We start from the raw sequence: 71,043 nt of genomic DNA on the forward strand, positions 1-71,043 counted from the left end.
TGTTGAGCAATTTGTCTTTCAGAGAACGCTCTCATTTTGGGCTAGACACTGTAATGAAAACCAGAGAGAAATCTGAATTGCTGGCTGCCTTCCAGGATCACTTTGGCTGCTTGTGAAAGGTGCCGAGAATCAGCCATTGCTCTTGTGCACAATAAAATCAATGCATTCAAAAATGACTCATTTATTACTTATCATTTATCACACTAACCATTTACCAAAAGAACATTTAGTCATCTTTTTCTCCATTACTGTCATTTAAAAAAAAAACCCTTCTTAAAAGACGGTTCTGGATCATTAAAGCCATCTTAAAGTAAGTGTAAATTGAGCGTGCCTTGCAGTTTGCATTGACACATGACACCGATAGTATTGTGAAAACTTCCTTTGTCAAGTTTGAACTTGCTTGGCGCTGAATGGACGAGAACTTTAACTTTTTTTTTAGAAAAAGTGAAAGAAAATACCTTCATCCGCTCAGAATGGACCACAAAGTCTGACAAAATACGTTTGTACTTGGCTCCACATGCACACTAATTTTCAGAAAGCTAATAATTATTGCCATTTCTTGCTTGGAGGCATTGAAAGAAATGTACAACAAAGGCTTGTATGTTTAACAGAATCATTTACTCAACACTGCTGTTTTACTTGGTGTTGATTTGGCACGATTCAAAAGGCTTGCATTTTCATTCAGTGGTTTTCGGAGCGCCGAGTCTGTAAGGGTGTTGCGCAACTCTGGGTTTTCATGCACAGGAAGTCATGAGACTTGATCCTTCCTAAAAGTCTGAAACAGTACAGTTAGTCTGACGCAGCTTTTGCTGATCATTACACTTTTCTCTATAGAGAGCAAATTCTTCCAAGAAGAGATTATCACCATTTATCATTAGATGCGCTTTAGGAGATTTGGAATAGTGCCTGCTGGCTGGAGTAATGTTATTTTACTGCAGGAAATGAACATCATGTCTGCTTCATTTCATCATACTCAAGGTTCTGAAGGGGTAAATTAGACTGTAAAGGGAATTTTTACTAAGTAAGTCTGAGCAGGCCTGTTCTGGACAGTGAGAATGAGTGTGTGTCTGTCTCGTCACACACATTCATTCTTTAGGCACAAGTCAGAGTGAACTTCAACTTTCTTGCCATAAGTTTTCTCCTTTATTTCCTAGCACAAGGAAGTGAAACCGTGCATTGTATTCTCATATTTTCAATGTTAGCCACCTTAACAGGCCATCGATGTTCCAACAATAAAAAGTGACCTTTTACATTGTGTTTTACTCTGTAGATTTCAGCATTTTGCTTCTTTTTTTTTTGTCTTATGTTTCAGATGTTCAAAATTCTTTCATATCAAACAAAGATAACTTTAGCGAATTCAAAATGTTTTCAAATGATAATTTCATTTATGGAGGCAAAATAGCTTTCCAAGCCTACCACGGCCTCACGTGTAAAATTTTATTGAGCCCTCCGCCTAATAACAGGTTGTGCTACCTTTGGTAGCAACGGCTGGTGAGAGATGGTGTTTTAATGTTATTTATAACAACTAGTTCTTGACTCAAGAGGCAGCTGCCTGTCCATGTAGGACCATATTGGTTTGTACAGCTCTTTACTTAATTTAAAAAAAATTACTTGAAAAGTCAAGTGAAATTTTTCTTTAACCAGTTTATATTTGCCTCATATTTAACTTTGAACAATATTCTGAATCATTTAAGAGTAACCAATAAAAAAAGCAAATGGTAAATTAAAAATCAAATTCAGATGAAGCCAAATGGCACTCCTAGTTTATAAAATGCTTGTGTACGTTCCCAAACAAAGTATGAAGCATCTGGAAAGAAACGTGCAGAGACAAGAGGGCCAACACTTTCCATGTAGGTCTGCTTTAGGTCAGCCAGGCCTGTTGTAGCTTAGATGTTTTTGCTCAAATTTAACCTAAGCAGACTTTAGAAGTCAAGTTTTATTTTGTTAGCAGGAGTAAAATATAAAAAGGAAGATGAATACCTGACCCAAACTCTCACTTTTCAAAAATCTTTATGACAAGAAATATATTTCAAATAATACTCTACCATCCACAACAACTTGGATCTGTTCAGAATTAGGAGTATTTTTAAACCCTCCTAGTTTTTGTCAATTTTTTATTTTTTATGAAAAACTGTGAACGTCAGTCTTATAGGTTTTTATGAAGTGTTCAGACTGTGGAGACCCAGGATAAGAAGTCAGTCTTGTTTTTTTTTGCTCCGACACGGGATAGAGTAAAAAGCTGCGAAGGGGAAAGTCAAGAATGTGGGTCACCTAAATTTTCTTGCAGTGGCAGGGAAAATAATAGATGTCTTCTTTAATTTGGCAAATAACGACGAAGCATTGTACTGAATCATTAAACCACGTCGAGTGCTGAATGACTCACATATAAACGAAGTAGGACTTGAATGCGAATTTTAATTAGGTATTTAAGAAAAAAATTTAAAAAAAACTCCCGTGGAAAAACCCGTCAGGAAGTAGCTGTTATACGATAGGCTCCAGCAGCAGCAGCAGAGAGACAGAGAGAGAGAGAGAGAGAGAGAGAGAGGCAGCCCAGTTCTGTGCTGAGCCTTTCACACGGACTTTACAGCTGTTCTGTTCGGTTCCCCACACATCTGCCGAGGAGAAAGCGAAGACAGAAACATCTGCTGATCATTGGTATGTGGATCTCTTGTCACTTCGGCGAACAAACAAACCGTACTGCAAGCTCTGCTCGCTGGCTCGCAAGCAATCGTCAGGTCTTCCGTTTTATTTAAGGAGCCACGTTCTGCTTGTTCTGTTACCGTCGCGTTTGGCGTCGCCTCCTTGTAATTACGTTCACCTTTAAGAGCTACAAATAAATAAATAAATAAAAAATAAATAAATCTACAGCGACTACGCGCACATGATGCTACTAAAAGGTTTCTGTTTCGCTTCCGATGTGTTTTATGCATCGATCAGTCGCATCCTCACGGTTTGCGGTTTGTGACTGTGGATTGTATGCAGTAGAATATCGTAGCGAGAAACTGTGGCGTGGAAATAAATTGACAATTTATTTTAATTTTTATGGGATGATTTTCGGATTCTTAAAACATATATATATATATATATATATATACACACACACACACACACACATATATATATATATTATGTGTATGGGATTTGGATACAGCCACCATTGCAGGACCATCCTGACCCAAATGGCCTGAGTTAAATCAGACTGGATGGAGATTCGGAGAGCATCTGTAAACATTTATTGTCAAATCTTCCCACATATATTCTCAATTGGATTTTGGTTTGGACAGTAACTTTCTCACAGCTTTCCTACAGTACCGTGCTATGATAATGGTCTTGTTGTTGTTGTTGTTGATGTGTTATTCATTTACTTAGCATTTTGCATGCTGGCCAAAAAGTTCAGTTTTGTGCTCCTAATTTTGCAACTTTGTGAAATGCTTGACGTGTTTGTTCTGCTACAAAAGCCATATTCTTGGTAAGTCTGAGGTGTATGTCTTCACAGCCTCTCTGAAGCTGCCATGGCGCCTATTGACTGTTTCTCTGATTTACTCTTTTCTTATCGAGTCACTTTAGCTGCACAACATTGACTTCTGTCACACTGGATTGTATTTAGGGGTATTAGAGTATGTGGGGCTCAACATTCACATCTCAATTTTTAGATTTTGCTCGTGAAAACGTGTAACACGATGTTTTTTTTTGTGTGTGTTTTTGTTTTAGATAACCAAGCATGGCCATCATGCTGGCTGCTGCGGTACTCAAGCTCTACGCCATTGGAACCGCACTCTCCGTACTGGCATTTATTTATGGGATTGCCGACTCCTTCGGGGGACTCATGTACGCTCAGAACCACCACTACATCCACGGACTGGACCACCAGACACAGAGGCAGATCCCCTCCGGGGCCCACGTGCGGAGAGGATCTGTGACGAGAAACATTGGCTGACGAGGAACTTTGTGATGTTGGATCTTTGCTTCGCTTTAAGGGGACTTGGACTGTACATATTTTTCTTCCCGGGGGATGTTTTGTCTGTTTCTTTGTCTACTGTTTTTAAAAAAAAAAGAAAGATGTTGTGCAGCTATTTTTCAGAGCAACTACAAAGCTGTGACAGATGTAGCAGCACTACTGAACAATTTGCACTAACACTAGAATGTTTTTGTAGCTGTTTCTGAAATAAAATACCTTCTTTTAAATCGTTTAGCAAGCGTAAATTCATCGCAACCTCTCTTTACGACATGGTTTACAGGAGCAGTAAATCAGTAGGGTTGCGGCAAAGACCTTCAACGAGTCCAGACAAAGTCTGAAGTAAAAAAAAGAACTGTGCAACAGCAGCTTAATTTATGGGGAGAGAAATTTATTTCTTTGATCCCTTTTGTGAGAATAGTTGTTTAACTGGTACTAGGACTGTTGTTCTGTGTATTCATTGTGGTTCTGATGATTTTTTATAGGTTCAGGGAACAGAAAAATTGAAAACTTACAAGTTAGAGCACATAGAAATCCTGAATAGTGAATCATCAGATTCAAATGTAAGAGACTATTGACGCAATAGTGTTGACCCTACTGAATGTGTTCTTGTGTGTCAACGAATGCTTGACAACCTACACCAACTGGTTTTAACAAGTGGTGGGTTGGGGAATCTGTTTTTATTTTTAATTTTTTAAAGGTTAAAAAAATAACCTTTAAAAACGGTTATTTTCTCAGCGGTGCTGAGATTATCACATACACAAGACCAGTCATCGTTGTCGACTCAAAGCTTCTCCATTTCACATTTTGCTGTACATGCCTCATCAAATTCTCAAAAGCGACTTCTAGTTCTGTGAAGCAGTTTTAACATTTGCTTGTTGACATTTACTTGAACCCTTTTTAGATAGAGAGAAAAAGAGAAGGACAGATGCTGAAGACGACTCGAAAAGAGGAAGGAGGGGATTTAAGTGACTTAGAACATTGGGGACGATTATTGGAGCAAAACAGGCTCGTCTTTGCATTTCAGAAACTGCTGAAATACTGGGATTTTCATAACACCAGCCATCTCTGGGATTGCGGAGAATGGTTGGGGGAAAAAAAAAAAAAAAGCAAAGACTCAATGGTTAAAAATGCCTTTTTGTTTTCAGAGGTAAGAGCAGAACGGACAGCAATGTTTGAGCTGATAAAGCCACAACAGTAACTCAAACAACCAGTCAAGATATGCAAAATATGATCTCTGAATGCACAGAAGACCGTGCCCTGAAAAATATATGGGCTACAAGAAGCAGAAGACAAAACCTGACTCACTATAATTGGATAATAACAGATTGGAAAATATTTACTGATCCAATCAGTGTTGTTTTCAGCTGCAGTTTTCAGATGTTGGGGTCAGAACTGGGCATAGACATCGTTTTAGCATGTATCCGTCCTGTCTTGTATCAACAGTTCAGGTTCAGGTTTCAGTTTGCTGGTTTCGATATATTTGACAGGAAAGTTCATTTTAAAAAGTCAGCATCTCGGCCGACAAAGGTCATTGTATACGTGTGGATTCCTACCGAAAGGAAGTTTATCATCTTGCACTTTTCTTCATTTAAGTTGTGGTTTTGTGTCCATCATCCCCACCGTTTTACGAGCCATTAGTCACCTGCTGTGTGAGGTTGCATCTGTTGCCGCTCCCAAAACTTAATGGTGACATGCACATCCGAACAACACTCATCTACCCGAAATGTCGTTTACGTGCTTCTCTTGGCAAGAGATTTAACCTGGATACAGCCGGCAGCAAGACAGCTGCGAAATGTATCTTCATAGGAGAGTTTTTCTACAGAAAAAAAGCTGATTAAATATTTACTCCTTGTCCGTACATGTCCTCACTTTCAACGTTTGCGTAAACAAAGGCGAGGGTGAAAACTTGTGCGTCAGATGTCAGAATCTTTCTGTAACTTTATGATCACCCAGGGCGATGATAGAAAGATTGATCATACGTGAAGAAAATAGTCGACCCTGTCTGTTCATTTCTTTACTACAACAGAAACGGGGGCTAAAAATAAATTGTAATCATAATAATCTTTTATTTAAAAGTGAAACCCATCTAGGCTATAGATTCATTTCACACAGAGTGGTATTCAGTTGTTTATCTCAACTAATTTTGGTTGTGAAACCCCAAAATTCAGTTTCTCAGAAAATTCTCACATTATCGAAGACCAATAAAAAGATCCTTGTTGAAGTGCTTGGAGGTAAGCAAAAAAAAAAAAAAGCTTTTCTATGCAGTTGTGATCCAGCAAATATCAAGCAAATTTCAAGCTTTGCCATGGTTATTGAGCCCCACGTCAATACGTTTGGTAATGTGGGTGGGTACAGAGTCCAGGTGGGATGAAATCTGCATCTTCGTGAAACTGATCAGCCAAGGAAAGCATGAAGTGACCTTCTGGTAGATTTCTCTCCTGACACGTTGGCTTAATAACCCACCGTGGACCAAAACCAGCAGATGATGCCGTCCTCTTCTTCCAGATTCTGCTTAATATCCAAATCCAAAAGATTTAAGACTACCAAATAGCAATCCAGTCCTTTTAGTTTTTAGCACATGTGAGACACGTCTTCCCTTGTCTCTGGTTCAGGAGTGGCTTTAGGATTGCAACACGTCACTCATTTGAGCTTAGTTTCACTATCAACCGCAATGAAAACCATTTGTTTCTCTTCCATTAAACTTTCCATTAAAATGCTTGTATACGAAATTATATCAATACACAGCTTTTTACCAACCTTCCGGAGCTTCCCCTGCTAATGGAGGAAAACTGAACAATGTTGGGGATGCATTTAGTGTAACCCATAATAATCAAAATTAACTTAAATTCCCATACGGCATGTTGTTACATAAAAAAAAAAAAATCTCTTTATGGAAAACATTGACTTTTGAAAGTGTTTTAACAAGTGGGAATAAAAGTAATGTAATAATAAGAGGGCAAATGAAAAACATGGGGGAAAACTGTGAACAAAACAAAACAAAAAGTTATGAAACATGAAAAAAAAAAAGAAGCAAAAACATACGGTGGATGTGTTCACATCTTCTGTTGAAATTGAAATCCTCCCTGTAGGTCACATGGATACGGGTAGAAGCACCTGCTCTCTTAACACAGCACTTTTTTATGTTAATGACCCGTTCAAGCACACACACCCCCCCCCATGGGGCTTGCTTTCATACCGCAACACCTTCAACTGAACCAGTATCTGCAGGGACACAGGTCACCATAACTCCTTCATCCTCCGAGGATCCACTCTCTCTGCTGACATGATCTGGACCACTGTGCTCCTCGGTGGGCTGTGCGTCCTCCACATTGCCCTCCTTCTCTTAGCCGAGGGGAGCAGGAGCGGCAGCAGCGGCGGTCCCTGGGGAAGGACGGTCACTTTCCAGCGGGGCCGACGGGCCCCACGCCTCCAGAGGGACACCAGCGGCTCCACAGACAACTTGAACCCTTCTCGCGGTCCTGCCTTCGCCTCCTGCCAGCTTCCCCTCACCCCGACCGAACACAGGATTCTGGACGATAACACACAGGAGGTGAGGGCATGAAGAGAGTCACCTGTTAATAAGTACTTAAGATTTATTTAAGCTTAGACATGCAGCACAAAAGAGAGGCTGATTAATGATTTTAAAAATATATTGACTTTTTTTTTTAAAATGAAATGTATTCATCAGGAGAATGGAAGAAGTTTGAGTCATTACTGACGTAAATGATACTTGAACATTTTTGTCCTCTTTTTCCTCCTAGACAGGGTTTAATGGTGACGACGGCTCCCACGTGATTCTCACGTGGGTGGGCGACGGTACAGGAGTGAGTGTCCTATTTGATCTTCTTCATGCTCATACGCAGATTTCCATTTTAAAGCATAAATATCCGGTTTGTACGAAAGTAGAAGTTTGCTGTTATTAGTCAAACAGATATTGAAATAATCCAAATATGCAGATAATTACTTGTGTGGCTTGCAGACGTAAAAACACACAAAGAGACTGAAGAAATGTGGTCGTGCACCAAGAAAACAGCAAAAAATGAGAAACACATACTAAAACATAAACCATAACTAAGTATATACATGTATAAAGATTCATATTAGTAGTATTGTCTAATAAATTGTTATTGTAATGTTTTCAACATTACTTGTGACACATAAACTCAAATATCACACACTAAGTTTTGAACTTAATCTGATGGCTTCAGATTAGGTTCCACTGTTTTGAAGTTGATCTCTGTGGTGCTTTTAGTCTGAAACTAATTTTTCACGATTATTTGAATGAATAAATCAACACAACTCATTTTTTATGGCGAGAGTTTCAGGAAACACTCTCGTGAGTTCAGGGTTAATCTTAAGAGTCGCCCCAGTCACACGGTGTTTCTCCGTGCACCAGGTGATCCTGGTGCTGTCGACAATCAGCGCTCCGCTCGATTCTTACCTGGCGGGAGGCTCATCTCGACTTTACCGAAGGCGAGTCCAAATTTAACCTGCACGTCCCTTCCACTCAGCACAGAGTTACAATAAATGTCCTTCTTATTTCTCAACAGCACAGACTATGGCAAGTCCTTTCACGATATCTCCCACCGCATCAACCACACCTTCATCAAAGAGGAGCTTGGAATCAGTGTTGGACCCGGGAGCTCAGTGAGTTAACAGTACATAGCCATCAGTTTGTTCGCAAACTTTAAAAAGACAGTGCTGCTTAACGTGGGGATTTCTGTGTTGAACTAATAACCTCCTCCGTCCTTTCGGTTGACGCCATTCTAAGGATTAGGGACATTGGGAACTCTGGGGAAACGCTGTGAGGTTCTAGTCAAACTGCAAAAAGTGTGAAGACACCTCCATTGTTATCAAAGTCAACTCTACCAATGTCTTCTGTTCCCACACATCCAATCAGTGTGGCAGATTTTGTATTTTTATTTTTTTTTCTGAGAAGCTGGAAAGAATTTGATGAAAACCATAAAGTTTAATTTTGGTCTCAACTCCTTCGTCCAAATGATTACTTTGGCAATGCTTTGAACAGTGGTTTTCTTCTAACCACTCCTCTGTGGAAACCAGATTTCATAATTATGCACAACGTGTTGTTGTTGGTCCATTGAACAAAATCCCCCCCCCCCCAAAAAAATAGTGTAGCATAATGTGTGTAATGTGGAAAAACTGTGAAAAGTTCAAGCTCTGAGAATAGTGCTTCTAGGCCTTGTGCGCATGATAACTGATACAGCTCAGATCTGCTCTCGACCCATTTCCTCTCCAGGTGATACTGACTGCAGACATTCCCATAGTGGACAACCCGGGAGGGATCATCTTCACCTCTACGGACGCCGGAGCAACTTTCAAATCCACCCAGCTGCCCTTCCACCTGGATCAGTCCATTACTTACCACTTCTTCAACCCCGACTACCTGGTGGCCCTCAGCATAGACGTGAGTCTTTCAAAACCTTCACTTCCCTGCTCACGTTTTTCCGTCTTTGGTTTCCCACGCCTTGTTGAATGCTCTCAGCCGACAGGCTGCCAACATGTCGAGAACACACCTTAAAGAAAAAGCAAACACGGCTCTGTTTCCTGACTTTGCAGGACAGTCTTTGGCTCTCGCTGGACTTTGGCGCTAGATGGACAAAAGTTCACGAGGGAGTGCATTCTTTCTCATGGTGAGGATAAACAGGAAGCAGTGTTAGTCAGCGCAGATTAAAGGGCTGACATAAACTATAATTACAAAGAATCTGGCTATTAGAACACATTGCTTTGCAAGATGTCATGCGCTACAGAAAAGGAGAACCCTCCCAAAAAAAACAAACATCCCTTACAAGAATCTTGTGACATTCTGTGTAACGTTGGTAACTTCCTGTTTCCATCAGGGGAGCAGGCACAAATCTGTTCTTCAGCTGCAGCCGTGTTGATGCAGGTAAGAAGCAAGAAAGTCTTAAAAGGGAAGTCACACATCTTCATTTGAAATGCCTTTTGGTAGGTTTATGGAGCGGCGTCCACAGATGAGGGTATTTCCGGTTCTGAAAGAGGCTTGGAGGCTTTTTGGAAAAAAAAAAACAGATTCATCAATGCTCAGCAGAGTCAAAGAATCTTTTTTAATGGTTGTTTCATGTCAGCCAGTAATTGTCCACATGAAACCCTAACAATTAAACTATTTTAACCCAGATCTGTAGCTCGACAACTTGAACAAAGACATTCAACGTCATGTTTTGTTAGTTTATTTGTTCCTGGAGAAAGTTTCCAAGGGAAGGTGAGATGAGCTCCACTGGTCTCGGTGTTTCCATCTAAAACCCATTTATTATACCTGGGTTATGCATAAAAAGATGGGAAAGCGAGCTGGCAGTGTGTCACAAGTAACTACAACAGCAGGGTAAACCACACAACAAATGCAAAAATCACAACTTATTATACATAATCACCTCAGGTTTAATGCAACTCCTCATTAAACTACATCAATCGAGTTTTTACGTAACGTGACGGCTGACTAGCCCACTAGGAAACAAAATCTGATTTTATTCTTTTATTAGTTGAAGCAGAAGAAAGAGGAGATTTAGTGTTGAAGAGGACGAAGGATTTCGGGAAGACCTTCACCATAATTCATGAGGACGTCTTCAGTTTTGGCTACATCGGAGCATTTCTCTTCTTCTCTGTGATGGAGGACCCGGTAAGACGAAAGGACTCAAATTTATCCCGTAGTGCTGGGGTGATTCACCTGTCCTCCCATGGTGTGTGTTGGATAACGCCGTGTTCGTTTCCCCCAGAGGTCTCCTCGGGTCATGTATTTTTCATCGGACCAAGGAGAGACCTTCAGTCAGGCGCTTCTGCCTTCTGCATCAACAGAGCAGGTAAGAAAAACGTTTTGGATTTGTTGCGTGGGAATTTTAGTTGTTGATCCAAATCTGTTTTCATTCCAGGATATGTATTTGTCTGCATGTACTTGTATAAACTTGTGTTGTTTTCAAGTGTGGGAGGCTAAGGTTAGCATGCTTTCTGCATCTTGACAAGAGTCATCAGTGATTATCTTTATAACATTTCAGTGTGGTTGCAGTTTATTGTGTATAGATAAAACTTACACACTTATTCTTATATTTCCTTGAGATGATATTTGCTGCTGCTGTATAAGTGGATGTATTGGAATAATTTGAATCGGGGTAGTTCCTGTGGATTTGTATATATATATATTTTTTATAAGTAAAAAAAAAAAAAAAAATAAATAAAAAAAAAAAAAAAAATATATATATATATATATATATATATATATATATATATATATATATATATATAATTTTTGTGTCTGTTTTCACTTGAGTTGAACACTTCCTTGATCACATCATAGTTTCAAAAACAAGAATTTTCAACCAGAAATACCACAGAAATCAGTAAAGAACGTGATCCTAGTTTTTTTTTTTTTTTTTTTTGAAAGAGATATCGGCTCATCTGGTGAAAACAGTGATTAAAAATCTGTTTCTAAAACAGCTCCAGATATTTGTCTTGTACAAATGCATTCTAAGATTTCCACATGCTTGGGTTCACTAGACGATTATTTACAGAAGCTGGTTTGAGGTAAAACTGGAAAGGCAACATCTCCCTTATTCCAACACTCCCTGAACGCACACCTGCCCCAATGAAACTCTTACCCGCATGTCGTGTTGACACCGCAAACACAGGCGTTGTCTCACGATGATTAGACTCTGTTTTTAAAGGAGATTAAAGTAGTCATCAAAATGAAAAAAAAAATGAAAAAAAAAGTTGCAGTTCTACATTTTTTCACCCTCATACTGTCCCTCTCTCCCTCTCTCTCAATTTGTGCGTGTGTTTGCAGTTTTACTCCATCCTGGACGGAGACGAGGACATGCTCTTCATGCATGTGGACAACCCAGGAGGTACTGCACACAAAAAAAAGAAACCACGGGCTTGAGTTAAACTCTTCCTCCGAGACAGAAAGCGTGCCCCAGAAATCCTAAAACGTGCCCGACTCATTCGCACTTGAAAATATATCGAAGCCACGTGAGAGTTCGCATCTTTTTCTGCTACTTTTGGTTTTGTAATGTTGACGAGAAAGACTGAATTGGTTTCACCGGTTCTGTGACGCCGAACTTTTTTAATCATTTCCCTCCCTGCTGCCTTGTTTCCTTCCTTTACTCTATGTTTGTCTCACTAGCTAAAGCTTTTGTAATTGTTTTCCTATCAAGCCTACATCTGCTCCAGTCGATGCTCCAAAATCAGCTCAGTGGGACTTTTCAACTGCAGAGATAAATAAGGGAGACATGTGGGCAGCAGGGCGGCCTTATCTCTTGTTGGCTGCGAGGAAGCAGAATTAGGTTGCGCTGCAAAAACCGCTCATCTTGCCTGTGGATGAGGGCGTTACACAAGCAGGACAAGCACACACGCTTCATGACATCCATCACATCTCTCAACCGTCTTTGTCCTTCAAGCTTTCACGTGTATTTAAGATCCACACTCATAACAGGCTTAATGGCTTTTGGTCATCTGGGCTTATCCTTTGTGTGTCAGCGTGTCATGACCTGTACAGGTTTTCCGTATTAATTTCACGCCTCACGTGTTGACAAAAGATTTACAACGCAATCAAACCGTGGCCGCCACTTGACGTTCCTGTTACAGCGTTATGTTGTTGGGTTTCATCTCAGACACCTTCTTTGGAACTATGTACACGTCAGACGACCGTGGGATATTGTTCTCCAAGTCGCTGGAACGACACCTGTTTGACGGACACAGGAAGAGCGATTTCACCAACATCACCTCACTGAGGGGAGCGTATCTAACTAATAAACTAGATATCGGTAAGTTTCTCTACCAAGCTCTTCTCTTCTACCCCTGTTGATGCACACGAATACTCAAAGTTATTAAAAAATTTTAAAAAACATGCACACACCCTCTTGCACGCTGAAAGTTTAGGTTAAAAAGTTAAAAAGATATAACTTGGTGCTCATTTGATCCTAAATTTAGATATGGAAGGGTAATTTCGCTTGCGTTATTAGTGGTTTATAGGCATTTGTTAATACACAGGCCAGTGAATGTTCTCAGAGCACTTCAATCTTGTAGATTTGAAGACTTTGACTAGATCTGTGACTCAAACTTTTCATAACAAGTACCAGGGTTCATTTTAGGAAAACGTAGAGCTCTGGACTAGAGCAACTTTTGGAGCTCCACTCACACAGGTTTCGTTTACGCATGCAAATTAGAATCTATTTATACTCGGACACACATTACGGCCAAAAGGCCTTAGTTGCCTGGATTATACCCACTATGCTGTCTTTATGCTGCCTTTATTTTGAACACACAGAGGGGATCAAGGCTTGCTCCATGTCTGCAGGTTACCATGGTTCTGTGGCCACAAAACAAGACCAGATCCTAGCCCATCTGTCATCAACTGCTTTAAGGTCTTTGTGGCAATGTCTAGGCTTTATTGCTTTAACCAAAACCAAACTGACAGACATCTGAATTTTGTCTTTTATCCAAAGGCCCCGGTTCCAGATGCTACGTGGCTTGCTTAGAGACAGAATTTAAAACTGAAGCCGTCGTGTTCTCATCCATTTTCTCATTGCAGCCTTGCAGGCCATGCTGCTTCCTCTTCTAATTACGCCCTAGCGAGCGTTAGCAGTCCACAAGTTGTCTGGAGGTTTAAAGTTGTCGGGGGAGGGGGGTTTAGGAGCTTTCCTGCATAGTGCACCTGGTAGGCAGGCTGGGCATTCACTGCTGGAAAAACCTGGTAGCTGGCAAGACTGTTTTCTACTTACGATTAACCTTTTTGGAAATTCTTCACAGAAGACAACTCACAAAAACTCCTGAGCTTCCCACGCTCCCCAACAATAATCGAATCAATACAACTGAGCAGAAACATTTGGCTGATACTGACCCTCATATTCCTATGGAGTGCTTTTGTCATTGTCGTCTTATAAACAGTAACATAGTGAGGTACATTAAGATCTGAAAATGTCTTAAAATGGAAATCTCCTAAATTTTAGCTACTTCTTTTAAGTAAAATCAATGTTTTTGGTTATTCAAAGTCACCCCTACTGCAGATGAATATTATTTAAAGGGTATTTCTTAAGAAATAGAAGCAAATACACCAAAGACTCCACATAAGACATGCATCCTAAGCTTTTAGGCATACAAATACAACCTTAACCCCTAAACGAACAAAAGTCCAGCTGTGTTTTGCACAGTTTTGGACTGGGCAATATTTTTGCTCTTCTGCCACCATTTCTTCCGAAATACTAAATTGCATTTTTAAAGCGGCTTGTCACCTTTTCATTTCTGTGCTCCCATATTTAAACTGTGAGTATTTACCTTGAGCTGACATTAGACGGAATAAAAAAACCAAACCTGACCCGAGAACTTTGTTCTGTTGCAGATGGCCGAATAAGATCCGTCATTTCCTTCAACAGAGGAGGAACATGGAGGCCACTGAAGAAACCCCAGAACGTGAACTGCGCAGGCAATGTTAAGCGTGTATGTGAGGAAACGTGTGTGTGTGGGGGGGAGGAGGTTTTATTTCTCAGACTTCAATTTCTAACTCTGGCTTTGTTGTCTATTTTTAAACAGTGCAACCTTCACATTCACGGAGAGCACAGTCGTAGAAACCAAATAGTTCCGATGCTCGCTCTGTCTGAGCCGACTGCCATTGGTCTTGTCATTGCTCACGGTAATCTGACGCCCTTTATGTTAAATATGATTGGAATCCAACGTTATCTTAGATTATATTATCCTTTTCTCCATCAGGCTCTGTGGGTGATTCTCTCTCCTCGTCTCAGCACCCAGATGTGTTTGTTTCCTCGGATGGCGGGTATAACTGGAGAGGGACCCTCAGGGGCCCTCACCACTACAGCATACTAGACTCTGGGGGTCTCATAGTGGCTGTGGAGGTTCACCGTGAAGGACAAGTCAAGACCATCAAGTAAAGAAATTACCAGCAGCTTAGGTTTTGGTTAAGCTTGAAAAATAACACTTGGTCAACAGCCAAAAAAAAAAAAAAAATTGTCTGAGAAATATTAACAGAAATTAACTGATGAAATCACAAAAATGTCGTCAATTTCTTAGGAAGATCGGATTTCTCTAAATCAAATTAGAATAAAAACCTGACCTGATTGAGAAAAACGGATGTCATTTTTGAATTCAGCAGTGCAAAATAGTCCTAATTCAGTTGAAAACAAAACAACAGACAGCTTCCAAAAAATATCTTTTCATAACGTCGAGTGCCTAAACTGTGCCGACGGCATTTCCCACCAGATTCTCCACTGACGAAGGCCAGTGCTGGAAGTCGTATAACTTCACCGAGCAGCCCTTCTTCTTCGCAGGCCTGGCCTCTGAGCCAGGCACCAAGGCCATGAACGTCAGCGTGTGGGGCTTCAGGCCAGAGGAAGACGGTCAGCCGATGTGGGTGGCCGTCACTATCGACTTCCAGAGCCTCATTACCAGAGAATGTAAGTCAAGAATGACGAAAAATTGAAACAGCCCCAGGGTCAGCGTGCCCTTTCCCAAATCTCCTGCTTAGTATTTGTAGGACATGCTGCCACGTAGTGGTAAGTGTAGCAGTTGTTTTCTTTTTTTACTGTAAAGGGAGTTTTTGAACTCATGACTGTACAAAGATACTTTTAGAAAATGTAGCAAAAAGCCAATAGAACACAAGAACAATGTCCAGGTTAAGGATCGCAGTAGAGCTATGCTTCAACTGCTTTTAAAATTAGCTTTAAATAAATTTACTAGTGTACTCTTATGACGATCTAACAGAAAGGTCCAGAGCATCACAGATCCAATGTTTGTACTAAACATTGACCACAAGGCATCAAATTCATCTTGTTTTTTTTCTCATGCTAAGCCCTCTCGTAGCAAAGGATCATTGCAAGTGATAGTTCCACGGGTATTTATTTGCTCTACTAATAGGTAATAAGAAGGACTATGAGGAGTGGCTGGCTCATTCTACAGACAAAAGGAACTCGGAGAGAAACGGTTGTGTCCTTGGTATGAAGGAAACCTACAGGAGGCTGAAGAAGCAGTCTGTGTGCAGAAACGGGCGAAACTTTGTGGTCACTAAGAAGCAAATCCCATGTCCATGCACCAGAGAGGACTACTTATGGTATGTAGATTTATTTATCACTTAAATGATAGACATTTCATACTCAACAAGTGGTTAAGAGCGTAAATTAGCTTCGCCGAAAACGACATCTCAGTCCAGGTTTATATAAGGGAGTGGGGTTGTGTTGTGTTGCTGGCATTTTCGTGAACATCTTATCGTCTTTGGAAACAGTGACTACGGTTACTATCGTCACGTGAACACCTCGGAGTGTGTGAGACAGCCAAATACTCCAAACAAAACCTTCGAGATGTGTCTGAATGGAGAGGAGGACGAGCTTCTGACTGCTGGGTAATAATCAAAGCTATTCAAATGAAAGATTGTCTTTTTCATGCATGACTAGGACTAACTACAGAAATATTTATGCCCTAATCAAGAAATTATGACTGTTCTTGAAAACTGATGCTAATCAGTTTGATTTTAGGTAATTTTGGGGCACAAATATCAGTTTCTAGACATCTGCACCGGTCAAAACCGTGTATTATTTTCTTACAATTTCACAGTTAATAGCTTCTTTGTTTTGTGTCTGTCACGTAAAATCTTAATAAATGTGACAAAGCAAAGACGCGGTTTTCTCACAATGTTTGCAGGTACCGAAAAGTCCCAAGTGACAAGTGTCAGGGTGGGTTCACTCCTCAGGATGTGGTGCAGACAATCATCCGACCATGCGGGGTTAAGCCCAGCCCTGACCCTTCAGTCAAGTCCACCTCGGTTGGACACTTTGACACACCAGTAAGAGCAGTTTTAATGTTAAAATGTTTGTACTCTGTTATTACTGATTAGAGTTCTCTAATATATACAATTTCTTTTTTCCAGAAAGAAAGGCTTGTCCTGACCCTGGTGTCTGTAGGAGCAGCAGTTGTTGTTCTAGTGGCCATTGTCTCTTCAGTTCTTGTTGTCAAGGGACGTGTTAATACGACCAGGTGAGTTAGACATACACACTCCCTGCATGCAGCTTTTTACCCTTTGAGTGACTGTGGTTTCTGCAGGATGCCAGCGTATCGTTTCTCTAACCTTCGCATCCAGGATGACAACAACAGCATCGCAGCAGAGTTCGGGAGTGCTGCCAGCAGCAACGGTACAGCTTGCCAGCACGACTCAGATGTGGTAAGAGTACTTCAGGATAGCTTTGTAGGTTTGTGAATCAAACATGTCATTTTCACTTGTTTAGTAATACCCTTATGCTCTTGATTTGACAGGATCTTCTCGAATGACACATGGCTAAAACTGAAGAAAATGCCAACGATTGAAATTGGTCCCACAGAAGAAAAAAAAACCCTGCTCTAACTACGAATGAAAAAAATAGGAAAATAACAATTGTTAAGTTAAACTATTTTGTGCCTTGTGTATGTTTTCTTTATTTGTACAGTATTTTTCTATTCTATTTTATTGACTGTTTTGCAGATATTTCAGCTTTTAACTGTAAAAACTCTTTAAGAATCTTGACTTTTATTTATGTCTTTGCCTTTTTGGTATGTTTAATGCTTTGAAATATTGTTGCTCGCATTGGATGTCCTTCACACATGTGTCAAATATCAAGGAGACCGGCAGGGGGCAGTGCGACATGTTCTGTATTTCTCAAAACAAGCGAAGGAAAATACAGGAAGTTGGTTAAAACAAAGATTTTGTTTGACAGATGCATCACTCGTATAGGGACGTTTATTTGGATTTTTTTTTTTATCACGGATTTAGATTTAGGGCCAATAAATAAAACACTTTTATTATACCAAGCAAATTATTTAAACTCGTTTCTTTAAAAAAAAAGGTTATTCATTTCGATTACTGCTCTTGCTGAGAACATATACATAGTTTTTCAATGTTTGATGAAAAGCATCAACTTTGTTTTTGTGAATATTTTTAAGTCAATGTTTTCAGTAAGTTACATATTGTAAAGCTGCTGCGAAACGGACTCTATTGAACCTCTAATATTTATTCTTCATACATTTTTACAATGTTTTATGTCTTTATTGAATACGTTAAATAATGTGGAAAATAATCATTTTTTCTGTTCAATTGGGAATTTTTCACTAGTTTTTTTTGTTGTTTTTTTTTAATGGATATTTTTGCACCAGCTTCACGCATGAAAAAAGAGAGGAAATATGAACAAAAAGCATAGATCTTGTTTTTGGAACTGACTGAAAATACCATAATATACAAGACCAGCAAAAATAATAATAATAAAATACTTTTACAAACTTTTAAAGTGTCATTTCTTGTTCATATCCAGGCCCATTCAATAAATTTGTGTAATTGAAGATCCGTCTTTATGTATCCATGTTTTTCTGAAGAGAGTGACGCATCTTCACCTGTTTTCTACGGCTTGGGTTACAGGAAGCTTCGGCACTATCAGTCTATCGGTCAACTAGTCTCTTAAAGAAGTTTAAATCCTGCTGTTCTGGAGTCGGTATGTAAGAAAAGTTGTTAAAGCGTTTAATAATCCTGAACGGAAATAATTTTTGCAGATAGAGTCAGAGATACAGAGTCAGTTTAGCGAGTAAAGCTGCAGTTTGTGCTAGTTAGCGTTTATAAACAGATGTTGGTAGTCGGCGTCATATCCATTGAGTTGTGTTTTAGTTGCTTTTATTTGGATAATAACGCAGACCGAAGGTGATTATTAGTCATTAACAGGCCAGAACTTGTTAGCCACAGCTAACGTCTCAGAGTGAGCTTCCGTCTTTGTTGCGCAGACGTAAAACACAAAATCTGATAAAAAAATATATATATGCTTCACAATTTTAAGGTTGTTGGCTGTGAAGAAAACGTGGCGGGAGGCTCGCTAAGATGTTCAGGGCTAGCGGTAAGTACTAAACAAATGCATTAATTATTTTTAGTAAAGTGTTTCACGCTCTGCATGTGTTCACCTTGCAGGCATTTTGAAGTTAGCGGCGCTCATCTTAGCGTTCCTCCTTGCGGTATTTCTGGCTTTTCAGCTGCTGGAGATAAACGTGGAATTCAAACTAGGCAGCATGATGTGTGAGTGACGGCTTTTGTCATTTTTATGCGTTTCTCTACTGGATGTTAAGCAACGCTGTCCGTAAAATAGATGTGGAAGTCGTTCTTTAAGAACCAAGGGAGGTGCTTGTAATGATTGACATTTTTCTTGTTCACTTTTTTCACTTTTGTTTTTTTTCCCCCCTGCTTTTTAGCCAGATCTTTGCCAGCAAATGAAGCTCGTACGTATTTGCAAATTACTCATCTTTCATTTTACTTTTGCACAATCACTGCTGTGAAATGATGCAGAGTCAGATGTCTAAAAGCCTTAAAATAAGATAACTTGTTGTATTATTGTATACTGAAAGTCTTGAAAAATCCATCCTTTTAACTTTAGTAATTTAGCATGACAGTTATTAGTGTGCTTGTAATAAAAACAATTCTGTAGGAAACACTTTATCTACATTTTTATGAGGTTGCAGCATACAGAGCACATTTTTCTGAGCGTTTATGATGCCTGCTTTACTTCTAGATTTATTACTTAATGTACTTTAGACTAAAGGTTGAATTTTATTCTTCATTGTGCGTTTATGATTAAAACAGAAAACAAAAAAAAACAAAAAAAACATTATTTTTTCTGACTGCAGACACAAAGCCAGCTGTGTATAAATGTGGCCTTTCCAAGGCGTGTCCACCTGGACACATGGCCTTCAAGCTGACCAGCGGAGCTGCCAGCGTGGTCGGCCCCAGAATGTGCCTGGAGGACAAACTGTAAGTGGAATTCAGTCGATAAGATGATGAAATAATACTACGGAAAGCCTAACACACACTTTTTGTAGTATCGACCTGCTTTTTATTTTATTTTTTCTTTAACCTTTTGTAACTCATGTTGAGTCATGTGTGTTGGTAACAACAGGCCACGTCAGGGGAAAACAAGACCACAAACGGTCTAATCATGCGATCCTGACTTTTCTGTTGTAGATTAATGAGCGGTGTAAAGAACAATGTTGGGAGAGGGATCAATATCGCCTTGCTCAATGGTACGACAGCTTTTCAAACTAAAATTTGTAATTTCACATGTAAATTTCTAGTTTTATTCCTAACTAATTCTTTTTTCTCGCCAGGAAAAACAGGAGAACTGTTAAAGACAGCTTATTATGACATGTGGGCGGGAGGTCAGTGTGTATTTCCGTATTAGGCGTGTAAAGATATTTGCACTGAGCTAACTGTGTCTGTAACCCTTTATAGACGTGGCTCCGTTTATTAAATTTCTCAAAGAAATTGAAGAGGGGACAATCGTAATGATGGCCTCATTCGATGACCCAGCATCAAAGTAAGCGACGACTTCCACTTATGGATTCTACAGATTCAATTAGATGTGTTGGAGTTGGTTTGTTTTTTTTTCATGTCATTTCTTTGGTTCTACAGACTCAATGATGAAGCCAGGAAGCTGATTGCAGATCTGGGCAGCTCGGCTGTGGCGAAACTGGCCTTCCGGGATAACTGGATCTTTGTAGGAGGGAAAGGCATCAAGACCAAAACGCCATTCGAACAGGTGACGTCGCCTCCCACAACCTTCGTGCATCTCCTCCTCTCGTTGTTTTCATTTACAACAGTCTGGAGTTTCATTTGGGTTTGTTCCAGTAGAAGTTCACATCCCACTGAACTCACTACACCCTTAAGATGCTGCCGCCGTTCCATTTATGCCTCTTCAGCATCCATATTTGCCCACTGTGAAGCCTTGTTTGTCTTAGTGTTTAAATTAGCTCTGCCTAGCATAGCTACATACCTGTTCAGGTTTGTTATGAATTTCTTTTGTCCCTCCTTCTCTCTTCAGCACATAAAGAACAGCGCCGACACCAACAAATACGAGGGCTGGCCCGAAGTCTTGGAGATGGAAGGCTGCGTACCGCGGAGGCAGGACTGAGCCCGTTAGCGTAGTCTCACCCGCTCAGCCGGTCTTTGCTGCCGTCTCAGTTCAGATTGGTCAGATGTCTTTCCGTTTGATCCTAAAGCCGATTTGGACAGCTTGGAAAAAGAGTAATACTAAGCTCCAGGGCGGGAGAATAAAAGGTGCCACCGTCTTGCATCTTTGTTATAGATGGATGCTTTAAATGGGACGGAAAATAAAAAGTGCAGCGATTTAAGAAAATTGGTTCTGTTTTTCTCATCGCACTTCTTATATTTAGAGCCCAAACATCCGGCGTTGCTAGACTGTTGAGGTTTTGCACTGTTTACCAAGTAGTGTCACTGCCCGCAGTTGGGGACTAAAGTTTCTATTGTCTACACACTGCCTTAATCTATTTCACGCGTTTTGTAGCCAACAAGTGCGATTCAATTTTTTGTTGTTCTTCTTTCCGGAGTAGTTTATTTTTTAGAAAATTATCATTTTGATTGTAACCAAACATACCAAATTCACTGTGCAATGTGTAAATATTTCTATAGAGCAAGTGTTGGATTCAAAAGATTTAATTTAAAGAATATTGCTACAGTAATATAAGTTCTTAGAACAAATAAATGATAATGAGACTGTTGTTCTTTGTCTGAGCCTCTTCCTTGGTGAGTTGCTTTTACTGAGTCCCACTCAGGTTAATTAATGAAAACTCAGGTGGAAAATATGGCTCCTGTACAATTATTAAGAACTTGTTTTGATTACAAGTGTACAGTTGAGCTGTAGCTCCAGAAGATGAAATGCTACAAAGTTTTCTTCTAGGTCATGTCGACTGCCTCAGTGGGGGAACCTCCCTGATGATGTTGGAATTTTTCCTTTCATTTGAACAATGGAGCTTCAGGTTGCACAAGAAACGTCAAGCCTCAGCTGCAGGTGACTATTTGGCCTTTGAATAGGCCAGCGCTGCAGTTCGCAATTCCAGTCAGACAAAGAAAGAGAGTACGTCCGTCGTTCGGACCATTATTCGTATTCCCCTGATCTAAATCTCCCTTTTGAGATTTCTTTAGGAAAGTTATCTGGCCCACATGTTAATGCCTTTATGTAAGCGATCTCTACAACAAAGAAACACTGGTAAGATTTTGTTTAGAAGTGTATTTGAAAAGAGCCGAGTGTGTGAGTTTTCTCTCCCACACTCGAGAGAACCCATAAGCCAAACAGCTTAATCTAACCTAAAAGTTCTGCTTGCTTTGTTTTTCTCAGTTTAAGATGTCAACACATTTATTCCACAATGTTACATCTTCATTAATTGCAGAAAAGTTTATGTTAAGCAAAAAAAAAAAAAAAAGGAAATCCCTCTTAAGTATTGTAAGCAGTGGTGTCATCAAACGTTGTGTGGAAGATATTGATGTAATTTGTGCAAATATGCATTATATTTTTCTCAAGATTAATAGTGGAAAAGATAAGTTTTAACTTGCTGCCACATGTATTTTTATGTTCTTATGCCAACTTTTTACTGGTATTTGGTTTATATAAATATATACCCTTAAAAACATAAAATTCACTGAATCAAACAGCAAAAATACTTAATAAAATTCTGTTGCAGCTTTTGGTTTTAATATGTCACCCTGACAGTATTAGTGGCTCTCTATCTGGCCACTAGATGGCGCCTTGTGTTCACAAAACTTTAAACTCCGATTCAAATTATCTTTATTTTGGTAAACTTACAACAACAACAACAAAAAGAAAACCAAATTAAAACTATTTTACAATTATTAAAAAAAAAAAAAAAAAAAAGGAATAGACTGAAGCCCAGGGCTTATTGTTGCCTATAGACTCGGCATTCTACAATCAACTGTTTAAATACTTTTACTTGAGAAAAAGTATAATGATGTGTACAATCATTATACAGACTAATCTTATCTATAAAACAGGTCGCATATCTCTTGTTTCGTTACGTCATATTCATGTTTTTATGAGTATATTTTTCTTCCAGTTTCTTATCTCGTTCCTCTAAAAAATGACCGACAGGAGGCGCTATTGCACTATATTTCATTCAAACCCCGTCATCCGTTTTGTTGCGTCTTCACTGTTTAGTTGCGCTACATGTAAACAGCTGGGAAGAGTGGGTTTTTCCCCCCCTTTGCATAGTTAAATATATAAATATTTTAAATTTGACAAATATCTCTGTGGGACATTTTGTCGATGATGCATAGAGCTGTCCCTTATGTCGAAAACATCCGTTTTTAAACTGATTCAAAGTGTAAAAGCTGCTGATTTTGATTTAATTTTAGCATCAGACAAGACCAGAAGTGTTATAAAATGCATACAAATGTCAAGAATTTGTGGAGAAATCCCATTAATATGTTATTGTTTTTTTAACCACACTACATGCTGGTATGATCTGCAGCATCTTCCATCCTCCCCGTCATCTGAGCAGCATTCACCTGTCCTATCTGTGCAGCAGAAGCTGCGTCTCATACAGCCACAGAAGGGAAAAACTCCGCTGCGCTTCCTCTGATGTCACCCAAACTCCACACGCCATTCCCTACCATTTTCCATTTGCCGTCTTGTGTTTTTACAGGCCTGTAAAGGAAGGCAGCGGCTATGTTGTTAGCGGTTCCCGCTGTTACTGGGAACGTGGATTCAACACGCTTGTTTCCATTGTAAAGAAATATATGTGCTGGTGTGCGTGTCCTCATTGTTCTCTCTCATGTGGGCAGAATGCCTTCAGAGCTCCTGAAAACAAAGTGTAGGAGTGAATCTGTCTTATGTAAAACAAGCTAACTGGTGCATGATGCATGAATCCAGCCCGAATCCATCTAAGCATCATGTAAAAGCACAGAATTATAAATGCAAGCGGCCAACAGAATCCGTTTCTTTATTACTTTTGTCTTCATGCTCTCAGTATAAATCTTCCCAGTGAACAAAAGATGGCCGCCTCTCTCTGTAGAGCTCAAAGTTCTCTGTGACCCCTTGACTGTTGCCCTTTGACCGCCTGACCAAAAACACTCCTGCTTCTTTTGAGGATTCCTTTCGCTATGCCCATGAAACTTTTGATAAAAATGCCAATCTTCCAAACGGCAGACATAACCGAAACACTAGGCAGGTTATTTTATAACCGTTTGCATGTACGGCCTGCAGATTCAAAAGCAGAACATATTTTCAGTCAGAATTAGGACACCAACACTGCAGACTATATAGTTCGCCATTTCCAGATTGGTTTAGACAAGTGAAAGGAGTTCAGAAACACAATATATCATATACATTTAAAAAAATATTTAGCATTGCAGAAGTATTAGTTGCTGAAAACATTTCAGATGCAAGACATTAAATAATAAGGTTTTGCATTTTCATGCAGTACTTGTCTCAGGGTAAATTAGCATGCAGTTTTTTTTTTTTACTATTTTAAACCTTTTGTAGTAACTCAGGAACTCAGTTCTGTACAGATGCTCTGCTGTTATTTCTTTATGTGCCGAATGTTTTTGTATTCTGTCATTTATGCCATCTGAATCTTTAGCTCTGCAGCTGTTGTATTGCTTCACAACATACAGTTTTTTTGGTTTTTGTTGCATTTTTGCCTAAAAGCATTTTTCTAGGTTTGGTATGTATCAACATATACATATATATTTGTAACTTTTTCGGTCTAAATTCTTCAAAACTTGTTTTTTCCTTCACAAAGATTAGCACCCGTCTTGGGCTCCTCTTGACGTTCAGCAGACGATGACAAGCGACTCAACGAACTCGGATCGTTATCCGAATGCATACGCCGTACACACTCTGTCAGCTTTCCTGCTTTCTGACACTGAAGTCCAAACAAAGCCCGGCCTTCTTGTTTACTTTCAGCTCTGTGCATTAACCCCCGCCTATTTCCAAGACCCCCTCAGTGTCATCCACAATTGTTCCTTTCAGGATCTTCGACCCCTCCCCTCTCCGACAGCCTCGTCGCCCCAGCTTTCTACCCCACCTCCAGTCCTATGACTGCCCTCCCAACATACATGAATGCACACACTGATGCAGGCAGCTGTGTTTACACTCTGCGGGTCTGTGGGAACTTCCTGCTGACCTCAGCACAGACGCCACGGAGGGCAGGGATGCTCACATGGATCGATAACTGATTACATGGATCCTTGAAAGTTGCTCTACACATAGTGGGACTGAACTTCTTTGCCGTCAGTGTTGCCTATTATTCTGTAAACCCAAAGTTTATATCGGAGCAATGTGCTCAGAATGAAAACATCTTAAAGTTCTTCGCCGTTGGTAATGTCTAAACTTGGTCCCACACTCGTGTACATGCATGCTCTCTTTGGTGTCGGGTGGAAAACAAAGGTTTCATTCATTGCCATCATCTTGATTTTCTGCAGCACAGCTGCAACTCTGGGTCAGGAAGCAGAGGCGGATCGGATCACTGCTGGTGAAGAACTTTAGACCAGTGCAAGCGTGACCTTTAGAAACCACAAACCAGTCTGAGTTCGCTATGCTGCTGCTGTTGTGCAACAGCTCTGCCTAAAGAAGCGGGTATAGTTGCACTTTATGGAAGGTTTGAAAGACATTCATCAGTTCGGGACGCACGGAAAAAGAGATTCATAAACATGTGACATTTAGCGTTTGTACTTGAGCTTAAAAATGAAAGGATCCCGTTTTTCGCAGAAGGATTGGAGCCTTTTCCGGCGAGAGGGATGGCATATTCGCAAGGGAACATAAAGACAAATATACACACACAGAAACCGAAAATAGAGTTGCCAATTAAGCGAAGATGCTTGTTTTGGACTGTGGGAGGAAACCAGAACGCCCAGAGAAAACCCCCATGCACACAAACGCAACCCAGGGAGGCCCCAGCTGGGAGCTGACCTATAGCCCTCTTGCTGTGAGGAGGAGCAGTGCAAACTTGCAACTATTTAATATTACTGGCTGCCTTGCAGAAATATTCAAATTGCTTTCATTTTTTTTCCTCCAAATTCTCTCACGCTACAGCCCAAAAAAACTCAATGTATTTTATTCAGATTTTACGACACGGATGAAAAAAAAAATGTAGTCCAATAACTAAGGTTCAAGGTTTTCAAAGTTATTTCGCTAATAAACCTCTGAATATGTTTCAGAAATGCATTTCCTCCTTTACTCTGATGCCCCTGAATTAAATCAAGTGCCAAACACCGCATTCAAAAGTCACGTAGTTAGTAAGCAGAGTCTGCCTGTGAGTCATTTATTCTAGATTCAGATTTTAATCACTGGTATTTTGTAATAAGTAAAGCATTAGCAAAATAAAAAGATGCTTACAACTCGTAGAGTTGAGTATCAGTTAGCGTACCTGCATCATAAACATTCTCCTACATCAGATTTTTTATAAGAAAACAGATCATATTTCTAGCGCTGTGAACTAGTTTGCTTTATCTTTTACAGCTGTCTAGAACAATTTTGTTGCGTCCAATAAAAAGATAAAGCTTCGGACTTCATGGTTGTTTTCTTGTGTTTCATGCAACTCTCTGGAAGAATATTGTTTACGTGGCTTATGGACTCCTGACCGCAAAATCTGCCTCATGCATTATGCAACAGTCTAGACGAGAGTCCTTTTAACTTTTCCTGATCGCTCTCCTCCGTCCTTAAGCGATGATTTCATTCCAAAGAAACGGTTAGTATAACCTGTACTCTTCTTTTTGTGCTGCGTTTGCGTCACTAATATCAGTTTACTGCACCCCTCAAAGAAGCTGTGAAAACATAACGGAGAGATTAAATTTAAGAAAGTTTCAAAAAAAACAATAAAAAAAGAAAACTCATTCACAATTATCATACACAACAGGCAATTGTTAAATCAAAATGACATTTTTCCGCAACATTTTAGATTTTAAGCTCAACAATGACTATTTTTCAAACGGAAGGACACCACGGTAACCCAGATAATAATACAGTACGTGTACACGATTTCTGCCGTTCTCAGCATTTAAAGTAACCAGAAACAAAAGCCTCCCCAGGCCCAGTCTGAGTCAAAACCTGCACGCAGGGATGAGCGGTGTTTAACTACGCTGTAGTTTCAACATCAGCAGTCTTTATGCAGTCTCAGTCATAATTGTGGTGCGCTGCAGCAATGAAGAAAATGTTTAAAGAAAAAAAAAGGGAGGTTCCAGACATGGGTGGGCTTCTTTGTTAGGGACCGATCCTGGATTGTGGTTTCACCAAGTCATGCGTAACGGTGACTGTACAGTACACACCCTCTTCAATGTTTCCCCCCTAGTTTGGGGCCTTTTTCCTTATTTAATAAACATTTTTAGGAGATTTTTTTTCCTTACAATCTAAACTTGGATAGCGTTTCAGAAGTATTCATACCCTTTGAACACTTTCTTTTATCTTTCTTACATTTTGTGAGTTAGACCCAAACAAATTAGAGCGTAGCTTGAAAGAAACATCTTCCTCTTAAATATGAAGACAAAGAGTCGTTCCTAAGAAAAGTTTAAAATGCATGACAAGCATTGGTTTTCAAAACTTCTCCAGATCGAGCTACGATACCTCTGAAGAAAACTGTACGGTTCTTTTTGTTGTCTTGGGACAAACTTCCTCCTGACAGCATCATGCAGGTTCATGGCGGATGGATGCAAAGATAGCAGTTGTCAGAGAAATATTTAGATGAAGCTAGAAAAATCACGACTGCAGTTTGTTTTTCATTCTTGTTGGAGCGGTTCATGTTGGCACCTCCTTCCTGATAACATCACTCGCATGGAAAGCTCGATCTGGACGCCGTGGTTCTGCGCTCCGCCCGGTTAATGTGAGCGAGTTTGTTTCGTCGTCTGCGATGGGAAACATTCCAATCTTGATTATTTTTATCTTATGGTTTTTGTTTTATATTTTTTAAACGTAGTTCTAAAATAAGAATGAGGGTTCCCCCCGCCCCCTCGGCTGCAAGTGAGTTTAAAATTAAATGTTTTAAGACAAGTGAAATAAAGCTAACCATTTTAAATGCTTCATTTTGACAGAGCAGACAGACAATGCAGTAAAGTGAACATAGATAAGGAGGATCAGTTTGTCTTGAAGGATTTCCTCTTATTGTACAGCTGCTCGTCTTTCCAGAATGACAGATTTTGAGATTGTTTCCCCTTGAAAGAACAGAAAACATCACATTTGTATATAACAAGGATCTTTTTAAAACTGAGATAAACAGGTAAGCTTAAACTGATCTACAGGAATTTATTATTTTTTTTTTTTATATTTCTATTCTTATACCATTTTAGACAGGCGAAAGCAGCGGTCACCTTCTCGTCACACATTTAGGTTGGGCTTTTTTTATGGCCCTCTTACATTACATAAATGCGTTTTGTCATACTGTAAATGTCAATAAAAGTCACTTTTATGGGTTGTTATACGAGTCCGATGATTTAACTGCTTTTGTTTGAGGACACATTTAGTACGACAACTAAAATAAAATTATATCAGACACTGTTAAGCAATGAGGTCAGCTCGCTGTTTTCTTCAGACCGTTCAAGTGTTTTGATCATTTTTAAACGGGTTTACATCGCCTTTTCCAGAAAGTCATTTTCCAGGATCGCCCTGTGTTCAGAGAAATCAATCTTTGATCAGATTCTCGGAACATGCTAAGCACTCCCACAGCATGATGCTCCCTCCACCAAGTTTCCCCAAGTGTGTTTAGGGTGATACCAAACATTAATGGTTTTGCAAGTAGACCGTAATGTTAAAGTATATTCTTAAATTGGCCTCTTTCAACACATTTGAACACAGCAAATGATATTTATTCAGATATCCAGGGATTCAATTACACTCAGGCAGATTGTATTTGGCAGATAAAGACACAGAATATCCTTCCACGTCATTCATTTATTCTGTATCATCAAATTCTAGTAGAAAATGTCTGCAGTAGGAATGTGACAAATGCCAAAATGCGCAATTGATCAAATTACATCGTACTAGGGCTGAAACGATTCCTCGAATGATTCGAGTACCTCGATTACTAAAATTCCTCGAGGAAAATTTACCTGCCTCGAAGCTTCGTTAATTTATGTTTTATTAGTTAGCGCACCGTGTTCCGGCCGGGACTTCATTTGCGTTGCGCGGAGCTCTCACTTCCGCCTCTGAGTTGTTGACAAAAGCTAAGTCTCAGCGGCATAAAGTCCAATCTTCAAGATTGGCCCGTGGGGATTTTATTGATTGATGATAATGCCCGACTTTTTATCGTTTTTGGGGAACCAATAAGCATCCTTAAAATGACTGGGGGAATGCCTGGAGTACGGCAGCATTTCTCCTCCGGGGCTGCTGGTTGAAAGCGAACGGCGGGAAGAGCGCTGAGGTGAGCGGATAGCCTGAACAGGGCGGGCGGCTGAGTAGCTGATGCTTACCGTGTAAATGTAGCTTTACCGACGAACCGCACAATAGATTTCATATCCCGGTCTGAAGAAACGGGTGGCGGAGCGCATCGTACATGGCTGGTAGATGCGTTTCTGAGTGTGACCAGTGAAGGTGTCGTAAATATCCCGTATTGCTTCCCCCGTGTTCGTCCCCCGGTCTAACGGTTCGTCAGTCCGCTGGTCTATTTCCTCCCCTCCACCCCATGTTCGTTCATTCGCCCTCTCCTCCCAGTCCAGGCGGCATTTTCCGTATTTTCAAACCCAAAGCGTGACAGGTTAGGTGGCAAGGTGAGTTTAATTAATCTATTAAACTCACTGAAGATGAATACATAAACTAAAAGCTGGATTGTAGACATTTTTATAAGCATATTTGTGAGCCTGCCTCTTTGTTATTAAATTCAATATAATTTCAGATTTTTCTATAACTTTTCTTCTGGTTAACTTAGAAAGTGAGCTATTATTGTTACAGGTTAGTTTTCTAAACTACAAAAAAGCAACTGTTAGGGATGCTCCAGTATGAAAAATTGGACTGATATTGATATCTGATAGTAACACCGGTATTATGCCAGATTTACCAATATTTCATTTTATAATTTTTTTTATCCGATTACTCGATTAATCGTAAGAATAATCGATAGATTACTCGATTACTAAAATATTTGTTTACAACAGCCCTACATCGTACTAAAACCTCTATTGCTATAGATTGACTTTTGGTTCAGAAATGGGTTGTTAGTTGGTTAATCGTGAGCGGTAGCCGCTTTCCGCAGGTTGCGATCATTACGTTGTTTGTTCCACCAACAGATGTTCTAATTCTTAAAGCAAATGTTTGTTTCAAAACTTTGTGGACATAAATAAATACTTTTACATGTAAACAGAGTAAATATGTGTAAAAAATATTTACTCTGCTGAAAGTTTTTCACATTCTGTCCCATTACAGCCACAAAATTCAATAAATATCATCGTTTGCTTACATGATGGACCAAGATAAAAATAGTATATAATTCTCAAGTGTAAGAAAAAAATAAGAATTGTGGTATGCATTCCTATTAACATTCAGGCAATACTTTGTGGAACAGCCACAGCTGCCATTCGTCTGGAGTAGATCTCTACCAGCTTCGCACATTTTATCCCATGGTTATTATTTTTTGCAGAGAAAAAGTAGAGATCTGCTCAGCCTCTTGAACAGAAGAACCAGGTAAAAGTCCCACAGGATGAATTGGAGTGGGTGTGTCTGTTTTTGTGTTGGCTTAACACTGTAAAAATCATGCTTGTAGCAGCAAATAGCATAAACCAAAAACACCATCTGTAGACCTGGCAAGTGGAGGCAAGTTTATTAGTGCAGCATTATTCCTAAATGGGTCAATGAAAGCACGTTGCAGCGAAATGGCTTCAAAACTAAATACATTTAAAAATATCCATGAATTATGGGGCCTTATTAAAACTCGCATCTGTTTCTCTGCAAATGTCTCAGAATGTCGCTACGATCCGGCTGGCGCTGCTATGTTGCTTTACTAGTTTTGCATGTATGCTTTGAAAAGTCGCCAAGCTAACAGTGAACATCACCGCGATCCAGAATTCCTCCGTCCTGTATGAACTTTGCACTGTCTGCAGGTGTGCAGGTTTAACCTCCACCTCCGCCTCACGTAAGTACGCAGAGCTTATGGGAACGGCCCGGTTTCACATTTCCATGCGAATCCTGGTACAAAATAACTTCTGGCTGAACCGTGAGGAGCCCGAAGTGTGAACTGTACATCACACCTCACAGCTTCACCTTGTTGTTTGCATAAAAAAAAAAACCCACCAGTCTCCAAGTTACCATAAATGTGCTAAAACACTTGAGCAGAAGTCTGTTGGCTTTATTATTATTATTATTATTATTATTATTTCTTTGGGACAGAACGGAAAGAGGAGCAGCAAGTGCTGAATGCGCAGACTTTCACGAAGCCAGGACAAGCTGTGCAAAGCATTACCTCAGAATGCAGGTGGGTGTTTATCCACGTAGATTAGTCACCGCAGCTGACTTTATTCAGATTCTTTCAAGTCGACGTTGTTGTTGTTTCACAGAGACGGAGGGAGCGGAGGTCAATGAACCCTTGGGAGGTGTTGCAAGCTGGGCCTGCAGGTAGCCAATGAGGATCCAGAAATACCTGGTGATAGGAGAAGAGGGAGTGGCTGTGATGTTTACTTTGTACGTGTGGAAGAGGGAAAAAAGGTGGTGGTGTTAAAACAGGACTGATAAGATGACCGAGAAAAAGCACACTGTAAAAGGCGATTGGTTGGGCGGCAGGGGGGGCTTAGGGGGCGTCGGTGCGACAAACCGTTTCCAAATGTTTCCAAGTTTTGCACAAGCCATAAATGCGAATGTTTATGTCTCCGGCCTGTGTCCTCAGATCTGCCTGTGAGTTTCAGCGTCCGCATGATTGCTTGTGTATACATCCGCCACCGCAGAGCCATGCGCGTTTCATTTTAGAGCCGACGGCACCGAGGTTGGATTCTTTTTTTCCCCACAACGTTTCTGATCTATGCCCCCCCCCCCGTCAAAGCGATCGGCCTCCTATGTTACACGAGCCGCACTGAAACACGAAACCAGTCGGCCTGGAGCTCTCTAAATATGGCCCGCCAGGGCCGTGCAGAGACCACTAAAGGGGCAGGTGCTCAAAAAAAGCAAAAATCTAATTGTTAATGCAGGTCACGATGAGAAAAGTCTACCGAGTTTAGCTTAAAAATTTTTTTTTTATTAAAATCACACATTTTTGTCTCATGAAGTAAAAAATTATTTGCAAAACAAACTTATTTGTGCGTGTCAGAAATCTTTTCTTGCTATTCTAAGTTTTTGTTTGACTCAAAGTTTTTCTTGTGATTCTCACATGACGTCATGAGCAGGGCCCAAAATCGCAACTAAAGATTTCTATATAGAGCATACAACTATGCTTATGTTATTTTATAAGTAATTTCTGATGTATGCAAATAAAAGTTTGTTTGGCAAATAACCTTAAGTTCAGATAAAAATGAATTATTTAATTTTAAAAAAGTTTTTTAAACAAAACGTTTTGTTTTTAAAAAAAAAATCATTACAATTCCAAAAGTTTTGATTACAGTTTTATTTTACTTAACTGAGTTTTTTTTTTCATTGATAATTGGGGGGGAAAAAACTGCAAACTCTGCGAACCAGACCCTAAACTTACTTAAAGTCTGGATTGAGTTTTTTTCCCTTCATTAATGACACTTTTATTACACACATTATATCTATCATGGTAATTCAGGGTGAGTTATTTTTAATTCTAATTGAATATCCTTGTTGGACATTTATTTAAGTGCTATTCTCCTTCAAGGTATATTTACCTAACGCCAGAATAAATGCAATGTACATTATGCAGCAAAGGAAATTAGAAGACATATATCCATTATGGAGATGATCGGTTTTGGACAGGCGATGTGCCCCTATTGCATAAACGATACTGAAGAATGACTGATATTAATACAGAGAAGAAGCTTTTTAGTTATATAGCTTTGCTAGCAAAGTCGTTAGCTAGCAGCTAGCTAATAGCACAACAACAACAGCCTAATGTTTATATATTGCACAACAACAGCCTAATGTTTATATGATAAAAATACTGAACCGATAGATAAGAACAGTTCATCCTCACCTGGCTGTCTCCTCCAGCTCAGTAGTTCTTCAGAGTAAACCAGACGCAGAGGCCTGTCAGGGTCTGTTGTATTTCATTACCTCTCTGCTTAAACCGCGACTCTGTGCTGAAGCAGAAACGATACTTCAACGTTTTCCGTCATCTGACAAGTAGCAAGTCTGCTCCACTTTATTCACCAAAAACGTTTTTGTTTTTATTCACCAAAAACTGATCTGTAATCTGGAACATTCGCTATGCTGAGCTCCAGTTAGCCGCCTTATCTCACTGCGCGAGAGGCAACTGCGTCATGCGTCACGGGCAAAAGGTCAAAGGTAACAAGGTGACCGGCTTATTATGTTGTACAAAAAGAAAAAGCCCAACAAAAACCAATAATTTTAGTACATGTTATTATGCGTCAGAAGAGGGCTTAGAAAATAATAATACCAAAAAAAATAAATAAAAAAAATTGACCAAAAGGGCACTTGGGGGCAAGGAGATCTTGTGCCCAGTGACCCCGTTCCCGCCCCCTCTCCCCCACCGACTCGGTTTTCATCGGCTTGGATGAGAAATTCATTGTGAAATACAGAATCAACTCATTTAAGATCTATTTGCCATTATTATACCACCTCAATAACAGGCCTATCATTTTCTGCACCATTGTTCAGAATCCTCACAGCTCCCTCCTGCTGTAATCTGCATCTGTTCGGTGATAATTATAGTTTACTGGAAGAGATGTGGCCGCCTCTCGGAGTGGGGAAAATAAGACGACTTGCCATCCCCCCCCCCAACCACCCGAGCGCCTCCGGGAGCCCGTGAGGGTGACATTGAGGGTCTCATCTCTTCTTCTTGCTCCTGAAAATCAAAACTGCAGAGATAGATGATGCCCCCGCCTCCCCCCGCTAAAATTTCAATCCCCATTCTTCTGTCTCCCTCAGATAGTCACATTCATTTACTCCCTCTCACACATATCCACATTAGTGCTATGGAAAAAAAAACAAAAAAACTGGAGGAGCGATAATGGGTTCTGGTATGCCTGAGATTGAGGGTCTACCCCTCTTGATGCAAAGCGATTGCGAGTGTGTATTCGGCTCCTACAGCTCTCAGTCATTAGATCCTGTTACACTAATGGCAGAGGTCTTGCTTTTCTTTAATGGCATTTAAAGTTCACCGGGGACGAATGAATGACGCACGCGCCGGCACAGGAGTTCGCCTATAGAGGCCTGTAACACTGTCTGAAGCAACAATGAAACACCTCACGAACTACACAAGGCTTTTTCAGTCACACGTCCAACACGTCTCTCACCTGGCATTTTAAAATGTCCAGCCAAACTGTATTCCCCACCCTCCTCCCCCGTCATTATCAATTTCCCTGTTAATCTCCGTTCTATATTTCTTCCCAGATAAAATACGCAAGTGTGTAGCAAAAGCCAGTTTGCACTGGAAAACGAGCGCATTTGTTGATTATTTGTGGAAGACTTAAAGTTTGCCTCCGTCACATGGGAGCTGCCGGGCGGTTTAAGATTAAGGATTATGATTCAAAGATGTTGGCAAGCGTCCCAGTGTGTGCTCCAAAGACAGAAGGTGGACTTTCTTTTTTGTTGTTGTTCTTTTAGAACTATTTTCAGAATCTTATTGAACAAGACACTAAATCCCCCGCTGCTTAACTGATTCAATTGGTGTCGTTTTCTTTTGATCCACAAATTTGCCCCTTTTTCCAATGTGAAGAAAATTAATGGTTTATTCTGGTTCATCTCTGGCCTCGTCCCATTTTTGTGGGGATTTTTTTTTTACAGCTATCTTTCCCAACTTTGACCTATGCTGCTAGATAACTGTTGCCCCTCCCCCAGTGATGTTGAAATGTTAACTTATGCCTTATAAGGAAGAGAAAGGCTCCAATATGGGCGTAAAAAACAAAAAAAAAGCCTAAACTGAGTCATTAAATGTAGGTATTTGGTTCAATCTTTAAAGAGGTGTGTTTATTATGTGTTTTTTTTTTTTTTTTTTTACTTAAGTCAGCTGCGTATGCAGAAACGGACCAGCTTCGGCTTCATACCAAGCCAACACCTTCAGGTCTTTAGGAGTCGAGTTAATCAGGCGTCAGTGAGCCAGAACTAAGGAACAGGTCATATAAAATCCCAGGGTGCTCAGCATTCAGTCCTGGCTGATGATATTTCCAGGAACAGCTCAGAAAAACAGCAGTTCAAAAACTTTAAAATACCTGCTGGCTTCAGATTGCATTGCTTACCGTTTTGTGGCTTTTCTTAAACACCTACATTTATTAATGTTTTAACTTACATTGGCGGTTATTGCTGTTGCTTCAATTGTTAAATGACCTGGGGAATCTACCAAATTCTTCATCCTTCTGAATTAGATGTCATTTTGTCCCATAATTTTTATACTTTTAAATGATCGTAGAGCTGTGCGATAGTGAAGGTGGTGCGTACACACACACACACACACAAAAAAAAATGGGTTTAAAAACACAGAAGCAGTTAGTTTTATTCAGTCACCTTTCAGGATGAATCCACTTCAACAATAGGATAAAAAAAAACAACAACATCCAGCTAATATTAGATTTTCTATCCATGTAGCATCTGATCCGAATCTCCAGTTTTTTAAAGTACTTTCACATCCCCACATTTATTTATTTAATTTATTTTTTGCCTTTTGAATTAAATAGAGCTTGATATGTTAACTATTTCCAATTTCGCATTTTACTTTTTCCTCTTTAAAAAAAAAAAAAAAGTTTTATTCACATCATCTGTGTGGGTCATTTTTCTCTTTAACCATCAATTGTTTTGCTGTGAAGCACTTGAGGGAGCGTCTTTGTAAGAAGCTATAAAAATAAAGTTTACATGAACAAAAACCCCAACAAGCTTTGGCTTCTATTAAAAAAAAAAAATCCAGTGATCTCAAGCTCAGATCAAGTTCCACTGTTGCAAACTCTCTCCTTTAGTTTTCAGCTATGCTGCACAACCAGCCAGCCAGGGTGCAACAGTGTATATCTGTCCTCATCTTTGTGAAGTTTTTAAAGCTACAACCAAGTTCTTAAAATTCAAAATTGTTGTGACACAGCTGCAAAATATCTTTCAAACATCCTACAGCTTAAAGCAAATTTCTCATATAAAAAAAGATATTTATAGATTTGACAAAACAAGGATTATATTTATTTATTTTTATGAAAGTGGAACATGTTCTCAGTGATTAATGGAGTCAGAGGATCTGTTGAAGAGCTGGAAACTGAGTAGTGTCTGTTTAGAATAGGCTAAACACTTAAAATGTAATGAGGTATAAAAATGAACTTTTTTTTAAGTGTAACTGAAATAGTAAAACATGTTTTATTTAAGTGGCTTTTTGCGGAACAAATTCTGCTTTCTGCATTTTTAACATACCAACATGTTTCTTTTCCCTCACCAGTAAAAAAAAAAAAACACAAGCGATTCAAAAACGATCGACAGAAAAAGGACTGCAGTTTTCTCTTTCTCTCTCTGTCTCTCTCTCTAAATGGCTAAATTGATCCAGCTACAGGTTCCAAGTAGCAGCGTTGTGCCGTTGAACTAAAACTTGAAAACAAAACAGTACTAGACAGACAGGACTTGAGGTAATGTGGTGTCAGCACAGGCTTTTAAGGAGTGGAGCACGAAAAAAACTGCTGGCAGCAATCGGGTAAATGGAAACAGGTTTGCTCAATGGGACCGAGGAGCGTGGTTGGTTGCATGGCTGCAAACATGTAACAAATACCCAGGTCTCTGTTGTGCCAAGGAATCGCTAACATATAATTTATCCCTCTTTTTTTAATCTCTGAATTGTGGCCATGGAGGAAGGAGTATGTAGCAAAATATGCTGAATTTTTCAAATATATCAAAAATTACACTTAAGTACTTCCAGTGCGGATTAAACAGGATGTCAAAACAGCAAATTGAGATGGAAAACATGATTAGATCTTCATACTTGATGCGTGAAGCAAAAAAAGATTTCATATTGTTTTGTCTTACACTTTTATTTTAATAGAATTTCAAGAATAAATGAATAAAACTTCAGAAATATGGCTTCAAATCATGGATAAGGATTGGAAAGAGAGGCACAAACACAGGTAAGGAATAAAAAAAGAAAAACTACAAACTCAGAAAAACTCTGAAAATTTGTGCTTTCACTAAATGTTTGTACCTGTATTTGTGCTGTGTACTGTAAAGAAAAGACACATCCACCGACATATTGAGGTTTTCCTAGAAAGAAGGAAGCGCTGCAGCAGTAAATCGGGACACACCGAACACGCTCAAACATTTAATCAGGCAAAGCGAAGGTGACCACCTTTGCGGAGCAAAGCTTCGCAAACAGGTGATGCACGCACACACACACACACGGAAAAACTGTGGCGGTCGAGCAGCTGTGGCATTCACGTCAGCAGTCATTACCTTTAAGCCACAGTGAGTCTGGGTTCTAATTTTATCTGCCACGCTCTGAAGTGTGGCTGACCAGAAAAGAAAAAACCCTCCAGAAGTGTCAAGTCTTTCACAATCGAACACATGACGCTTTAACCAATAAGTTTATCCTTACCGATCCATTCACTGATCGATAAGGGCGAACCGGTCTCTCTCTCTTTTTCTACGTTACACGTCCCACAGCAGGTGTTGCTGGTTTCCTGCGATAATGTTGGTAAAGCAAACACTGTATGTAGTCGCTTGCGGCGGGGAAATTGGCTGACCTACTGGAAAGTGGGTGTTTGTTCTGTGTAAAATTAGGTGGGCGGGGGGAGAAAAAAAAACCCCAGATGGCTTTCTCTCACGTTGAGTCTACAGATAGATGTGAAAGACCGGATTTGCTGAAGCTGTCGAGTTTCAATGTTAACTCTTTATTTGACTGCACGTCTTGGGATCTCATCTTTAAAAGTTTTCCTCGGCTTCGTCCGGAGTTCATTTTTCATCCTGGAACGAGACGGCGCTTGAGCCGTTTCCGTCAGTGTTGTCCAAGAAATAAAGAGCGGTGTTAATAAGTTCTTATGCTGGCTTTCTGAACGCCACCCTGTCGTAGCATCTTCTGTTAGTTAAAGCAAGCAAAGTTTATGATGTGACAATAGAGTGATTAAAAAAAATAAACCACTACTTTCATAAATTGAACAAAGCATCACAAAAACAACAAAAACTCAAGTCAAATGCAGGAACGAGATCCGGTAAATGCCACAAAGTTTTCAATAAAAATCTGATATCTGCCTTTGCTAAATGACCACTGGATCCCTGTAAAATCTTTAAACAAAGTAACACACCTAGAGCTTGTAGGAAATAAGCCGTCAGAGTTTGTTTGGCCTGTGATAAGTATAAATCTGACCAAACAGCACAAGCAGCTGTTAAGCTGCAGCAAGCGTTGATGCTGACAGCAGATCTGCTTGTTTTATTAAAATATCCCACGTTTAGTTTAATGTTGAGAACATTAAAAGGAAAAGAAAAAGACATTGCTGTGAAATTTGATTTTGCATTTTTATTTAAAAATCGCTCATTTGTGTCCCGCTGGTGCTCTCAATGTTTTTTGCCCCAGTTGGCCAAAGGTTTGGACACCAATGACCTGGAGCGCTTGTGAAAATGCAAAGGTCAAAGGTCTCTCTCTCGCTCTCTGTTTGCTCTTGTGAAATGTTATAGGAGAAAATGACATGCTGCTAGCAAAAACGAGGTTGGCAGATTTGTCAGGAAGTGTCACATTGATTATTATGATGAAACAATTATTTCCTCTTAAAAGTTTTCTTCTACCAAGTCAGTGTACTTTTTTAATTAAATGAACATTAGGCAACCACAGTAAGAAGAAACCTTTAGAAACAAAGTCAGTAAGTGTAGAGATTCCTTTTTGAAGCCTCCTGCCACTTTTATGGGATCATAACAAAATCTAAACTTCTGAGGTTCTTTTGAGTTTTTCTCCTTGTTTAGTTTCACAAAATTGCCACAGACTGAAAACTCAACACAGTGGATAATTTTGTCACCACATAACCTAAAACATATAACCAACACAACAACATGAAAGGCGAAAAACGCAAAGTAAAACAGCTGCAGCAATCACAAGTTCCCCTGCAGCAGACAGAAATAAAGGGATGGTCTTGTACTCGTGTTGCAACATTGCGCCGCTCAACAAAAACTTGAAATGAAGAAAGGCGGCACTGTTAGGCCTCTGGGTGCTTCGTCAGCTTTTACCAAGTTTGGCGTGGAGACTAAACTTGGCAAGAACGAGAAAGATGGCAACTGCTATTGGCTGCAAGTGGTACATGAGGAGCATCACGCTCCAATAACAAGGCACAACACACAGACAACAGCCAGGCTGCAGCCGAAACACGGATTCCAGAAATTAATGTCTGGATTACAGGATTTTAGTGCAATGGTGTTCATATTTTCCAAAAAGTAACTAGTAAAGCACAAATCCTTATTGTGGGATTTCCATTGTCACATATTGTAACTGCACTTAGTATTCAGCTGGGAGTCCATGTTTTTTTTTTTTTTTTTTTTTCTCAATAATCAAATCTCCTAAATCCAATTATTGTTGCTTTATGTTTTCTCATGTAATTCCCTTATGACACAAACCTCATTTTTCAATCAAAAGACTAAACATATTACTTTTAAACTGGCCACTGGCTTTAGAAAACAATACAATAAGTTGTAAATGAAAATTCTTTTTAAACAGCCAGGTTGTCATTTGTTTTTTCAATGTTTTGTTCTGTAAAGTTTGGACTCAATGGTCTTCATTTTTTTGAATAAACCTTGAGATATTGTCTCTGGCATTTAACAGAATAACAAAAAAAGTAGAAGAAGAGTACTTGGAATCCTTTCGTTCACCAATTCCAAAACACTAATAACTGCAACGGGAAATTAAATGATCCAGTCCCACATCCGGGATCGTCTTGTGTCCACAACACTGACGTTTACACCCGTCCACGTCCCATACAGGCGGCTACGTGACTGATTTGAATCCAGGGACAGTCAACAATGAGTCCAGTTCATGTCATTCTCTTCGCTGTGTAAATATGACTCCAGGTCAGTTCATCTGGACTTCAGGTCAGCTGAACTGACCTGGAGTGTCCACTCCACACTCCACACTCCAGGTCAGTTCACCCCTTCATCCACCTGTAGCTGCTTTATTAACATATATCCGGTAAACAACTAATAGTATTATGTATTAGTACACATTTCTGGGTCTCTCATTTGGCCTCATTTTGGAACAGATACTTGTTTACGGCAACATTGCAGATCAGAGTTAGTAGATTTATTAATGCATGTCAAGAAGCAGCAACATGAGCAGAGAGAGGAGGAGGACAAATAAACCTCTTGTTTCACAACCAAAACTTGAGGAATGCTGTTTATCACAAGTAAAAGTTCATGACGAGGCTCAACCTCAGACATGTCTGAGCTTTTGCTTTGCATGTGTAAATACAAGGAGTTTGCAATTCAAAGGCTTACAGCTTAATTAAATGCGTTTGCTCTCGTTTAGTTGGTCTGTTGAAGCCATGTCATCATATAAAAAGCAACTAGCTGAAAATCATAAATACATACTGCCAAAGCAAGAATTAGAGCACCACATTACACACCGAGATGCTCTGATTTGGACATAAAGTGGTATATTCAAACAGAAAGCAGCTGGGTAGCAGAGGAAACAGGTACTGGTATCTAGATTTGAGCAGTGAGCTAAAGGCAGTTGCAGGAGCCACCGACAGTAAATGAAAACAATGAAACAAGGCAGAGGAAGAGACAAATGTGGAAGTGGACCAAATGGTGTTTACTTAGTTATCTTTTTTTTTTTACTCAAAAATCCCTTTCTGATGTTCAGTAAAGAATTCGTGTTGAAACATTTGTACTCTTGCTTCATCAAGCAAGCTATTTACAAATATCAAGCCAAAGTTTCACATCTGCTAATCCTGTCAAGCATGCATGAGCTTTCATCGCAAGATTACAAATCTTTGACTTTCACCCGAAACACGTCCTTGTGTGCACTCTATCACCTGCTATCTGTGTTTTTTCCTGCTGCCAAGCATACCTAATATTACAGCCAGTTGTTGTGCAACAGTCCCCCATATTGTTTACACCTGTTTCCTCATGAGATCATGGAAAAAGTGTCAAAGGATGTGTGGAGAGATGTGTGATGCTGCGATGCCTGCTGATTGGTTCTGTGTTTAAAGTGTGTTATAACAGTATTTTCTATATATAATTGGGTCTCTGAAAGAAATCAGAATAAAGTATTCTGTAGACCAAGTCTAGCCTCTTAGCTGTGAGGGATTTACTCAAGATATCCTCATAATATGGAAGTGGAAGCATAATCTGATGGGGTGTCCAAAAACGATGGAGTCACAGTGGTTCTGTAAAACTTGGCAAGAACCACAACCAAGAATAAAAACCTTTTAAAATACCATATTTTCACAATATTTACTATATTCATAGCAAAAAATACATCACGTGATTTGATTGTTTTTAATCAGAAACGAAAAAAGTAATTATTATTACAGCTGCTGTAACAATGTACCATTAACATTAACATTAATAAAGATGGTATATATGCCATTTATTAACATCAGAGTGGGTGTGTGACATAAAAACAGGAATTTAGAAGCTTCATAATGATTTCACCTGCTAAATTCTATTGTTTTTATTGCTAATTATGCAGAGCATACCCTTTTTGGTATTCTCTTCTTTGTAGAATGTTGAGAAAAAACATTAAAGATTGTTTCCAGTTATTCGTGGATATTTTACATTAGAATGTTTTAGATCTTTAAACAAATAAGGTAAAAAAAAAATTTATGGAGTAATTGCAAATAGTGACCAACTGCCATTTTTATTCAAGAGACGAAACGTTGTTCAAGCAAAACCGAACAGATTCTTTGTGAAAAAGTAATATCCACCTCAATGTCAGAAGTGATTGGGCCACCATTGGTGGTAACAACTGCCATCAAGAATTTACAATTCCTGGCAATAAGTCTTCTGCTTTCCTGAAGGGGAATTTCAAAGCCTTCTTCTTCGCAGAATTGTTTTATTTCAGCTACACGGAATGATTTTAAGCAGAAACACCCTGTGGTCACAGTACCACAACTTCAACAAATCTGGACTTTGGACAAACCGTCCCATTGTGTTTTGGCTGGTTTTGAATTGATTTTTTTCCCCTACATAAATGAAATAATCATTTGAAAGCTGCATTTTGCTATTATTATCCACATTATCTCTGTCGGGTATTTGTTTGATGATTTGAAACAGTGTGTCAGAAAGAACCCCCCGCTCCCCCCCCCCAAAAAAAAAAAAAAAAAAAATCTGAAAAAGTTAAATGCTTTTTCACACCGATGTAACAAACCTCAAGCGATTATATCACCAAACTGTGTGTGACACTAATAAAAATCAGGAGCTTCATTTTTATGCTTCTTTGGAAAATATACATAGAAACTTCAGCAGTATTGCTTACAAACCTGTGGAGCAGAGTGTGTCCAAAAGGTTAAAAAAAACCCAGTGACCTCCACTAGAAAAAGGAAAAGTCCCTGTGCTACATGCTCGAGGGGAATTCACCTCTTATCAGGTAATTCCTCTCAGTGAGAAGCATAAGGATCAACTAAAAGTAGACATTTCTCCTTTTTTAAGGTCATGAGATAAACAGGATCAGCGCTCTACTAGAAGGCTTCCCTGAAGTCGCACACATCCATATTCTGTCCTCATAATCCTCTTTGCCTTTGCCGCTCCCTCAGTCTGTACATTAGAACCCCGTCTCTCCTGGGCTTTGCCTAATTAGTGGTCAGACTGATAGAGTGTGTAACAGACAGAGGACCTATTTGCCAAATGACTGCCCTGGTGCATGTGACTGACTGGGAGGCAGCCATGTGGTTGTTGAGCCGCAGCTATCTGGAGTTCAAAAAGACGCCCGTAGACTTATCGAAGTTTGCACTTTTTTTTTTCTCTCTCCCCCCTTTTTCAGTAGGACCAAGGTCTAGTTGTGATCGACATGTGAACGAAAGAGGATTTCTCTGTCAATGCTGCAGCTTCCTCTTTCAGGGAAGACTGGGTTTTTTATTTTTTAATATTCCCAGTTTGTGGTGTAAAAACATACACAAATAGAAAGAGGGGAGTTTGAGAGAGCGATCATGAGGGGAAAAAAACAAAAAAACAGAAAAAGGGAAACAGACAAAACCGAAAGGGAACTTTGTGTGTAGGTTTAGCAAAAACAATAAGAAAGCTTAATATGTAAACGAAAAAAAGCTCCAGTTCTTCATTTAGTGTAATAAATCCATATTACCCAGTGATGGTTGTGAACTGCAAATAGAAGCAGTAAAGGTTCTTGCAGAGCAGCAGCTGCAGTGAAAAGGTCATTTAGTGTTTAACAGATGAGAAAGCTAAATCACTACAGAAAGTCTCAAAGTAAACTTTTGTGTTGACTTAGAGGAATGAAACAAAAACTTGATTTCAACGTCCAATGTAAAAACTGACATAAAAAAAAAAAAAAAAAAAAAAATCAAATTCAAGCAAAAGCCTAGCTGTAAAGTGAAAGCCTGTTTTGGACAATATGGCCTCCAGCTAAACCATAAGAGAGTCGCATGACTTCATTGCAAAAACATAGAAAAATGCAGTAATCAACAACGTTTCACACGCTGTGAATGTTATCTGGTTTTTTAATTTGCTGTGCAAACTACGAAATTATTTGGCAACGCTAAGCCACTTATCTTCAACAATTGCTTTTGCATTTTAACATTTACCAACTCACATTAGGCAAATGCAAAGCATACATATAACTAATTACAGGTGAGTGCAGTGTATCTATTCCTTTATGTCAGAAAACAAAAGCCCTTCACGCTCCAGAATGTGTCTTTTGTCGTTTTTTCTTTTTTTTCTCAAACTCATCGACTTTGTTTTGCTTTTGAACCCGTGTGCATGGCCTACATCCGAGCAGCCTGAAAAAAAAAAACAACTTCATGCATATCAACAGTCTTGACAACTCCCAGGCTTGCACTCTCGCGTATCTCTTTGCACGTTTTGCACGACGAGGCGTTTACATCTAGAGTGCCTGGTCAAAGTATGCGAAGCCGTTCAACTTTTCCACATTCCACCGCCTGACAACCAGAAACGTCAATGTGTTTTACTGCGAAAAGGAGGGAATACACACACATTTTGCTGTTAAGAGATTCAAAGCAGGATTTGGTTAGAAAAACTATTTTCCAAGCTTTACAATACATTAAAAATCGATTATAAGTGACTCTCCAATCTGACAAAGACTGAACTATTTTGTAAAGTTAAATGGTAAAAGCTAGAGAGAGATATATGTCAAAAGACTTCAAGTCATAAAAAAAGTAAAGCATTGATTTAGTGAAGTTGAATAGAAACGAAAGGCACATATTCTCATTTGTACAAGGTTGTGAAACTGCTCTCCTTTGTGTAGGCCTAATATTATAATTCATTGAAATCCCCAGCAGCGAGATTGGAAAACAAATCTCAAGAAGTCTGTTTACTTTAGTGAACTGTAAAGTAATTGCAGTAATTGCTTCACATACAATGTTGAATGAGGACCTAATGGACAACATTTCGTATTCCAGTGGAGAGGACCCACCAGGCTGCAAGGTTTATTGCGTATTCTCTGGCCTCCTCCACAGCCCTGTAATTATAAGCCTCTGAGAACCAATCTACGTCGAAGCCTTTCATTACAACACAGGAGCTCGGGAAGGTATGAGTTCATCATGTCCAAGATTTACATTTAATCCCCGGCTCCTCGCATTTGCATGTACAAAATGGCCTGTTTGTTGACATGCCATCCGAAAAGGGGAAGTTTGGAGAGAACTCGGGTGTGCTGCAGATAAAATGTTTACACATCACACACACACACACGCTTGTGCCGGGGACTTTGTGAATGTTTAATTTGTGTGTTTGCGAGCGTGCGTGCCATATGTGCAGCTGCGTTTCAGCGAGGCGGGGAGCGGCTCATTTTTTATTTTTTTGTTTGTTTTTGCTGAAGAAGGCAGAGATGTAATCAGCGTAGGCAAGCGCTACAGTTGGCCAAGTCTGTTTATGCCCATCAGCCGAACACACAAATACACAATCCACTTTGTGTACACTCATATACACTCTTATCCTTTTTTTTCTTTTTATTTTTTTGTGCGTACACAAACACAAGGTTGAGGAGCGCAGGGTTAATCAGACAGAGCTGTTACGGTACACAGAGAGCAGTTTGACAGATAAGAAACCCGGACACATCATCTCCTGTCTTTAGATGGCCTCTGTTGATTCGGAGGAAACTCTTGACAGTCACCTGTGTTTTCCTGAACCGGCCTCTTGTCCCGTGGCTGTTTTGTTCCACAGCAGACCCTCAGGACATGCAAACGCAGCAGATAGCATCCCACCCACGAACTCGTTTGGAGCCTCATGAAACCTCAGTGATTAGCATTGTCTAACAGTCAGCCATTATGTCGCACTACTGCATTAGATTACAGCCTTTGCCAAACCGATGCGATGTTTTTTTTTTTTTTTTCTTTTTTTGCATTTTTGCAGAACATCCAGCGACATGTTCTGTGCTTTCTGGAGCCCTGGAGAGTTTGTGTTGTAGTAGGTTATAATTATCTCTTTACATTTATACCGCAACATTTCTAACGTTCTTACATATTTATCATCCTGGGAAAATAAATGTGTGCTACTAGAAAAGGAAACCCTTTAAACGTACACACAACAGAATGTCTTTTTTTTTTCTCTAACCCATACAGGCTCAAAATTATTCATGCAGGCTCAAATATGCACAAACTCGGATTAATATTTGGGCAATTGCCCCTTGAAACTGGTTGGTTTTCTTGTACATCTCTGCCTTTAAGCACCCTGCACTGAATTTCTGTTTGCTAAATGCTAACCTGATTCATCAATGGTTTATCCAGGTGTTTCCAAGTTGTAGCCCTCAGACTGTGCGTTTAAAGTGATATTGTAGAATTATTAAAAGAACTTGAAGGAAGTCGTTCTTCTTTATTATTCCATCGACAAACAGGTTTGCTTCTTGTTTACTTCTTTGTCAATGGCAACATAAAACAGGCTTAACTAAAGGACAGCGAGTCTGGTGTTTGAGCACCTTCCATTTTATGACAGGGTTGATGAGCCTTGGTGGTCCCCGGGTTGTTCTTGAACGTCGTAAGCCATTTCCTTTCATCCGAAAGTATTCAACCATCAAACAATTTACAGGAAAATGATCACAAGAAGACATTAATTAGGTTTCATGTATATCTTTTGAATATATATGTACAGTTATGACCCCTTATGGATTAGGGAAGTCCACAGTAATAATATTAAACTTGCGCCCTAAACTCATTGAATTCTTTGAAATTGTTCTAATGACTCATTAAACCCACAAACTATCCACAATGTTTCTTAAACATTTGAATCTGTACATAAAATTCTGATTTTGCCCTCTGTTTTCAAGAAGCATTGGTCTGTGGTGTAAAGCAAGCGTCATGTTCTATAATTCCTTATTCATCCATCAGTTTGGTTTTCCGCCTGCCAGCCTCGCCATTTAAAAACGTTTTGTGTCGGATCACGAGACGAGCCGCGAACGGCCCATGCTTTTCCCACGTGCCCACGCCGTTCTCTCGTTCTGTGCCAGTCTTGTTTGGTGCTGGCTGCCTCTCCCTGGACATATAAAAGAAAACCCTATTCAAGAGACGCGGCCCTGGCAGACAGCTCTGCGGGGGTTGGCACAGATGCCTAATAACAAGCTGGCTATTATGCATTTGTGACAGATGCAGGTTGTGGTGTTGCATGTTTTGCTGGAAAGTGATAGTAGGCCTGTGTCTGAGAGCAAAAGTTGTTGTGAAGACTTATGAAATGGCCTTTGTTGGAGACGTCTGTGATGTAGGTCAATGGGGTTCTCTACCCGCCCTCCCCCCCAACCCATTGGACTTTTTGACCTTTTTCCTTGTGAAAGACTTCTCGGAGAGCCACTGGCTTGCAGAGAACGGCAGCCTGGGTTAGTTTTGTGTGTATGTGTGTGTGTTTGGTGTGTGTGGATTGTCTTGCCAAGAGACTGAATGATGTCACCACTCCCCACAGCACAATCAGCCCTGCTGATGTTTCCCGGCAGTGTCCATTGTCTCGCCTAGCTGCAACACTACACTGTTATTGACCTCCGTAGTCAGCACCAAGGCTTAAGATACACAGCAAACTGTATTTATCCCTTTATAACTACAGACAATTGGGAGTGAATATTAAAAGAGAGACCATCCCTTAAACTGCAATGGCATTGAGAGAGTTACTGTCCGGCTGGAATGCTCAAGTGTTACAGAGTTTTAACCGTACATTTGGAGTTAGTTTTCCTTCGTTATTCCATATTTTTGGTAAAATGCCCCGAACCACTGGAACTGAAATCAACCCAGAGCATGACAGTGAAATCCTTATCTTGCACTTGCACGTTATAGACATTGTAGCCAAACAACTTTATTTCATTTCAGACTTTTGTCCAGAAGGCATTTAATGTGGTTTGTCCATGTGGACATATGCAAATTTCAGCCTAGCTAGTGGGTGTTGATTTTAGAGCAGGAGCTTGCTTTTTGGTTGTAAGTCTAATGTAAATCTGGTTTAGCTTTGGACATTGACTGGTTTACGTTAGTCTGTTGCAGTGGTTAAGCAGCTAGCATGCTGAATACAGGCACATAGCAAATAAAGTGTTCATACAAGTGACGGTTTATGGTTATTACACTTACTTAGTTGCATGTGTGTCACTGACGTTTTTAAATAAATGTCCCTTTTGCTTCTACTTGAGTAGAAATCCATTTTGAAGAAGTTACTAACCTTACTAAATGATTGTTAGAGATGTTTTTTATAAAGTGTTTATTCATTAAACATTTTCTATGCCTCGTCCTTAATTTTTCCTCAGATATGGTGTTAGTAAATCTCTGTAAAATATAGCAGCTGTTTATTATCCCCAGGAGATGAAAGTGGCACAAAAAAAAAACCCTAATCTGACATGATTTAAAAAGTGGCTTTTCTCATCTCTCTCATTAGATCCCTGAAGCGTTCATCGAGATGAGAGCAGCCAAGAGAACGCCTGAGGAGGTTTTCTGTCCCAGAATACGCCTGAAGTTTACCATCGAACCACATTTACCATCAACATGCTTTGCATAATCTGATTTATGAACCCCAACACAGTGGCTGCTGTTGTGTTCTCAACGGCATGCCTGAATCCGGTTTGCGTATACGTGTGCAGTTTCCGCTAAGCCACTCTTCTGCGCATAATTAGTCTTGATGAAGCGTGACGCATTTTGTATGATACTGTGAAAGCCTTCGTCTCCTAAAGTTACATAACAAACCACGTGTCCTCTGTGCAGGAAGCACAACATCACAGAGTCTCAGAATGCAGTAGCATTAATCTCGAGTTGGTCCTTCACTGGAGGTCATGGTCTGTTTTTCTCTGCTCTAGCGGTTCTGATCCCAGAACCAGAACCTTTGTTATCCCTCTTGATAAAACACTCTGGGTTACGCTGAATTGTCTTTGGACATTCGATCCCTGTAATCTCTGGCTATTTCAAAACTCCCTGCAGTCTTTTACCGTATGCTCTCCCACAAAGTTTCCCCCTCTGGTATACACAGTGGAACTTCTCGAAATGGATGTTTTATGGATGGATGTGGTAGGTCTGTGATGAGAAACTTACCAGAGACACCTTGAACTACAACCGTCTCCTTCCCCCCGGACCCAAAAAATATGCACTCCATCTCGACAAATTATTTTACATTGAGCCACAAAGCAAATCCTTGGACCGATTTGTTTGCAAATGTACAGTTGGGATAAATGTACAGGCTAGCCGTCTAAAAATCACAGCGTTGGGTTTAGTCAATTCTACCTTCTAAGAATAATAGCTGTACTAGACCTCAGGCCTCCACAGAAACAGTAATTTACCCACTTTAGGATTCATGATATGGGACGCACAGTGATCATTAAATCAGTGCTTCCAGATAAAGAGTATCTGAGGACTACAGACCTCTGCAACTCTGCAGAGTTGATGTCCCTCTATGAAACAACAGCTGGTTCTTTATATGATGATTTTAGGCTTCAGTCCTGGCTTATGCGCTTCATAAAGAAACTGAATCAACCCACAGCAATAATAAAAACCCGGTGAAATTTATGCCAAGATTCACTCTGACTGAAGCCTTACGTGCACAACGCTCAGCTGCTGTTGTATTTACACAAAATAGTTTTATTTTCCGTAACATGCAGGTGGGGTGGGGTGGGGGGGGGGAAGAAAAAGACAAGCACCAAAAGCGATGAGCTCACGTTGATTTTATCCTCCCACAGCTCCCAGGCTGCTGGTCGTCACTCCACCTCCTGCCTGCTTAGAAGCATCTGATGGGTTTATCTCTTATTTATAAGATTCTGAGGTCAACAGTAAAGAGCCACAAACACCCTTAACCCTTGCATGGCCATCAGAAGATAATTGGAGTTACGTCTTTGACCTTTTCATTCTAATTTGCTCACTTCTTAGAGTGACGTCTTAGTATGCTCACACGCAAAAATTCACACACAAACCCCCCCACCAAAAAAACCCACTTAGGCATGTTTTCTTTCTAGAAAATGAGTGTGTGTGAGTGAAGATGGGTGTGCTGGGAGGAGCCTCCATCATGTTATTTCCCCCATGCTGCTGCTTGGCTTCACCCCAGGGGCTCCTGTGGTCTATGACGCCAATAAATTTAGCAGAAATCACATCAAGGCCTCATCAATTGCGTGAATGACATCATTCTCCTCCTCTTCTTCTTCTTCTCTCAGAGTGCTTCGACCCTCACAATGGAAGCCAAATCACCGGGAGGATTCTTTGCAGAGCAGAGAGATCTTCTTTCATGAGGCGCTTGTTCGCGGGCCGTGCATTTTCTCCCTCGTACAAAACCGCGTTCCTGAGCATCCGCGCCAGAAAATTTCCACATTAGCCGACCTGATGGAGGATGTATAGTCTTTGGGACAATTAGATTAGACAGCAGCATCCACATAGAAAAGCTTTTCTTTGAAACACCTTTTGCTCTTATGCAGTTATGGCTGCAAGTCTTTCAGTGCGTATCGCCAGCTTCAACATTCTGCCTGCATGTTGAACCTCTGGGTCTGTCCCAAATCTGCATGAAATAATCATTTCTGGCTTCGTTTTCACAATCTTGGAAAGATTATCCAACTGGATTTGTGAATCTCTGCAACATCTCCAGAGATGTCGTTGGCCTCTCTTAACGCACCTCCAATGTTTTGGTAGGTTTGCAGTTGCTCCTGTTTTAAGCACTGTGTGGGATGTTCAAAGTTTGAGATGTTTTACAGCCCAGCTCATTTAGTTACGGAAAGGGGCAATTTTGTTGCTAGCAAATGACATGTCTATTTTCAGCCTTGTAAACGCTATTTGTACATATGGATACATGCGTTATGTTCCACGGCGTTTGAGAGACGGCTTATAAAAATTTTTTTTAGGGATTTTCCTGCTGCCTGGAAAAATTCTGTTTTTGTTTCTTATTCTTGAAAACTCTCAAGCGAAACACGCACAACATACTCAAAACAAAACCAAAAAAAAAAAAAATAACCCCACACATTTGTTTGGCCTTGGAAAGACATGCACATTTGTAAAAAAGCTAAATAAAGTGTTATTGTGTGTGTAATGAAGGCTTTCTGCTTGCGGTTTTACACAAGATTGTCTCAGCATTGCCACATTTCGTCTATCCCTGGTGGTTTGAGTGTGGCTGTTCCTGTGTATGTGCTAATGTGAGCAAGATCACAGCATTCGGTGACTCATCTGGACCAAGCACACCCTGTTCCCTTACATGAATCTCTGCTCCATCCTGTCTCCTAGCTCAGGAGAGAACATGAGAGTTGTTGTTTTTTTTTGTGTGTGTGTGTGCAAAAAGTGGACATGAGTACCCGTGTTCTGCAGACACTAATGGGTTTGACCAGAACACTCTTAAATATGACCTCACATTATTGTCATTTAAGCTTAAAAATCTATGACTTAACTAGGCAGAGAAGTAATTAAGACTCATAATTAGCGAAAACCTTAGACTCCAACCCTCCACTGATAATTAACATAAAATATAGTCATCTCTGGGACACGTAATCCATTTCAATCTTGCACAGGATGAAGGCTGAACATTCCTTGTATTTCCAAATAATTGCTTGGACAGATGATTGTTGTACCTACTCATGTACCAGAAAATTCCCCTTATCTTGGATGATTTAGTTTGATTTTCCTATGATGTCACACAAGGAGACGAAGGAAATACATCCACAGTAGTCAATGCAAATGTTGTGAATTGGCAGATGGTGGTACAAAAAGATACTGTGAATAAACTACAACAGCTGTGAAACAGTAAGCAATTGTAGCAAAAAAAAATGCAGTTTGAATATCACGCAGGAATTGATGTAAGTACATATTAGGGGATATAGCAAATATTTAGCTGTTTTTTTCAGTTTGTTCTTTTTTTTTCAGTTTGTTCGTTTTTACCCTCAGAAACTGACAGCGGCAGCTAGAACTGGTCATAGTTGAAACTGTGGAAACACCGAGTTCCTTAGGGGACTGTGTTATGTTTTGTTATGTAAGGAACTTTGAATTGCCTTATTGCTAAAAGAAAAAAAAAAGAGAGAGAGAAAAACCTTGACCTGATCCAAAATGCAGGAATAGTCAGAGGGTGTGGGAAAGAGACCTGAATGAGGAAGCATAAAACTTACAGGAAGCCATAAAAGAACTCAAGAGACTCGTACCGTAACGTAGCAATAGAAAAATCCACTCAGGTGAGCAGCTGAAAGTGAGGAGCTTAAATACTTGTAATGGACAGAAGTCTGACTGGGAAACAGGGAGCAGCTGTGAGAGAAGGGAAGGAGAATAATGAACACAAGAGGAGCTCGTGAAAGAAATAAACAATAATCAAGCAAAATTAGACTCACACACACGAAGAATGAAATGCAAGAATAGACTAAGAAACTAAATACTAAGGAATGAACAGATATATAGTTGGTTGAACGTAAATAAACAAGGAAATAATCCAAACACAAACATAGAAGGACCCCAGGATAAGCTACAACACAAATGGGATTGCTATAATGGACGCGATGTGGTCACTGAAATCCATGCTCTTTTTGCTGCGTTATCATAACACAAAGATGAAAAAAAAAGAGGCGTCACTCGACACTGGCGCCACATGAGTCATGGAAATACTTGATGACAAAAGCGCCGTCACTGTTGCAAGTGTCACGAAATGTGAGGAATCCTTTTGTAGTCCTTTTACTTTGATTGAATTTGGCACTAGAACCACATAGTTAACGTTGCGAAAATATTGATTACGGTCATCCAGCTGAAGTCAAACCTTCTGGATAAGGGTGGAAACCTTTTTTTTTTTTTTCTCACATCTGTCAAATACAACAGAGCCACGTGACCCTTCCTCTCAGGCCCAGCTCGCTGTACGCCCCCATCATTGCTGCAGTCAATATTTGTTTCTCTGACCTACATTTCTTCTCATTTATTCACCTCCTGTCTTTTGAAATATAATTAGATGGAAATCAAAGCCAGGAGACTTTGCAGATACTTTAACAAAAGATGAATGAACATCAGTTTATATTCATGGGATATTCTATGGAGTTAGATTTCTTCAAAAGACTCCTCTGTGGCTGAATTACTTGCTGGTCTGAATTTGGCTGAGCCCCCCCAACATCTCGCTCATTTTTTTTTTTTTTGTTTTCTGTTTCCCCCTGTCCTTTGCTAATTCAGATGCTGTATTTAAATTCCCATCCAAAGTAGGTCAGCACCCCCTCGGTTTCCTTGTGTTGCCCCGTCCTCACCATTTCCTTCCCATCCCACCATTTCCCTGGCGCCGCTCCATATGTAATCCCCATCTGCTTCACTTCGTTCAGGAAAGAAATGGCTTCAGATGAAACTCGGCCGCTTTGATTCCATACAATCCACTTCAAGCTAATTTCTTCTTTCCCTTTTGTGACTTCTGTTTCATTTATTTGGATCCCTGCTTTGCTTTCATGATGTGCCGAGAACCGGTCCCGCTGTTGCTCCTGCTGGCTCTCCATCTTTTCTCCATTTTCTACCCGTCTTCTTGGGTTATCCATCACTGTCAGTTCACTTTTTACTGAAATTATACATCAAGGCCGAGACTACATCTTTAAGGTAGTCCATACACAGCAGTCCAGGTAATCTGGTTAATGGCCTTTTTAATAAGTTCTTCTGTATTACTGAAGGAAACCAGCAGGTAAAGGGATTGAAAGTTGGATAATGTCGTATTAAAATGAAATGGGAGCGTGCACGTGCCTAGGACCACCTTAGTGTTAATGCAGTAGTATCATATTTACTGTTGCACTTAAATTTACAACAATATATAGAGACTGTTCAGAAAAAAAGTGAGTGCAAGAACAAGAAGTCCCATTTGTAGTTTGTAAGGGTGTAAAGAAAATGGATGGATGGATGAAAATGACAAAACATAAAGAAACTAAATGAACTACCTTTCTAGTCACTGCATATTGAACAGCTCATGACATAAAAGCCTCTAGGTGTAGCAATGGGAACTAAACTTGCTGACGTACAAGCAAATAGCAGAGAAGGATAACATGGAAGGTATTTCCTGGTGGAAAAGATTTATGTTGATCTTCTCCTGTCTTGTTCCTTTAACTGTTTGCCAATTGCACTTCAGTGGCTGTTATAAACTGCATTTCGATATCATAAAAGATTCAATCCACCGAAAATACTTGGCACATCAACTCAGATTCTTGTGAAGCAGCACAATTTCTAAACATCTTTTTTTTTCACTTTAAAGGCTAGTTTGTAAGCAGCAGAAGCTTTTCGAGATACATCAGCAGGTGTCATGTATAGCATTTCAGTAATGACAATATTGGCCAACACAAACGCCATAAAGGCATTAACAGACTTACTTCTCCATTACTGAGAACTCATAATAATTTGCTATGGTGAAAAAAAAAAATCTATACTTGCATGATGTCATCATCTTCCCACAGACGGCAATAAAATGTGATTTAGTTGCAGAGGACCTGGCTAAACAACGAGCAAACTGTGACATTTGCCGAGGGCCATTTGAATGCTTAAAATATTCAAACGCATGAGCGTAGACGTACTCCGCCAGTAAATTAGCATGTATTTGCACATCTCGTTCACTCGTCTCGCTCCAGTTAAAGTCCCACTGGAAGTTATCAGAACATATAAAAACATAATCATAAAAAAACAACAACCTGATTATCCATTTTAATTACCGAGCACAATCAGAAAATGTAGTCACGTGAAGGCGATGTGCAGACCTGCCTCAGAGTAACCATGGCAGTAGCTTTATGCTGACAGACAGACACCCAGTGGGAAACATCAGCTCTTCTATTATGTGTCTCTTTGTTGTTCTGTATAGTGTTTTATAGCTCTATGGATGCCATCACAGTCTGTGGTGTAAAGGCGTACACACCGTGTTCCAAAGTAAAGAAAGAAAAGAAAAAAAAAACACCCATAAAATCTTTTGCGCACCTCAGAGTCAACAGCAGGTATCAATAAAGCAATAAAAAATGTATTTACTCCAAAGTGAACGCCGCGCTTATCCTCATGGGCGTCTTCTGGATGGTTGGTGCGAATTGCCGAGTTTCTTTAAGGCGGCACGGCCAACAAAGCTAAGCCTTATCTGCAACAAACACATGCTGTCGTTAAGTTCCTCTGCCTACTGTACCATATGGCAGCAGGACTTCTTCAGCTGTCCTTAATTTAAAGCTTTCAGCTAATGAAGGGTTCCAAGTTGTGTGTGTGTGTGTGTGTGTGTGTGTGTGGTGATGTGTGTATGAGTGTCATCTTGCTCCTCTTGTTATATGATCCAAAAACAGCCCCGTATCATTTTGGACTTTAGCACACTGGACCGTCCCATCAGCGTTACATACAGTAATAAGAGAGACTGTCCTTGTTTATTTCACTAAAACTAAATGGGTTTAAAATAACTGCTGTGATCTTATCTAAATTATAATTACAGCCAGACCAGCAGGTTAATGATTGTTTTTTTTTCAGCATATTTCAAAGTTGAACTCTGACCTCTTACTGCTGTAAATGTTTAATGAATAACTGATACAAAGCTTGTGCTTGGGGATGAGTTAAATTTGGTACGCACACTTGTTTTTTTCTTATGTAAAAACAACCAAAAGATTTATATATATATAGTTTGCAGAATATGCTACTGCTACTGTGTTCTTGTCATTTTCATCACTAACCATTTGAAGCCATTTTCTTTCCTTCCCCCCCCCCCCCCTTCTGTTTTAGTAGGGGGATTACAGGTCAAATCAAAAAAGGAATGCCTAACAAAAACGTTCAGTCACATTTAATCCGTTTTCTGCCATCAAAGAGCTCCTTGATTTGAGGCGCCTCTGCCTCGGCCGATTACAATCACCTGACTCAGGATGTCAACTTTATTTCCCAGAGAGACGTGCTGAGCAGCGCGCCCAAGAACCGTTCTCTGCAAAATGTGTGCAGTTTGGCCTCGGTGTCACACAGGATCCGATCCGAGCCCAACCGGGAACAGTACGCTAATCTTCAAAGGACAGCTTTGTCTTGAACAAAGTCGGGTATTTTACACTTCGGTGACTCGTTCCTGCTTTTGCTTGGCGCTGGATGGAAGGAAATACCCTCGTAAAGACGGAGAAGTGAGATTCTGGCTGGACGCGGGAGCAAGTGACCCTGTTCCTGTAAGGCGATGACAGATTTAGTCTAGACTTCGGCTTAAGTCTGGAAGGTGCATTTACCAGTTACCGTGGAAAAAAAGGTGTCCGGTTTTTAAACCTTTTCACATTGATGTAGTTTATTACACTGCTTTGCTTTTTAACACCACATAAAATTACTTTATTTTAACAAAACTGGTGCATTCCTTTATTTATTTCTGTTTGTTTTAAAGCTGAAAAAGCCCACTGGGTCACTGGAACCACCTTCCTCTATGAGTAAAGATCGGCTAGATTTATTGGAGATTATCTGTGAACATCAGTTTTCATGTTTTGCCAAAGATTCCCTTTTTTTTATTCTTCTTCTTGCTGTTGCCTTTGAGTTGTAGGTCCGGTTCAAGCAGCTGGAAGGTGAACCTCTGCCCTCAAGTGCTTTGCAGCCTTGCAGGTTTTCTTCCAGGATCGCCACGTGTTAGGCTCCATCCGTCTTCCTGTAAACTCTGACCAGATTGCTTGCACCTTCTTCCAGATGTTTGCTACGTTCCTGTGTTGCCTGCCAAAATTAGACTTGTCCTGTCAAAAGATTCTCTCAGATAATACAAGAGACTTTTTTTTTCTTTTTTTCCAAACTCCAATTTGTAACGAGCACAAACACAAAAGCCAGGGAACCAAACGTACGCAATGCTGGAGCTTGATCGCATGTACAGAATGACTGTTATGGAGAATCTTGGACCTTTAATTTGCAACAGAGTTTGATGCGTTGCGTCACGCGGGTTAAGAAAGATAAATGTGAGCAAAAGAGATTGGTTAAACATTTAGATTCAAGGCAGCAAAACGGTTTAGGATTTTAAACCTGAACATAGTTGTACAAACGCTTGTTTCCAAATAAACTACTAGAATAAACAACCTTTCTCTTCAACTCCCGTTGGACAAAAACCCTTTGTAAACATCCAGAGGAGTTCAGAGGAGTTCTGGTAATGCAATACTCAATCACTGAAAGACATTAAAAAAAAAAAGCAGAGTCTTGTCTTTTTTTTTTTTTTGCTTTTACCTTTAGATGCCCTCAGTTCTTATTCATGAGCTGACAGGTAAACATTTACCTTATTTAGCCTAATTCACTTTTGCTGCTCTGCTAGTCGGTTGTTCTCCTGTACATGTCACCTTTCATCCTGTCCTCCTGACTTTACTTTGCGCTGTTTGGAGCGCAAAGTAAGACATATCTGATTATAACAGAATCCATTAAATAAGCATGCTACGCCGACGGTTCTGGACGGTTCATCCGAGCGGAGAACACGAGAGCATTAGCAGGGGACGACTTAATGAGATAGCAATCGGCAGAACCTCACAAGGCTCGAATTAGTCCTGCCTCCCAGGCCTTGTAGCTTGCCAACACTTGATCAACCATTTTGCTGCTGCAAGTAGAGAAGTCAATTAGTGTCCTCTGTCTCCTTCCAGCTAATGGGGACAATCACTGAAGGTTGAACGCACCGCAGCCAAGAATCTAATCTCGCATGGACACGACGCACCCGGGGCCTTCAAGAGCAGCAAAAAAAAAAAACAAAAAAAAAAAAAACAACAAAAAAACAATCTGAAGGAGAAATATGATGACTTGCAGTCGCTTCTTAATATTTGGCGTGCGCATCAAAGTCACGGGATGCAAAGTTGGGTGGGTGCAGTGAAATTAAAGGTGCTGAAGAAATATGTTATAAGCCCTAAGAGTAGACAAATACGAATAACTGAACAAAATTCCCTCATTTTGCTTGAAAAGTGTTTTATATCTAAGATTGTCGTCGTCTTACAACAAAAAAACTGTTTGATAATCTGAAACATTTAAAAGTGACAGTTAAACAAGAAGAAATCTTTCAGGGGGGATACATTTTCGCAGCTGTGTTTTAAATAACATTTCCGTCCTCGTCGTGACTCGACGACGACGCCTCGGCTCTTTCCCTTTGACTAAACCAGCAGAAACACAACGGCCAACCTTCTCGTCCTCCCTGTAATATTCAAGTGAGAAGTCGCGACGTGACATTCACACCCTGCTAAGAAGAATCCTCGCTCGTTTCCTCCCTGATCCTGATGGACATTTCACTCGGATTGTCTCGGCAACTTGTTTGTCACCCAGATTTATTTTTATCCCACATTTGCAACATTTTCTATTCCACAATCGTCTTTCTCTCTCTCTCTCTCTCTGCTCTGACCACCTGTACCTGCTCTCCCACAAAAACAGTGACAGCCGAAACAAACGCAGAGCAGGGCCAATTTCCTGAGTGCTGCTCATTTAATTACTGCAGCGACAGAGAGGCAGAGCCTGTCAGAGCTGTAGCCCAGATCAGTGTGGTCCCTCATAACAATTTGCTGCCCTCGGGGTGTACGTGTGTCTCCGTGTAGGATGGAGCCGCTGCATATGCTTTCAGTCCTGAAAGCCTTTTGTGGCCATATGTTCAGAACGCAGCATAAATGACGGCGGTGCTAAAAATGTCGGATTATTAGAAAGACTGAGTCTTTCCAGGACAAACTGTTATCTCGTCTGCAGATAATGTGGGTAACAACCATCTGATAGTCTCTCACTGCAAATGACCTCCCACGAGCGCATCTATTTTCCTTTTGTAGCATTGTAAAAGAAGCGTCGCATGGGTTGTGGTTTTTGCTTTGAATCTGTGCCACAAACCCGTCTGCTTTGAGCTCCAATCAGACCAGCTCGTTTTTGACTTGGTAGACTGGCCTTGGTGTCGAGATCCATCCGAAGACCCCGCGGTCTTCAGATGGGTCAAGCGAAGCGTTCCGATCAGATCGCTTCAAGATCGTTCCAGAAGTCTTTAAAGACCTCCTCTGCAGCTGCTAAGCTGTCATTCACTCCGACAGAAACAAACACACCCACGCCTCAGTGATCCTGCCCCAGATATAGCCAGACATGTCCTGACAACTCCTTGACATAACATCAGTAAACCACATCAGTTAAAGTTCACCAGTGGTGCCTCTCATATATAAGCTGCTCAACGCTTCATGCAACCTGTGGTGTTGGAGGACACCTCAAAAAACGACTCCAGACGTATCATATTCCGTTCTCCTCTGCTGTTAGATGTGAAAAAAGAAATGCATTACTAATGTTGAGGTAAAGTGAAATTTAAGCTCTCGGGTTTCTCCCTCTCTCTTCAGATCCAGCTTTCATCAGCTGGGTAGGGCTTGAACATGTCCTGGCATGAACCCCATCGCTGTTCAGCCAGATTAATGTTACATGTTGTTAGGCAGAGGATAATATGAAGTGACTGTAGCCAAAATAAAGCAGCAGCAAGTACAGCATTTTTAGACAGTGTGGGTGGATGATGGTTATTAATATTAAAAAAAAAAACAAAGTCTTAGTTCTGACATGTACACACGTTTGCCAGTTATTAAATTATCTGACGCTAAGCTAGAAAAGCTTTGATCAAATTAAACAGTGATTTAGAAAAAAATATATATATCGAGTCTATTTCAAGTAATGTAATTCTTTTGAGTTTTCCTTTCCTCAGTCTTGCACATTTCTATAGACTCAAAGGTACTTCAACTTTTATTTCATTTGTTTTGGAAAGGTGGTCATATATTTGAGATGACCTAGAATTTTCAAGCTCATGTTCTTACATAGACGTATATAAATAGAACCTTTTTGTCTGTGTTCGTATTTACCGACTACTTAAGCTGAAGACTCATACTGGTTGATACTTGCTGTCTTTGGTTCAGAGGGAAAGTCTCGGACAGCTTAATCCTCCCCACCCCATTTGCTCAACGCCCTTACTTTGCAGCTGCAACTTTTAACACAGTGCCATTATGCTTGCAGGCTGATATTTACCCACGTGGATATCAAAAGTTAATGTCTGCTTCGCTGACTGTTTGGAGCGATGGCATGATTGACGACTGGAGGTGTTTTCGTATATTAATTATTAAAAGTGTTCCTCGACAGGTTGCGACTTAAAGCAACAGGGTGTGTGAGCCGCTTGGTGGTAACATCCAGTTCAAACATGTGCAGTAATAATAAATTTGGTTTTCGACTCTCTGCATACTATTCGAGTTCACTTTACCGGGTTAAACGTAACAATGATCTGACATAGAACGAGTTCAGTCTTTTTCTAAGGCCGCGGAGTCGGTCTCTGCTCCTGCAGTTACAGTGTTTTTGCGCTTTTTGCAGATCCAGAGGCGAGATCTTCGCACTTTGCGTTTAATCGCTCCAAATATTTTTGCAGTGCTCTGCGAAACTACAGTTTGCGTCACAAACAGCGGCCCACAGAAATGCGATAGCCCGCCTGTGCCCAGACTGGATCAGATCTTCAGCTGTTTGAGGGCTTTTAAAGTCTGACTCATGCCGAGGGCTGGAGGTACGACTGCCGCTGACTCGCTCTCTCTCACACACGTATATTCTTGGCGTCGTTCGTTTGCTGCTTCGAGTTGGGGGGGAGGCGACGAGGGTAACAGTCTCACTTTGAAGCCGCGACTCGGCAGGCTGTCAGGAGTCGACGATAAAGCTCTGTTTGCAGCTGTCTCTTCCTTTTCATCTACCTGCACGATAACATTATCACAGTTTCTGCAGACTTTTGAAGTCTGCAGCATGAAAAATATGGTTGGTGACAGACGTGCAGGCTTTCTGCGTTGTATTTTCCAGTCACTCAAGCTAACAGGCACTTTATAAACCGTGTTTTCAGTTTCTTGCATTAAGACACAGTTGACTTTAACTTATTAAACGTTCTGAAGCAACATAGTTAAAAAAGAAACATGTAAATTGCAAATGTTTTCGTTGCATTTGCGCCTTGTACAGCCTCAACCCGATTTAACAGCTACAATAAGGTCATTTCCCTTGTATTTGTTCTTCATTTTAGGCTGGAAACAGCTGAATCTTAATGCAATATCTACCACATTTCACATTTCCAACAGCCACACAGTGTGTTGTTCTCTGGCCCTCTCTGTGTTGTGACTCGATAGCGGGGTGGTGAAAACGGGCCGCTCCACCAGAGAAAACAGAATCCAGGAATGTGAAGCACAAAACACACGTCATGCATATGTACCAACAGGTCAGCACATCTGTTCTAATCCAAGATGCACTTGCAAAAATTGCACATCCTGAAAGGCAATCCTTGTGAGTCAACGTAACTGGGCAGGATTCCCAGATACCACATGCTGACAGGAATGTACATAAAATCTGAAAGACATGTTTCTTCATCTTCTTTCCTTCTTTGTGAATAACTCATCGCTTGTGCAGCTAGAAGGGTTCTGGGTTTTTGTTTGATTCATGATCAAATTAATTGCAGTATATATTTCCAAAACATATAATTTTTTTGCTGACTTCAGTACAAGAACACTTAATGCACTTTGTTTGCTTATTATTACTATAAAAAATGGTTTTAGTTTAATGGCAGCAATGCAAAAACCTTTCGGAAGCAGTTTGAGTTTGCAAAATAGGATATAAAGTTCAAGAAACTTAATGTTCTTAGACAACAAGATCGCATTCAAAGCTGGACTTTACAGGCCTTTCAAGCCTCCGATAGCTTGACGTAGCAGCACCACAAATAAACACACACAAGCATACACGTGGGGAGACATGCACAGCTTTGTGAATTCTTGATTGTATTATTATTATTTGATTAAGTAAGCCTGATTTCTGCTTTCGAAGCTACCTCAGATCTGAGCCAGCCTGCATCAGCAGTTAAATGTGTGAGCAGAAGAGAGTCATGTAAATACAGCTACACTCAAGGTCTCTCATCTGTGAATTTATTTTTTTTTCATTCCAAGCTCAGAGCATAAATAACTTAGGATGTTCGGCCAAGCTTTGAGCACGAGTTAAATAATAGAATATAGCTACATTAAGAGGCAGGTACCAACTTCAGAAACTTCGAAACCATTTTGGTTTGAAGTCCAAATGAGTAAAGTAGATCTGGGCACATTTAAGCCAAATCATGTGGAGAAAACAAAATAATAATAATAATTTCAAATGATAGGAAAGCGTCTAAAAAAAAAAATGGATGAGACATTCAGTGAGCAGCGCTGTGCTTCATGTTTGCGGGTGAGTCGAGGCTGAGCCAGAACCGACGGAGCCGCAGTCCAGAGGAAAAAGACGAGGCCAAGACAAGTTCCTGTGTGGGTTCACATGAGCAGAGAGGGAGGCGGCATCATGGAAAGTTTGTGGTTTTTCTCTGACAAGTCTCTTCCTGGTAGCAGAGTGGGATGGGCAAACGAGTTTCACCGACTTGTTTTTGTGCAAGATGATCGCTCTGCCTGAGCCACACCTTGGACACTCAGGGTGACATCAGTTTGTTTAGCAGCTACACCCACTTTCAAATAACTCCTCTTCTAGACAGGTGGCTGTTCTGCAGAAGCGATTATTTTTGTTGACTTTAATTGTGTGCATGAGCACAAAAAAAAAAGAAAAAATAAATAAGATGCTCCAGTTAGATAGTTAATGTTCTGAACTGGGCGTATTCAAACACACAGCATGCCACAGGAACCAATATCAAGATGTTAAACATGTTTGGCTTTCTTAAGGTAAACCCTTATTGACATGCATCGTTTATTTATTTCAAAAAGGCGAAGAAAAAGTGAACGTTCAAAATACAAGAAACAGGATAAAACAAAAACCGTTGAACAAGTTTAGAAAATGGCTGCGACAATAATTAAGAGCCCATCCTGTTTCATTGACCCTGTTACATATTTAATGCCTGTTATATCATTTCGGCTCATTACGCAGCTGAAATGAGGTTAACCAAATAAGACAAGGTTCAATTCATAACGGTGAACTTCAAAGCCACCATTAGGAAATTTTAAGGAAAAAATTCTAAAAAAAAAAAAAAAAAAAAGTTAAAGAGGATTATTTCTTAAGTGGGCTCCTTTTTGGCCAAATAGCCACACTAACACAGGCATAGCTCTGTTGAGGGAAGATGGTGATGGCGTTCTTTATTCCATCAGAACTTCTGTCCACAGCATCGTTTGAACATGGTGATCACAATGATTCCTTCCAGTTCTCACACTGAGTTGCATTCTTTGGTGACACCATAATGCTACAGGAATGATAAGCTGGAACCTCCCCAAAGAGTCAAAATATATTCTGTATTCAGGAAATGTTCACATCACTGCTTGTACATTTAGGGGGCGAAGCTACAGACATTGTTTTGTCTTGCGTCTTGATGAATGAAGCCAATGTTGGTTTGACTTATTTTTGACCCGTGCGTGTTGTGTTTCCTGGTCTTTGTACCCGGGGTCGGCGGACACGCAGTGTGTGTGTGTGTGTGTGTGTGTTCAGCCTTTCACCACAGTGGAACAGGAATGTTCTTTTGGGAAAATTCTGCCCACGCAAACCCAGCAGTCCAGATCTCTGTGTTCATTCCCAACCTGACATTCTTTCCTCCACTGGAGTTCACAAGTGGCTGCGAGATAAAAGCCTCCATTCATTATGCTAACTGAGAACCCGGCGTAATGACAGGATACCCCACCCCTGTCTGGCAGCAGCCGGGGCCATATTTCACCCAGCTCTGGAGGCCCACACATTAAAAGCAGCCTACGCTACGGCACGTTGTTTTCTTTTTCAGGTGCTCCGTGTCCACATCGCTTTCTGTCAATCAGAAATAGCCGGAAAACTCGGGGGTTTCCAAGTTTAATTATTTCTTACGATTATGGCCTTCACCTTCTTTCTCTTTCACTTTTATGGTGTTTGACTTTTATCTCGCTTGCCGAGCTGCCGGCGTTCAGCCCTGCACACCCACAATCCCTGTCGGTAATGAGGCAGCTGCCTGTTCACAGATGTCTGTGTGATACACATGTGGACCATTATGTTTCCTTGCAAAAACCTCTTCCTTTTTTCCGCTCCTACTGCCGCGTAAAAAGCAAACCATCTTTCTACATTGGTCTTTTCATTTTTATAATGTGCCTGTTGCCACCGCACTGGTGTTTGGCTCGTCTCCTTAATGTGTTACAGTTGACTTTAAAACTGGTAAATGTACAGAGACACTTATTCTCTATTATCTTCAGTTCATGTTGGTTTGAAATGTGACCTAACTTTATGTTAGAAAACTCCAGGATATTTGTCGTGCACTTCTGGTGCAGAATTTTGCACCAAGCGTCGATCCGTTTTTGGTCAATTTTACAACTCGTACCGAATGGCTGGACGGAAATGCAACCATTTTTTACATCTTCATCCAGACATGGAAAACACTAATCAATATCTGCCAGATTGCTTCTTAGAATTTAAACTACACATGGGTTTTAGAAAATGTCCGTAGTTTGGCTGGAACAAACGGTGAATGTGGCAGGAATGTGGGCGTAATCTGAAAACGATGAACTTCAAGTTTCATGTAAAAAGTGAAACAGATATGACTTGTGATGGATTTCCCTGCCATGTCGGCATGAGGTATCCAAAACAAAGAGGGATCTGTGTGTTCGAATATGCTTCTTAAATGAGCAAATGTGGCTGAAACTATTACGAAGCGTGTTTTTGTTGATGAGGCTGAAGGGGGGGGAGTTCCCACATGTATGAACTTGAGTAGGATCTGAGGATTTCCCTGAGAGCTGTGGCCGTTAACTTGACCAAGAACAAGGGAAGTTGTGCAACAGTGGTTATCGAGAGGTCACTGCAGAGGAATGCCTTTTAATTTAAATGTCAATAAAGACAAATTAATAGTTTAAAAACATAGTTAGATGTATAAGAACATGTACATTTAAGAGCACAAGAACCAAATAAAGAGTTAGGTAAAGTTTTGTCACAGTGACGTAAGAGAAAAACACTGTCCAGAAAACAACTACTTTAAGTTATTTTTGCCGAAGGCCGTTCTACAGCATGCTCAATCAGAGGGTGCACTTTGATTTTTTTTTCGACTGTTTTTGTGTGTATTCTGTGCAAACCTACCCAAACACATTTGAGCGTACCGTGTGTTCCTGCGTGCCTTCAGGTCACGTCAGTGTGCCATTCCTCTGTTCGGTTGCATCACGATTGAAGAGCTCAGCAGGTCATCATGACTGCATCGGCGACAAGCAACCAGCAGCAGTCTGTATTTTTCCACTGATTTTAATGAGCATGTGAAGATCGGGCCCCCCCGAGAAGAAATTCAACCCAAAGTTACTTCTTTGCTGTTCAACAAGGTCACACAAGGTGTGTTTTTTCATCTGATGGAGACTCCTCCTGTTCAGTATTTGACCAGACATGCTTGACTGCTGGTGCTAACTGCTATATAATGAACTATGGTAAAGTAAACAGCTGTGCTCTCCTTCCTGTCTTCATCTTTCTCGTACACAACCACCTGTTTTCCAGCTCAGCTTTCGTTGTCAAAAAAAAAAAAAAAAAAAAGAACCAACTCCAAACACGGAGCGCTAGAAAACAACCACTAAGCCCAATATACATTTTAGTAACTTTACATCGAATTCTAGTTTTAGCATTTTTGCTTTTCATTATTCTCAGGGGAAAAAAATTATCTTCCCCCCCAAAAAAAGTATACATTTATTGGATAAATGCTTACTATACTTGCTGTTTTCCTCTCAACGTTGTGACTAAAGTATATTAATTGCATTTAATCTGGCATGCCATTTGAAATTTTATTTAAAAAGAAAGAAAAACCTGAAGTGTGATAAACTAAGTGATCTTTACGATAGTAACATTTCAAATGCTGAAATGTGCTTTTCTCTTTAGCTCTTCAAAAATGGACAACTCTGCAATGCAGGTAGGATACTGACTGCTTTTATGCACTCTGTACAGACCCAGTTTGCCTCACACTTCAGCGTCCGTTCATACCAAACATCACTTTTCTTACCCCCACTCTAAATCCTCGTTCGTGGCATAAGACTAGTGATGCTGATGTCAGCACTGCCACCTCACTGTAACCAGTTCTTTGGTTCGGGTTTTGGCTGCGCCGGCACTTCTGCTTGGAGTTTGCATGAGTTTTCCTTTCCATAACCCAAAGTGTGCAATTTAGGTTAATTGGGGATTCTAAAATGACTGCAGGAGCATCTGAATGCATTGTTTCTCTGTTCTGACCTCGTGACAGATTATAGCTGTGATCTGTTCAAACTCCACATCTGGAAACAGTGGGGAGGAGGACATGGAGGAAAAGCAGGTATACGGAATATCGATGAACCTCTGAGGACGGCGTGATTTGTCTTTTGTGTCTGTGCTAATATTATTGATTGTAAAACCCGGATTCTAACTGTATCTACTGATTCCCTCTCTGGTTTATCGCCTCGTTGTTGCTCATCAGTTGTATTTACAACTAAACTTACGAAACTAAAATATGTTTCTGACCACCACTCTTTTTTTTTCTGTGTGTATTTCCTATTTAGTAACTGTTCCTGAACCAAGCTCTAAAAACTGAATAAACTTTGGTGCAGCACATTATCTTTACAAGTCGACTCATATTAACTCGTATTATTAACTCGCATTTAGTTAGTAATCAGGATGCGCATGTGTTTCTTGCAACACAAATCATCAGATTAGTAACAAATAGCTTCTATTTGTCTCTTATCCTATGCCGTTTGTCTTTGCACTGAATATTGAACTTTTTTGTCAGATACTTAAACTATGCTCTGTTTCCCGATGGCCAATAGTATAAAATTCTAATAAAATTGGACAAAATGTGGGACAAGTTAATTTTTTTCTGCAGTGTACTTAGCGTGTTATGTAGATATTTATTGTTTTAGTTAGGCTACATTTCAAATGAAGCGAAATCGCATTGTTTTGGTGTTGCCGTAGAATCCATATTCTAAGAAATTCACCGTCCGGATTTGTTGTTCTACTCGACCAGTCGTCGCTTCCTCTTTTTTTCTGTTCTGCTTGCCACCCGTATTTCCGACAGTACGGGAACGCAGCACCATTTTCACGCCAGGCGCCTCTGTTTATTTTCAGCTCGGTGACGTCAACGCTTCCCTCCTCCTTGAATGCGTTTCGTCAGTGCGTGGCCAGGCCTCTGATTGGTCGGCTTCGGTTGCCGTAGAGCTTAGTGACGGAGATGTGAGGAAGGAGGGGGCAGCGCGTTATAAAAGCCCTGCTCTCCTCTGTGAAACCCCCACTCTGGAGGAGAAAAGCAGGTAGAAAGGGTTGGTTCGGGTTTTCTAGAGGGACCTCCCCCAACCCCCCTTTCTGTATTTACCAATAAGAAGCGCTTCTATCCCCAACACGGAGCATCTGAGAAAACTTCATTTCACCTCGACTAATAAATGCCAAGAAAAGCACCAACGAATCAGGATCTCTACTCTGCAACGAGAGGAAAGACGAACTGTCGGAAAAACACGTAAAAAACCCCCCCAACAAAAACAGCAAGAAAAAAAAATCGCACGGATCGTCGCCGTGGCCTTTCTCAATGCATCCCCTTTGTGCCCGTGGAACGATGAAGCCAGAAATAAACGCCGCCGTCGGGTTTCTGTCGAGATTTCTGAGAGTAAAAGGACACGTAAACGACCGACAGGTCCAAACGTTCAGCCAAAGCTTACAGGACATTCTGGCAGGTAAGAGAACCAGAAAATGATCCAGACGCGCACACAGCTCACCTCCGTACACACACACACATATTGTTTTACACTCCCGATTCATTCAGAAGTGTAAAAAGTCGTCTTTTGACATTTGAGTTGAAGCCTTTCTTTGTTCTCCGAAGTCTCACTGTGAGCGCCGCGGCCGTTTGCGCACATCGGAGAGGAGCGAAAACAAGAAAACTATGAGCGCGATGGGTGATCGGTCGATGATTCTATTCGAGCGCCTTGGTTTGTTGTGTTGTATTTGATATAAAACACAGTAAACCAAAAGTGGAAAATCGCCTATTTGGTCGGTGTGGGGGTTGGGGGGATAAAGAGACGCTCAAACAAGGAAGTGCGCCTCGCTCGACAAAGCTCAGGGAGAACAGAGGGCTCTGAGCAAAACAAGCTTCATCGAGGCCGTTCAATTACGTAATGCATCAGAAAGAATGGGTTTATGTTTAGACATGTACAACCAGGCGTTTAGACTGATTAAATATTGTTATTCAGAAAATATCGAAGCTGTAACTGATAATAAAGCTGTTATTAATGCGTAATTTATGCGTTTTTAATACATTACACGGTTTTCTTTGGTATGTAAGTGATTTGACGGGGACGATTACACCGAATCCTTTCCTATCTATTTGAGTAGCCTTTTACGATTTGCTGCTTAGACTATTTATAGAATTTCATGGGACATCGTAGGTTTCTGAGTTGCGTTCATAGTGTGCGGAAATGTCCGCCTTTACCCTTTTACGCACAGCCTCTGTTTGGATGCGGTGTTTTTCCACCGAACAGAGCGCCGTGTGTCTTGATTTCCTGCCCTGAACATGTTCCGGGCTCGAAACTCTTAAGCTGCCATACATCTGCCTCATTCCAGTTAACGCGCAGCAGCGACTGACCTAAATTTTCCAAGAGCGCCTTAACAGGATATGCGTCGAGTTCGAGGACAAAAAAAACAACAACAAAAAAACATGTAAACATATTCAACTGGAGCAAGTGTAGGGGGAGGGGGGAGGAACAAAGTGAACAGTTTAAACTGTTTTATTATCTTATTTCTTCATTATTTTCTAATCATTTAATTCTGTAGCAGGTTTGCCCAAGTTAAATGCAAATGTTTCTTTTTAGATTCGCTTTTTTTCTTCTTTTTTTTTTCTTTTTAGATATTTTTGTGGGTCAAAATTTCCTTTTGATTCATCTTATTTACCGATACTTTGTATTTAATCCACGTTTAGCAAAAAATCTGGAAACCCAAGAACCACGAGATAAAAACGAGCTACGTTCCGGGCCCTCAAACTAGGCCAGAAAATCTTTTGTGCTTGAAACCAACACAGTTGCGCGGTGTTGTGTCTGCATGCTCAAAAGCCGAGGGCCTTTTAAAGAGTTGGGGCAGCGAGTTTGAGACCTTGACGGTTGCATAACTGTTGGCTTTGTTTATAGACTCAATTCGATGCCCTTCTGCAGAGCCACATTAAATGGAAAATACCCAGTGACCTGCTAATGGGGCCTTGACGTGCCCACATAATGCATCTTTGGCATTCGAGGTCAGCTACAAAAAAATGCATAAACAACCTGCTTTGGTTAAACTCTTAAGGTTAAGCGCACAGTCGACTGCTCCCCCCCCCCCGCCCCCCCCACCCCATGTGTCCTGGTTTTTAAGAATAGGCCCTGCTGAGCTGATCATTTCCCAGCTGCTCTGGGGTTTGTCGGCAGCTGCCTTTGTCGCTCAAGCTGAGGCCACTCTTTCACGAGTGCCAGGGCCTCCATTAGCTTGGACGTACACAGCCGTCTGCGATAAGGCATGGGGGGGGGAGGGGCTAAGGAGGGTATTATCCTTTGGATGCATACAGGTGGCCTGCGGGCCTCAGTCTGAATACAATTTTTATTTTTCTGGTTACATTAGTGTTCCCATCACTGGAAATTCAATCTAAACTGCAAAGCGTTGGTTCATTAATATACTGCGAATATTGCATGAAAAGATCAATGAAAAGAAGAAATGGAGCCTCAACCTTGCCCCAATGTGTTGTTTCTAAACCACACTGCTAAAACACTATAAGCACAGTTTCCTACTGCTCATCGTTCATCACGTTAAAATGAATCAGAGGCAGAAAATTATGCGTCACTAGTTTCACTGGGCATCCGAAACTTCCACAAGGAAAAGGAGATGGAGGGGGAAGAGGGGGCACAGCCTCTCCCCTTTTAGAGGTGGAGCTTTGTACCCCAGATGGCTGTCTGGGGCACTTTTGGTGTTTTTGTTCAGCCATTCACAGGAGGCTGTTTTTTTTTTTTTTTTTTTTTTTGCTGAAGGGCAGAGGAGGAATTGTGCAATTCAGTGGCAGTCCCTTTGTCACGTAGGCTGAGCCTGCCCCTGGCTGGTTGTTTATGGTAGCTTATCATGCCTGCAGCAGGTGGTGGTGTTTTTCTTCCTTTTCTTTTTTTGCAGCTCATAACAACTTTGTCGATATGTGCAACTTGTTTGCTCTGTTAGGTTTGGAGTCTAATTACTGAATTAGTAAAACAGATAAAATGGTTCCAGGCATTTCCCAATTTTAGATTCTCACTGGAGTGGAACATAATTTTAGAAAAACAAAAATATTTGCTTGCTATTAAATAATCTTATATAAATGGTTATTACTCAGAAGTGCCAAAAAAGAACAGAGTAGTACCTTTAATTTTGCTATGAGTTTGTTTTTGTGTGCTTTCAACGCTCATAATCAGACCCCCTGTAGCTTAACTCTTTCCATCTTCTCTCCCTTTGTTTCCCCTGCAGAGCAATATAAGCACCACTGGTTCCCAGACAAGCCCTGCAAGGGCTCGGGTTACCGCTGCATCCGCATCAATCACAAGATGGATCCACTGGTCGGGCAGGCTGGCCAGCGCATCGGCCTTACCATCCAGCAACTCTACCTGCTGCTGCCCAGCGAGCTCACGCTTTGGGTGGACCCCTTCGAGGTGTCCTACCGCATCGGCGAGGATGGCTCCATCTGCGTCCTGTACGAGTCACAGCCTGGGCCTGTTGGCATGCCCCTGTCCGCCAGCTCTGCCTTAGGACACGGGTCTGTTGGCCCCATGGTGGACAGTCACCTCAGCTGTAAGGAGGAAATGAGGGTGCTGGGCAGGACCAGTCCCTCCAAAGCCTACAACAACATGATGACTGTGTCCAGTTAAAGTGGTGCGCGGTCAGTCCCAGCCTACTATTGTTCAGGGTTACACAGTGGCTGGTCAGATCATGGTGAGCCTTTTTAAAGCTAAAAATATGAAATGAAATAGTGAAAGAAGAAAAAAAAACAAAACAGGATGTGGCCTATCATCCAGGTGATGGAAACCTTGTAGGTTCAATATTTTTACCTTCTCTCCCGGTTATCTGTTGTGTTGTCATTGGATCAGCTGGGCACTCCGTTTTCTTTAAGGAGAGGCTTTGTGAAAATGGAACTGTTGGGGCAGCTAAACCATCCAACCAACCAGGAAATACCTACCCCCAATCCCTCCATGGAGACTGGCTCCGAAACACCCAACATCCCTCACTTAACTTTCCACATTTTAAAGTGCTCCACCTCTGAAGGGGCTATCAGCATTGACTTTGCACTTTTTCTTACTTACTTGTGGGTACTATGGGTACATGTTCAACACATTACAGCAAAAACAGTCTAAATTGTAAGGATTTGTTTTCCAGGGATTTTAAACTTTCATCGATCATCGGTTCTTTAGCATGGGCGGGGAGGAAGTTGAGGTTTGGGCCGTGCCATAGCAAATCCAAGCTTAAGGTAAAGAATCAACATATAAGAGCACTTCTATTTTCTAATAAAACTGTTTTTGGACCACAAAAGTACATTCTTTACCTTGTAGCTATTAAAAAAGGCTTATGGTCTGAGCTCAGCTTCCTCCCTTTCCTGTTGCCAAAATATTCCAGCCCTCTGTCTACCTGAAATCTGTTGTGACGCCCAATGATACCAGCGTCTCCCATTGGACCTTCACCCCCCCATCTTGCCCATGTGTGTGTAGCTTTCTTTGGGAATCTCCCGTTCAAGTCAATGAATGTTGTTGAAGTTCACAATCAAGATCCTGTACTGATGTTACATGTCCCGCCCCCTGTCTCCGACACTTTGTCATCTCCTGCATTACCAAAAGTAACATTGTAGCAAAGAGGG

The 71,043-nt window shown here is 40.5% G+C and overlaps 3 protein-coding genes and 2 long non-coding RNA genes across 7 annotated transcripts in view; 4 read left to right on the forward strand and 1 right to left on the reverse strand.

The window, feature by feature from the left end:
• Positions 1–6,000: 6,000 nt before the first annotated feature.
• Positions 6,001–10,782, reverse strand: LOC148152502 (uncharacterized). The gene is made up of 2 exons (XR_015762089.1): positions 10,659–10,782; positions 6,001–7,487 (listed from the first exon to the last, which is right to left on the reverse strand). It is a non-coding gene; the product is annotated as an uncharacterized LOC148152502 (long non-coding RNA).
• On the forward strand, positions 7,235–17,775 carry LOC106918885 (sortilin). 2 transcript variants are annotated; one of them, XM_014988942.2, is made up of 21 exons: positions 7,235–7,508; positions 7,720–7,782; positions 8,355–8,431; positions 8,509–8,605; positions 9,216–9,383; positions 9,536–9,609; positions 9,817–9,863; positions 10,474–10,610; positions 10,708–10,791; positions 11,769–11,829; positions 12,595–12,747; positions 14,322–14,419; positions 14,513–14,612; positions 14,690–14,864; positions 15,197–15,390; positions 15,851–16,043; positions 16,215–16,331; positions 16,631–16,772; positions 16,857–16,963; positions 17,030–17,147; positions 17,240–17,775. In XM_014988942.2, the coding sequence occupies exons 1-21, from the start codon at positions 7,242–7,244 to the stop codon at positions 17,252–17,254; spliced, it is 2,487 nt and encodes an 828-aa protein (XP_014844428.2). In that variant the 5' UTR covers positions 7,235–7,241; the 3' UTR covers positions 17,255–17,775. The 2 variants fall into 2 exon arrangements, with proteins under 2 accessions (XP_014844428.2, XP_087859186.1); XM_088003060.1 differs by having other exon boundaries at positions 14,322–14,410.
• A 560-nt stretch (positions 17,776–18,335) lies between these two features.
• Positions 18,336–21,505, forward strand: fam3c (FAM3 metabolism regulating signaling molecule C). The gene is made up of 10 exons (XM_014988931.2): positions 18,336–18,444; positions 18,781–18,837; positions 18,909–19,013; positions 19,187–19,213; positions 19,619–19,742; positions 19,953–20,011; positions 20,096–20,146; positions 20,220–20,304; positions 20,400–20,526; positions 20,809–21,505. The coding sequence occupies exons 2-10, from the start codon at positions 18,822–18,824 to the stop codon at positions 20,896–20,898; spliced, it is 684 nt and encodes a 227-aa protein (XP_014844417.2). The 5' UTR covers positions 18,336–18,444; positions 18,781–18,821; the 3' UTR covers positions 20,899–21,505.
• Positions 21,506–27,789: 6,284 nt separating this feature from the next.
• Positions 27,790–36,272, forward strand: LOC148152503 (uncharacterized). 2 transcript variants are annotated; one of them, XR_015762221.1, is made up of 3 exons: positions 27,790–28,009; positions 31,108–31,192; positions 31,275–36,272. It is a non-coding gene; the product is annotated as an uncharacterized LOC148152503 (long non-coding RNA). The 2 variants fall into 2 exon arrangements; XR_015762220.1 differs by having other exon boundaries at positions 31,108–36,272.
• A 30,143-nt stretch (positions 36,273–66,415) lies between these two features.
• The window catches only part of btg1 (BTG anti-proliferation factor 1), a 7,441-nt gene continuing 2,813 nt past the window's right edge, over positions 66,416–71,043 (forward strand). Inside the window, exons 1-2 of the mRNA XM_014988929.2 lie at positions 66,416–66,892; positions 69,666–71,043. The exon at positions 69,666–71,043 is cut by the window's right edge and continues 2,813 nt beyond it. Of these exons, the coding sequence (XP_014844415.1) occupies positions 66,748–66,892; positions 69,666–70,063 (543 nt within the window). The 5' untranslated portion in view covers positions 66,416–66,747 and the 3' untranslated portion in view covers positions 70,064–71,043. The remainder of the gene's footprint in view (positions 66,893–69,665) is intronic.

Source organism: Poecilia mexicana, unplaced genomic scaffold (genome assembly GCF_051168715.1).
Source record: "Poecilia mexicana isolate PSO_F unplaced genomic scaffold, ASM5116871v1 scaffold_23, whole genome shotgun sequence".
Taxonomy (NCBI): Eukaryota; Metazoa; Chordata; class Actinopteri; order Cyprinodontiformes; family Poeciliidae; genus Poecilia; species Poecilia mexicana.

What these genes read in the sequence shown, in the direction of transcription:
- fam3c (XM_014988931.2), top strand. An exon ending in TTATGACATGTGGGCGGGAG is followed by an intron (nt 20,147 to 20,219) that starts GTCAGTGTGTAT and finishes AACCCTTTATAG; the next exon opens with ACGTGGCTCCGTTTATTAAA. An exon ending in TTCGATGACCCAGCATCAAA is followed by an intron (nt 20,305 to 20,399) that starts GTAAGCGACGAC and finishes TTGGTTCTACAG; the next exon opens with ACTCAATGATGAAGCCAGGA.
- LOC106918885 (XM_014988942.2), top strand. Translation starts at nt 7,242, where the DNA reads ATGATCTGGACCACTGTGCTCCTCGGTGGGCTGTGCGTCCTCCACATT. An exon ending in GCGCAGGCAATGTTAAGCGT is followed by an intron (nt 14,420 to 14,512) that starts GTATGTGAGGAA and finishes ATTTTTAAACAG; the next exon opens with TGCAACCTTCACATTCACGG. An exon ending in TGGTCTTGTCATTGCTCACG is followed by an intron (nt 14,613 to 14,689) that starts GTAATCTGACGC and finishes TTTCTCCATCAG; the next exon opens with GCTCTGTGGGTGATTCTCTC.